Source organism: Silene latifolia, chromosome 1, assembly GCF_048544455.1.
Source record: "Silene latifolia isolate original U9 population chromosome 1, ASM4854445v1, whole genome shotgun sequence".
Lineage (NCBI taxonomy): Eukaryota > Viridiplantae > Streptophyta > Magnoliopsida > Caryophyllales > Caryophyllaceae > Silene > Silene latifolia.
Window position 1 is genome coordinate 35,615,327 of NC_133526.1, and position 72,089 is coordinate 35,687,415.

Genomic DNA, 72,089 nt, shown 5'->3' on the forward strand with positions numbered 1-72,089 from the left:
GGCATTCCAGGGAAGTATCCCTGGTTTTTGAGTATGTGGTTGACCACCAAGTTAGAGTAGGGATTATAGTATAAGGGTGCCAACTCACTTTCTATGACATTTACACTTTGGAAGCCCCCAAGTTCGTATATGGGATCCGCAAGGACTTGATTATTTGATTGCTTCTCGATTATGGCCTTAATGGGTGATGAAGTGATTGTCACAACTTTGCCATTTAGTGGGATCTTGATCTTTTGATGAAGGGTGGATGTTACTGCTTTAGAAGCATGAATCCAAGGCCTTCCCAGAAGTATGTTGAATGAAGCTTCGATGTCCACTATTTGGAAGTTAACCTTTCGTTCGATTGGTCCCGTTGCTATGGTTAGGTTAACAAGTCCTACCACTTTTCGTCGTGTACCGTCATATGCACGTACACCTTGATTTGTAGGAGTCCAGTCCGACTCTCTCATGCCTAGTTTGTGTGCCGTTTTGAGGGGTATGACGTTGACCGCGGAGCCATCGTCTACCAAGGTCATTGGCACATTTTTCTTTAGACAGATGACGGTGATGTATAGAGCAAGGTTGTGATTGGCGCCGAAAGGTGGCAAGTCTTCATCCGAGAAAGTAACAGGGTTACTTAGTTTCGGGGATTCTTGGAAGACCAAGTTGACTACATCTTCGGGAGTAGAGTTATGTGCCACATTCAATTTGGCCAAAGCTTGCAGTAAAGCTTGGCGGTGTGGAAATGAGCTTGCCACTAGTTGCCAGACCGAAAGATCAGCCTTGGTTTTTTGTAAGTGATCAGTGGGGTCGTCTTCGTTGTCATTTGGTGTGATGACATTGGTGGGACCGTTTTGAGTAGTGCTTTGGTAGGGACGACCCGAGCGAGTCAGGTGATCCATGTCTTGGTCTTCGCCATTTTGGACTATTTCTTTGACTAAAGAATTTTCAATGAGATATTCGTCTTCATCGTCATCGGCCCAAACTCCATTGATTGTGGCTAGTTCCCTCATCCTCATGATGTCACTTTCTAGTTGTATGATTTGATCGACTAGTTTATCGACCACGGTGATGACTTCTTGCATAGTGGCATTTTGAGAGAAGGTCAACGGTACGCGCTCTTTAGGTGTTGCATTGGGATCGCGCAAGATCATTACCATGCTTTCTAATTCCCACACTTGTCTATCTACACTCCTTGCCCAGGCGATGAAGTCGGAAATGGTAGGGGAGATGGTAGAGTAGAGCCTTTCTTTCTCAATTGCATGAATTTCATCCTCGGCGGGAGAAATGAGATGTGAGCAATCTAAGGTAGATTCATCACTTGTAATCACTAGAACTCCAAGAGGATTCTGAGTGTTATTAGGCTTACCTCCTGGTGGAATTGGAAGTCGACCATCTTCGATCATATCTTGAAGCACGTGTTTCAACTTGTAGCATTTTTCGGTGTCGTGCCCCTTACCCCTATGGTATTCACGAGGAATTTTCGTCCCATAATTTGGACTTCCTTTCGGGCTCGGGAGTAGGTCCAATGGGTTGGAGTTTGCCTTGCTTCACTAGCCTTTTTAGAGCATTGGAGTATGTATCCCCAAGGTTTGTGAACTTCCTTGGTGGGCTAGTTTTCTTGGATGGTTCGAGAAGGTTAACTTCGTCGGTCTTGCCAGTAGAGCCGTATGAACGACTTGTGGACCCTTGATATCCTCGACCTACCGTTTTGGACAAGAGTCCTTTGCGGATGTCATCTTCAATTCGTGTCCCTAACACGGTTAAGTCTTTGAAAGTCTTGATATTTTGATATCTCAAATGGTTGGCATATATGGGTTTGAGATTGTCCACGAACTTTTCCACAAGAGTGGCCTCATCCGGGCGTTCTACTAGTTGAGTACTAGTCTTCCTCCACCTACTTAGAAAGTCGGTGAATCCTTCTTTGTCATTCTGGGTAAGAACCTCTAGAGTGCGCATATTGACTTGGATCTCGGCATTATCCGCGTATTGTTTTGAGAATTCGATCGCGGCGTCCTCCCAAGTAGCGACCTTCTTGTGATCTAAAGTGTAGAACCATTGCTTCGGGATGGTGTCAAGAGATGAAGGAAAGATCCTTAAGAACATCTCGGGTTTGATGCCTTTGATAGACATGTAGTCCTTGAAGGCGCGGATGTGGTTCAAAGGATTCTCGTGCCCTTTGAACTTAGGGATATCCGTCATGCTAAAGTTAGTGGGCAATTTGGAATTGACGGCTTCATACTTGCGATTGTTTTCCCTGTAAATGTCATCCCCCTTAAGGTACATCAATTGCTCCTCTAGATATTGGAGTCTTTTCTCAGCTGCGGTGGCCCCCATGAAAGGATTCTCATCTTTAGACTCGTCATCGGAAAATTGTAGTACTTCACCTTTAATGGGAGGCAACCTTCCCTCTACGTCAAAGATACGGCCTTCGATGAGCTCGAGGCGGTCATAGGTTTGGTTTTGGGTAACTTGCATTTGGGCTAGCGCGGCTAGGATTCGATCATTACTTTCTTGAATTTGCTGGAGGTTCGTATCATCACTTGACCCAGGCATCTTGAAAACTGAGTAAGAGATCGGCGACGAATCAAAACACAATCGACCATTCTATCACACTTGCTAAAAGAGGAAAAGTTTTGACTCGTGAAGTGGGTGTGTGCCACTTGTGTTGAGTGAGTTTTGAAGAAAGACAAGGTCTTTGAAAATGTGTGTCCTAGCCAACTGTAGTGTAGTTGTAGGAGTGGACTCGAAGTGAGGTTTTGAAATGGGCTTGTGGCCCGAATTTTGACACGACAAACGGACAGAGTTTTGACCGGATTTTTGCGCTAATTGAAGGCCTTTATTTCGAAATTTTTGATTGAAAACGGGTTTTGATTTTTTGAAAATTGGTCATAGTTTTGTCTAGAAATGGTGATCACGTAGAGTTTTACACATTTATACAAGCATTATAACGGGATGCTGAGTGCTTTTAGAAGGGTTTTGGTTTAAAGGGTGGGTTGCCATACCGAACCATCAAACCCGAAGTCTGTGGAGAGGCTCGTGCCAAACAAGAGTAAGGCCGATTCCTAGTCCATTTCCTCAAGTAGTGAAGGCCCTTGATACAAACAAGAGTAAGCATCGTGGTATGGATGACGTCAATCGCTATCCATCCTTGGGCCCAAATAAGAATTAGGACCGTTTAGACGGGACGATTGGTCGAATAGGTTGGGTTGGGCCTAGGAAGGCCGAATTAAACGGTCTAGGAAGACCGAGTTATGAAAACCGACAATTGTCTTGTACAAACTTATTCCCTAACCTTGTTCGAGTTTCACCCTAGCTACACGTAAGTGTATAATCCCCAGCGGAGTCGCCAAACTGTGGACAGCGGGCCGCCCACGGGGGCGCTTGGGAGTGAGGGGGCTCGAAAACAAGCGTTTGCATTTTGTATGGAGTCGCCACCAATTTTTATGGGAAATTGGAACCGTTCGAATACCTCGTGTCATGTCAAGACACAAAGTAGTGACATGAACACTAAGCAATCGTTACCCTTAGCATTCTATGTCTAGAATGACTCTCGTGGATGCCAATGAACACGGGTGCTCACGGAGATCTGGAGTAAGGGGTGAGGGTACGTATTAGGAAGCTCTTTTGATCGAACACCTAATCCCGCCCGCCTCGATAGCGGCCTCTACTAATGATTAGGGAAGTTATTCGTACTCGATGTATCGTCGGCTATATGCATGCAATGCAACATCCAATAGATTAATCCTAACATGTGAGAATTTAACTAAGTCGGTGAGACAAGTAGTTAGCATACAATTGGGTCGAAGTAGGATTTAAGTTCAATTACATGTGAAAACACACAAATGATAAATGGAATACAATAAAAGAAAATTACAATAATGAAAATTACATTAATTACATTGGAATAGGCGGTTTATGTCGAAAATACCTTTAAAACGGATGATTTGATAAAAAGAATAAAAGAATAAAAGGAATAAATCACGAACAGGAATTAGCGATATTACGAATATTAGTTAATTGATACGTAAACTAATTAACCTAGGTCAAGGCAGAAACGGAGTTCAGGGACAGAATTCGTCCTGGAACAGGCGCAGCAGACACTGCGCCCTTTGGAAGAGGCGCAGCAATCGCTGCGTCTGTTCCAAGGACGAACTCTGGCTGTGAAGCCAAAACTGCAATTGTTAATGTCAATTGGTGAATTTAAGGGATTGATTTAATTATGTACTCGGATGAAAGTGATTTATAGATTACTTACATGCGATTAGGGTCAAAAAACAATAAAACATGAATGAGACGGAAATAAACGGGTTAATTATGTGAAGGGTCGATGTTAATGAATGAGTAATTAAACTAACTAAATGAATTAATATGATGAACATGACGAATAAGACAATGAACATATGAATATGGATGCAAATATATCAATGACGAATCTCAGAAACCCAATATGAACAGATCGAACTTCTAAAATCCGGGTTTGAATATTAAGGACGAAAACCCGTAAATATTGATTATTTAGGATTTAAATTGGAACAATGATGAATTAAACATGTGAATGAATGATGAATAAAATACATATGAATTATCATGACATTAAGACGAAGAATTAACAGACGTACAAAACAAAAGAAACAATTTGATACGAGTTACAGAGGACGGAGGAAGAAGAAAAGAAGCAGGAACTGCGGCAGCCTCACAAAGAGGCGCAGCAGGTGCTGCGCTCCTTTGAAGAGGCGCAGCAGTTGCTGCGTCTTTTCTCGACTGTTTGTCTACTGGAAATCCGCAAAACAGGTTTTAAAGACGGTTTTAGAAATCGGTTTTAATGAGATACTTTCGACATAAACCTTACAATTGTTGTACGATAAATAAAATACAATAAATAAAAGAGGATTAATACACCCTCAGACTTACATGTTGACGGAACGAGAAGAACTAAGAAGATCGATTAGTGATGCTCGACGCGAATGCAAGGAAAGAGTGCCCTCGTAAGAGGAAAACGATTTAACAAATTGATTAATTAGATTGATTGAGTGTAGTGGTCAAATTGGTCGGTCATGCAACGGAGAGGCTGGTACCCGGAAAGATCCGAGCTTACGTGGTCGGAAGTCCAAGCACGTAGGCGCCAATTAGTAAGAACGAAGTCTAGAATGCAAAGGGAGAAGAGAAGGGCGGACACTCGCGTGAGAAATATGAGGAACGAAAGCTCCTATTTATACTAATCACGTGAAGGAATAGGGTTTCGGAGACTCTTTGGAAGTGAATCTCTGAAAGATATAAAGAAGATACGTAAATCATGCAAAGAAGGGCCTGGGAAGAGGCGCAGCCACCGCGTCTCTCTTGGAAGAGGCGCAAAGACTGGCTTCGTCGTCTTTCCCGGAGGTTTCCTCCTGCTTAAGAAAGATTTCCGCGTTTTAGTTATGGTAGGACGGATTTATTCGATTATCTTTTGAATATTACGGGATATTATTTGCCAAAAGATAAAATTTGAGAAATAAGGAATAGAAATATCCGGAACATTCCAGAACATTCTGGCTCGGGATTTAACAGCTATCAGAAAATGGAGACGGTTTTTGACCCGGACTCCGAATGTACTCTAATTACTGCCAAAACGACCGTATCGGCACGTAGATGACAACTAAGAGGTTGACATTTATATTTGAGCAATCACTTGACGATAATCTTACGAACTGTCACTAATCGTTCCGCGAATCAAACATGCGGCCCAATCATCACCGGGTGGTTTGCGAGGGGTGCAGAAACGAGGTGTCTACACTTAGCCACGGTGCGCGATGGACCGTGGTAACCACCATATGAAGAGGAGTGACAGCCTTCCAGGACTATTTTGGTCTCCCACTGCGGAATACACCGTCTGTAGAGACCATCTGCACATTCCTTAAACAAGTAAGGGTCATCCCGTAAATCGCTTAGCGTTATACGTAAAACGCTTCCTTTGGCTGATGAGAAAGGTCGGGCGGCGCTTGCCACGACAACGAAGTTAGCTATATCTGCATACCAAGGTTCCTGGTCAACAATAGACGATATAACAAAATTAAAGTATCGTCGGGAAAGAATCATCAATAGGTAGAGAATCTTCCCTTCTTGTCGCATCGCCGCGACAAGTGATCGCCTACAACGTTCTCAGCTCCTTTCTTGTCCTTGATATGCAAATCAAACTCCTGAAGGAGGAGTATCCATCTCGTGCCGTGGTTTCGCCTCCTTCTTAGCAAGGAGGTGCCTCAAAGCTGCATGGTCGGTGAAAACAAGAATAACTTCGACCCAACTAAATAAGTACGAAACTTTTCTAAGGCATAAACTACAATGCTAACGACTCCTTCTCGATGGTAGTGTACTTCACTTGAGCCTCATCCAGAGTTCGGCTCGCATAGTAAATAGCATTCAAGGCTTTGTCTTTCCTCTGGCCTAGCACCGCTCCTAGTGCATAGTCACTCGCGTCGCACATGATCTCGAACGGCAAATCCCAGTTGGGAGGCTGTATGATCGGCGCAGAGACTAAGGCCTGCTTTAACCTGTTAAAAGCAGAAAGACAAGCGTCAGTAAACACAAAAGGGGCATCTTTAAGCAACAGCTGTGTAAGTGGTTTAGCAATTTTGGAGAAATCCTTGATAAACCGGCGATAAAAGCCAGCGTGACCAAGGAAGCTCCTCACCCCCTTAACATTAACAGGAGGTGGTAATTGCTGAATCACTTCCACCTTTGCTTTGTCAACTTCTATTCCCCTATCAGAAACCAAGTGCCCTAAGACAACTCCCTCGTTGACCATAAAGTGGCACTTTTCCCAGTTCAGCACAAGATTGACCTCAATACAGCGCTGCAACACTTTCTCAAGGTTAGACAGACAGTCAGAAAAATCACTTCCGTATACACTAAAGTCATCCATAAAAACTTCCATGATAGACTCAATATACTCTGAAAATATCCCCATCATACACCTTTGGAAGGTGGCAGGGGCATTGCACAAACCAAACGGCATTCTGCGATACACAAAAACGCCCTTAGGACAGGTAAATGTAGTCTTGGCCTGATCATCTGGGTGGATAGGGATCTGAAAGAACCCTGAATACCCATCTAAATAGCAGAAAAATTTATGAGAGGCTAACCTTTCTACCATTTGATCAATAAAAGGAAGGGGGAAATGATCTTTCTTGGTGGCGGCATTCAGCTGTCTGTAGTCTATGCACATCCGCCAACCAGTCACTACTCGGGTAGGTATTAATTCATTTTTATCATTCTTAACTACATTGTCCCTCCTTTCTTTGGGACTACCCTTTGGGCTTACCCATCTAGAATTACCTACCGAATAGATAATACCATCCGCATCCAAAGAGCTTCATTACCTCGGCCATCACAACATCCTGCATCTTCCTGGTTCACCAACGCCGACCCTGCCTGCAAGGTTTGTGATCCTCCTCCACTCTATCCTGTGCATACAAATATCGGGACTAATCCCGTGATATCATCCAATGAATAGCCCATTGCTTTCTGTTTTTCTTAAGTACAAACTAACAAAGAAGTCACCGATCATCACTAAGCTTGGCACTCGACAATGACCGGATACTTGCTTCTGTATCGTCTAGAAAAGCGTATTTAAGATGAGATGGGAGAGGCTTACGTTCCGGTACCTTTACCTCAATGGAACAAAGAGTGCCGATCATTTGTTCCACCTGCTCTCCCTCGTGCTCATCTAGATCATCAACAAGCAAATCCAACGCAAAGATCATCGTTCTCGGGCTATCCGCACACTCATCAAAAAGCATGAGAGCTTCCAGTGGGTCCTTCATAAAAGAACCCGACCAGAAGTTATAAATAGACTCATCAATGATATCGACCGAATAACAAGTGTCCTCAATCATTGGGTGGGCTAAAGTATCTTGGGCAAACCGAATGTGATAGCGTCATCCCCTCGCAAGAGTCGACGCCTTGTCGACATCAATAACGGCCCCATTGTACAAAGGAACAGTCTTCCTAAAATAATTTGGGTCCGGGTGTCCTCAGCTATATCCAAAACAATGAAGTCTACTGGGATGTAAAGCTTGCCTATTTTCACAGGCACATCCTCCAAGACACCTAAAGGTCTCCTAACAGATCTATCGGCCATCTGTAGGGTAATGTTAGTCACCTTGAAGTGACTCATTTTCAATTGCTTGCAAACAAGAAGGGGCATGACACTGACACTGGCGCCTAAATCGCAAAGGGCGTTATCAATAACCATATTACCTATGACACAGGTAATAGAAAAGCTGCCCGGGTCTTTCATTTTTGGAGGGGCCTTATTTAACAGTAGGTTACTAGACTCTTCCATAAATGAAATCGTCTCAAATTCGCTCAAATTCCTCTTACGCGTCACAATATCCTTCATAAACTTAGCGTAAGTAGGAACCTGAGTAACAAGTTCAGAAAAGGGGACAGTTACCTGAAGGTTCTTCACGATGTCCACGAACTTACCGTACTGTTGCTCGACCCTTGCGTCCTTCAGACGACTTGGGAAGGGCACTCTGGTAGCGATGAGCGGTTCCGCAACCTTTCCTTTACCCTTATTGATGCGTGACGTCTCCACAGCAGGGGAAGATGACACGGTGGCGGTGTTAGTTACTGAATTAGGAATGCCGCCAATTAATGCACTGGATCGAGTACTTTTACTGGTCGATCGACCAGTTTCTTCTTCAATCTCACTCGATCGACCTGTATTGTCACTCGATCGAGTGTTTTCCTCAGCTGAGGTCCTCGATCGAGTAGCACTCTCGCTCGATCGACCACTTGGGAATTCTACACTTCTCGATCGACTGCCATTATCACTCGATCGAGTTACTTGATGATTAGAACCGCTCGATCGAGTAGAGGAGTTGCTCGATCGAGTGGTTACTGCACACGCAGCAAGTATTTCCTGCAAGAACTCGTCTAAATCATCATCTGAATCATCATTAGCTGCCAACATCTTGTCTTCTTCATGTGGAAGGTCATTTTGGAAGTTCATTGCACCGACTGGATCGCAAATTGGAATAAACTTGGCTTGATCCGTCCCCTGTGTCAACTGTGCGACTTGTCCTTTCAATTCCGATATGACCGTATCAGATTTCTGTGACATACTTAGCATAATGGATTTCAACTCGGCAATTTCTTCTCTTGCAGAGGGAGAGGCCGGTCGTGATACTGGCGTAGAAGGGGCAGCAACGCTCTTTATCTCTTCATATAGCTGGGAGAAAGGAACTCCCTGCTTGTACCTCTTATATGCAAGAGCGCGCTCTATACTCGCTACACATTCGTAGAGGTCATGTCCTTCCTCGCCACATCTACCACATGGCTCTGTATGCTCTGTAATTGTAGGCATATTGTCAACCAACCTTTGAAGCAACAGCTAATCTGCAAAACTGACAAAAACCTTGCAGAAAATGAGATCAGCCTCAAGGAATAAATTCCTTGAGACAAAAGACAAACTTAATTTAAGCAACAAAATTGCGCCACCTCCCCGGCAACGGCGCCAAAATTTGACACGTCTGTCGCGTACCTGTCAAAAATAACCAACTGGCCAACTAACTAATATAGCTAGGGAAGTCGGGTCGAATCCACAGAGAGGTAGGAAATTGACTGCTAAAACTAGGCTCGTCTAAGTAACTAATTTGGGGGTTTATAATTTGTGATTTCTAAACTAAAAGAGTAAGGGAAAGAGATATAAAAGGAGGAGTTAACAGATAAAAGGGAATAGCTAAGACAAGCGGTTCACCATCATCATTTGGTCGAGTAATCTAGGTCCCAGATCAATGCAGTACGGTCTAAGGGGTAGCGAACGTCACCTTTCGGTCCTTAATTCACCCTAAAGTGTAAACAGTTTAACTTTCGCCCTCGCTGCAATACTCTATTGTTCGCTACTAGTCTCCCTCTTCCAACCTTTCGGTCCAGGTCAAGGTCCACCAAGAATAAGGGTCTAATTGCGTCGACTCAATTAGGCAATTACAGTTATTTGTAGCATTTTAACAACAAAGACGATACCGGCATTGATCTAGTAATTCAATTACTCTCCCTTCAAATCATGGGTCCCCTATAGTCTTAGCATAGGGAATTAGCTACTCATAATCATCGTACTAACAATAATAATCAAACAATTTAAACTAAACATGATGAGTAATCTAATTGATTGAACAGTTATAAAATAAAGAGGGAAAAGGAATCAAAAGAATAAAAACAATAAAGAAGTAAATTAAATTGATAATACCGAATTCGAGTAGCAAGGTAGAGAATAGAATCCCAAGAACAATGACAAGAGTAACAAATGAAATGTACGTCGTAAAGGAGATGAGGGTAACGTGGTGTTCCCTCAGTCTTATACTGTAAAAACATCTTAAACCTAATCTATGGACTGATTACAAAAGCCCATAAAAGATTAGGCGGAAATAAACCAAAAACACACGAAATCCCCTTGATCGAGTAAGATGATTACTCGATCGACGTCCAAGTCACTCGATCGAGCTAGGGCATCCTCTCGATCGAGGACTGCCTGCTGAACCTCCTCGATCGACTCCATGAACTGGTCGATCGAACACTATTGAGTGTATAAAGCATTCGATCGAGCACTAAAGCACTCGATCGAGCTATATGGGCGCATCAGGACTTGAATATCTTCCTTGACTCAGCTCATACGTCCTCCAAGTGTAAGATTCCTAACTCCGGCTCCTCATTTCCCATGAATGCATACAATTAGGACAATTAAGGCTTGATTTAGCTCCTCCTCGGTCAGTTCCTGCAAATTACAATAAACGGGCCAAAGTAGAATATTCGGGGGTATTTGTAGCCAGATGCTACATAAAAAGCACAGAAATGCGTGTAAAAATGAGGTGAAAACCTTATATAAAAGACACGCATCAAATCTCCCCAAGCCAAACCTTTGCTTGTCCCCAAGCAAATATGAATGCAACTAAGGATGAACAAAAGAACGGGACCAACGCATCAGCTACAAATCATCCACTAGAACCAATTTAATGCAACAAAAATGACAAAGTGGCAACCGAAAAGTGCAAACGAGTTAAATTAATGTTTCAAGCTTACTGAACCGTCGACCTTGCAAGATTCAAAGATGTCGGACTCTCACGGGTCGCTCATCACTCAAAATCAGGTACAAGGTGAGTATATATGTGAAACATCGGAAAAAGCAAGACACTCACCTAACTCGACCTATAAGAACATGCATGCAGTTAACATGAATAAAGTCTCTACAACCGTACATACGCATTCCAACCATACTAGTGACCAAGACACGTGCCGAGGACTTACATTTGGGTCAGTGAGGTAATGGGTAAGAAGGGGCTAAAATGAATTTGGATATATGGGGTTAATAGCTAGGCTAGCAACAACGGATCCAAATATAGACTGCATCCCAACTTCGTACTCATAACAGCAAGATGAAACGGTGCAAAATTATGCACTAAACTCACCAAACACCAAAAAGTCGTCCACTCCCCATAAAATATAAATAAGGCATGGGAGTGTGAAACAATGTGCAATTCTCATTTTTTTTCATTCCTCTTTTTTTCATTTTGAATTTTTCTGTCTCTTTCTTTTTTCGCTTTCTTCCTTTTTTTTTTCGTTTTTTTTTCTTTTTTCTTTCTTTCCCTTCAATTCTTCCACCATCAGAAATCAGACGAAATAACCATATTGCAATAACACATTCCAAGAACTACTCGTTACTAGCTCAGCTAGGGTAGGAAATATTATAGAAAGTAGTTGATAGGACAAAAAGGCAATTTGGCTATGAGAGGTTCATGGGTAGAATGAAACAAGGGGAACTGCCTCTCCTAACACGTGTCACCATCCACAGACCGAATGCATACAGGTATTAAGAAGACTAGACTCATGCTTATGCAAATTAATGTTACATGTCTTAAAGAGAGTACTACTCACATTCTAAACGAAACCGGTCATGAATGTCACCAGTTTAATAAGCTCTAACCTCAGAATGTATTGTAGCTTGCCGACATAAAGAATCAAGTCTATTCGTTCAGATAAGAGAGAAATAAAAACTCGTAGATTATGCACATAAACATGCCAGCTAAATGTCAAGAATATGCCAGGCTCAAGTAAGAATTCAAAGTAGCGTCAATGTTCAAACGTTCCGACTCAATTTAAACATGAAATTTTGAAAATTTTTGAATTTTTTGATTTTTTATATGAATTTCTGAATTAAATAAAACAACAATGCATGCGGAAATAAATAAACGTGAAAGCAAAAATGCAAGAAACATGCAGACACAGATATGGATGCATACCTCCCCAAACCAAACCGTACAATGCCCTCATTGTACCAAAAATAGGGAAAGAAATGCAAACTGAAAGGAAAAGGAAGATTGGAGTCGGAAAACTTACAAAACGTCATATAGCGGGACCTCCCCAAACCGACCATGAACATGGGAGGTCAAAGAAAGTCAAAGAGTAGCTTTGTAGACGTAACCCAACAGCGGCTGGAGATCATAACTGCTCGATCGAGCGGTAGGAATAGCTCGATCGAGTGTTTTGCAGCAGGAGTGGACTCGATCGAGTACAGAATCACTCGATCGAGTAAGCACGGATAGGGATCTGGTCGATCGAGGACATCACCCCTCGATCGAGTAGTAGCCGCATCAGAAAGTGCTCGATCGAGCTCAATATCCTTCGATCGAGTACTTTTAATCTGCAAAAGACGCATAAAAGCAAGGAAGCACAAAGATTGTTCAAAAAGCAGCGTCTAACGTTAACGTAAAGTTAAATAAAAACAAAAAGTTCAACAAAAAGTACAAAAAACTGTCCGGGCTGCCTCCCGGAGAGCGCTGGTTTAAGAGGTCCCGCACGACCTTTCTGGTATCAAGTAACTGGCGCGTCGAGCTCGTCGAAGCGCAGGACTTCAACACGGTTGTCCGCCTCACTCGCCTCATGGTAGTGCTTCACGTATTGGCCATTCACCTTGAATCTATGCCCCTCGGAATCTTCAAGCTCCACGGATCCAAACTTAGTGACGGCTGTCACCGTATATGGACCACTCCACCTGGACTTCAGCTTGCCAGGAAACAGTCTCAAACGGGCATTAAATAGCAACACCTTCTGCCCCACATGAAACTCCCGAGGTAGGATTCTCTTGTCATGCCATCTCTTCGTCTTTTCCTTGTAAATGCGCGAGCTGTCATAGGCATTAAGCCTAAACTCCTCTAATTCATCAAGCTGCAAAAGACGATTCTGGCCACACAGTTTAGGATCATAATTAAGCTCACGAATTGCCCACCAGGCCTTACATTCCAGCTCAACCGGTAAGTGACACGATTTCCCATAAACTAACCTATAAGGTGATGCACCTATTGGTGTCTTAAAGGCAGTTCTATAAGCCCATAATGTGTCATCTAGCTTAAGACTCCAGTCCTTCCGTGATTTAGAAACTACTTTAGACAAGATCTCTTTCAGCTCACGATTAGAGACCTCTACCTGACCACTAGTTTGGGGATGATACCCCAAACCACGCCGGTGTTGGACACCAACTCTAGACAGTATGGAAGTGAGTTTCTTTTCCTTAAAATGCATCCCCCCATCACTAATGACGACCCTAGGGACACCAAAACGGGGGAATATGATCTTTTTGAACATCTTTATCACGGTCTTACCATCACAATGAGGTGAAGCAATTGCCTCAACCCATTTCGACACATAGTCTACAGCTACTAAAATGTACCTGTTACCTTTACTGGACGGGAACGGTCCTTGGAAATCAATGCCCCAGACATCGAAAACCTCAACCTCTAGGATGCCGTTTTGTGGCATCTCATGTCTCTTCGAAATATTCCCTGATCGTTGGCATGCATCACAAGCTGAAACAAAAGACTTGGCGTCAGCAAACAAGGAAGGCCAGTAAAAACCAGACTGAAGTACCTTAGCCACGGTGCGCGATGGACCGTGGTAACCACCATATGAAGAGGAGTGACAGCCTTCCAGGACTATTTTGGTCTCCCACTGCGGAATACACCGTCTGTAGAGACCATCTGCACATTCCTTAAACAAGTAAGGGTCATCCCAGAAGTACTGCTTAGCGTTATACAGAAAACGCTTCCTTTGCTGATGAGAAAGGTCGGGCGGCAGCTTGCCACTGACAACGAAGTTAGCTATATCTGCATACCAAGGTTCCTAGTCAACAATAGACGATATAACAGCAATTAAAGTATCGTCAGGGAAAGAATCATCAATAGGTAGAGAATCTTCCCCTTCTTGTCGCATCAGCCGCGACAAGTGATCAGCTACAACGTTCTCAGCTCCTTTCTTGTCCTTGATATGCAAATCAAACTCCTGAAGGAGGAGTATCCATCTCAGTAGCCGTGGTTTCGCCTCCTTCTTAGCAAGGAGGTGCCTCAAAGCTGCATGGTCAGTGAAAACAGTAACTTCTTACCCAACTAAATAAGTACGAAACTTTTCTAAGGCATAAACTACAGCTAACAGCTCCTTCTCAGTGGTAGTGTACTTCACTTGAGCCTCATCCAGAGTTCGGCTCGCATAGTAAATAGCATTCAAGGCTTTGTCTTTCCTCTGGCCTAGCACCGCTCCTAGTGCATAGTCACTCGCGTCGCACATGATCTCGAACAAAAATCCCGGTTGGGAGGTCAGTATGATTGGCGCAAAGACTAAGGCCTGCTTTAACCCGTTAAAAGCGAGAAAGACAAGCGTCGCAAACACAAAAGGGGCATCTTTAAGCAACAGCTGTGTAAGTGGTTTAGCAATTTTGGAGAAATCCTTGATAAACCGGCGATAAAAGCCAGCGTGACCAAGGAAGCTCCTCACCCCCTTAACATTAACAGGAGGTGGTAATTGCTGAATCACTTCCACCTTTGCTTTGTCAACTTCTATTCCCCTATCAGAAACCAAGTGCCCTAAGACAACTCCCTCGTTGACCATAAAGTGGCACTTTTCCCGATTCAAAGACAAGATTGACCTCAATACAAACTGTGAACACTTTCTCAAGGTTAGACAGACAAATCGGAAAAATCACTTCCGTATACACTAAAGTCATCCATAAAAACTTCCATGATAGACTCAATATACTCTGAAAATATCCCCATCATACACCTTTGGAAGGTGGCAGGGGCATTGCACAAACCAAACGGCATTCTGCGATACACAAAAACGCCCTTAGGACAGGTAAATGTAGTCTTGGCCTGATCATCTGGGGTGGATAGGGATCCGAAAGAACCACGAATACCCATCTAAATAGCGAAAAAATTTATGAGAGGCTAACCTTTCTACCATTTGATCAATAAAAGGAAGGGGGAAATGATCTTTCTTGGTGGCGGCATTCAGCTGTCTGTAGTCTATGCACATCCGCCAACCAGTCACTACTCGGGTAGGTATTAATTCATTTTTATCATTCTTAACTACGATTTGTCCCTCCTTTCTTTGGGACTACCCGTATCTGGGCTTACCCATCTAGAATTACCTACCGAATAGATAATACATGCATCCAGCGCAGCTTCATTACCTCGCCATCACAACATCCTGCATCTTCGGGTTCACCAACGCTGACCCTGCCTGCAAGGTTTGTGATCCTCCTCCAGCTCTATCCTGTGCATACAAATATCGGGACTAATCCCCGTGATATCATCCAGTGAATAGCCCATTGCTTTCTGTTTTTCTTAAGTACACTAACAAAGAAGTCACCGATCATCACTAAGCTTGGCACGACAATGACTGGATCTTTGCTCGTATCGTCTAGAAAAGCGTATTTAAGATGAGATGGGAGAGGCTTACGTTCCGGTACCTTTACCTCAATGGAGCAAAGAGTGCTGATCATTTGTTCCACCTGCTCTCCCTCGTGCTCATCTAGATCATCAACAAGCAAATCCAACGCAAAGATCATCGTTCTCTGGCTATCTCGCACACTCATCAAAAAGCATGAGAGCTTCCAGTGGGTCCTTCATAAAAGAACCCGACCAGAAGTTATAAATAGACTCATCAATGATATCGACCGAATAACAAGTGTCCTCAATCATTGGGTGGGCTAAAGTACTGGGCAAACTGAATGTGATAGCGTCATCCCCTACTGCAAGAGTCAGACGCCCTTGTCTGACATCAATAACGGCCCCAGCTGTACAAAGGAACGGTCTTCCTAAAATAATTTGGGTCCGGGTGTCCTCAGCTATATCCAAAACAATGAAATCTACGGGGATGTAGAGCTTGCCTATTTTCACAGGCACATCCTCCAAGACACCTAAAGGTCTCCTAACAGATCTATCGGCCATCTGTAGGGTAATGTTAGTCACCTTGAAGTGACTCATTTTCAATTGCTTGCAAACAAGAAGGGGCATGACACTGACACTGGCGCCTAAATCGCAAAGGGCGTTATCAATAACCATATTACCTATGACACAGGTAATAGAAAAGCTGCCCGGGTCTTTCATTTTTGGAGGGGCCTTATTTAACAGTAGGTTACTAGACTCTTCCATAAATGAAATCGTCTCAAATTCGCTCAAATTCCTCTTACGCGTCACAATATCCTTCATAAACTTAGCGTAAGTAGGAACCTGAGTAACAAGTTCAGAAAAGGGGACAGTTACCTGAAGGTTCTTCACGATGTCCACGAACTTACCGTACTGTTGCTCGACCCTTGCGTCCTTCAGACGACTTGGGAAGGGCACTCTGGTAGCGATGAGCGGTTCCGCAACCTTTCCTTTACCCTTATTGATGCGTGACGTCTCCACAGCAGGGGAAGATGACACGGTGGCGGTGTTAGTTACTGAATTAGGAATGCCGCCAATTAATGCACTGGATCGAGTACTTTTACTGGTCGATCGACCAGTTTCTTCTTCAATCTCACTCGATCGACCTGTATTGTCACTCGATCGAGTGTTTTCCTCAGCTGAGGTCCTCGATCGAGTAGCACTCTCGCTCGATCGACCACTTGGGAATTCTACACTTCTCGATCGATTGCCATTATCACTCGATCGAGTTACTTGATGATTAGAACCGCTCGATCGAGTAGAGGAGTTGCTCGATCGAGTGGTTACTGCACACGCAGCAAGTATTTCCTGCAAGAACTCGTCTAAATCATCATCTGAATCATCATTAGCTGCCAACATCTTGTCTTCTTCATGTGGAAGGTCATTTTGGAAGTTCATTGCACCGACTGGATCGCAAATTGGAATAAACTTGGCTTGATCCGTCCCCTGTGTCAACTGTGCGACTTGTCCTTTCAATTCCGATATGACCGTATCAGATTTCTGTGACATACTTAGCATAATGGATTTCAACTCGGCAATTTCTTCTCTTGCAGAGGGAGAGGCCGGTCGTGATACTGGCGTAGAAGGGGCAGCAACGCTCTTTATCTCTTCATATAGCTGGGAGAAAGGAACTCCCTGCTTGTACCTCTTATATGCAAGAGCGCGCTCTATACTCGCTACACATTCGTAGAGGTCATGTCCTTCCTCGCCACATCTACCACATGGCTCTGTATGCTCTGTAATTGTAGGCATATTGTCAACCAACCTTTGAAGCAACAACTAATAATCCGCAAAACCGACAAAAACCTTGCAGAAAATGAGATCGGCCTCAAGGAATAAATTCCTTGAGACAAAAGACAAACTTAATTTAAGCAACAAAATTGCGCCACCTCCCCGGCAACGGCGCCAAAATTTGACACGTCTGTCGCGTACCTGTCAAAAATAACCAACTGGCCAACTAACTAATATAGCTAGGGAAGTCGGGTCGAATCCACAGAGAGGTAGGAAATTGACTGCTAAAACTAGGCTCGTCTAAGTAACCAATTTGGGGGTTTATAATTTGTGATTTCTAAACTAAAAGAGTAAGGGAAAGAGATATAAAAGGAGGAGTTAACAGATAAAAGGGAATAGCTAAGACAAGCGGTTCACCATCATCATCCGGTCGAGTAATCTAGGTCCCGGATCAATGCGATGCGGTCTAAGGGGTAGCGAACGTCACCTTTCGGTCCTTAATTCACCCTAAAGTGTAAACAGTTTAACTTTCGCCCTCGCTGCAATACTCTATTGTTCGCTACTAGTCTCCCCCTTCCAACCTTTCGGTCCAAGTCAAGGTCCACCAAGAATAAGGGTCTAATTGCGTCGACTCAATTAGGCAATTACAGTTATTTGTAGCATTTTAACAACAAAGACGATACCGGCATTGATCTAGTAATTCAATTACTCTCCCTTCAAATCATGGGTCCCCTATAGTCTTAGCATAGGGAATTAGCTACTCATAATCATCGTACTAACAATAATAATCAAACAATTTAAACTAAACATGATGAGTAATCTAATTGATTGAACAGTTATAAAATAAAGAGGGAAAAGGAATCAAAAGAATAAAAACAATAAAGAAGTAAATTAAATTGATAATACCGAATTCGAGTAGCAAGGTAGAGAATAGAATCCCAAGAACAATGACAAGAGTAACAAATGAAATGTACGTCGTAAAGGAGATGAGGGTAACGTGGTGTTCCCTCAGTCTTATACTGTAAAAACATCTTAAACCTAATCTATTGACTGATTACAAAAGCCCATAAAAGATTAGGCGGAAATAAACCAAAAACACACGAAATCCCCTTGATCGAGTAAGATGATTACTCGATCGACGTCCAAGTCACTCGATCGAGCTAGGGCATCCTCTCGATCGAGGACTGCCTGCTGAACCTCCTCGATCGACTCCATGAACTGGTCGATCGACCAATATTGAGTGTATAAAGCATTCGATCGAGCACTAAAGCACTCGATCGAGCTATATGGGCGCATCAGGACTTGAATATCTTCCTTGACTCAGCTCATACGTCCTCCAAGTGTAAGATTCCTAACTCCGGCTCCTCATTTCCCATGAATGCATACAATTAGGACAATTAAGGCTTGATTTAGCTCCTCCTCGGTCAGTTCCTGCAAATTACAATAAACGGGCCAAAGTAGAATATTCGGGGGTATTTGTAGCCAGATGCTACATAAAAAGCACAGAAATGCGTGTAAAAATGAGGTGAAAACCTTATATAAAAGACACGCATCATAGGTGATGACACTAGTAATTGGGATGACCTTAACAACATGTATGAGAAGTTGTGTGAGTCTGAAGCACCTCTGTATCCTGGTTGTAAGTTCACAAAAATGTCGGCTGTGGTGAAGTTGTATAATATTAAGGGGGCAAATGGGGTGAGTGACACGTGTTTCACTAGTTTTTTAGCCTTGATAAAGGAGTTGCTTCCTGATGGTAATGTTCTACCTGTTAAGACATATGAGGCGAAAAAACTAATAAGAGGAGTGGGTATGAAATATGAGAAAATACATGCATGTCCAAATGATTGCATATTGTATCGGAAATTATATCAAAACTTAACCAATTGCCCTAAATGTTTGGAGTGGCGTTATAAGGATAAGGAAGGGATCCCGGCTAAGGTGTTGTGGTATTTTCCATTGATACCAAGAGTCATAAGGATTTATGCGAATCCCGATGATGCAAAAATGTTAACTTGGCATGAAACAGAAGAATAAATGATGGAAAGCTAAGACACCCTAGATGGTAAGCAATGGAAATCGTTCGACGATAAGTATCCCGAGTTCGGCAATGAACCTAGAAACTTACGTCTAGCGCTGTCCATGATGGAATGAACCCACACGGAAACATGAGTAGCCAACATAGTACTTGGCCGTAGTGTTGGCTATTTATAACTTACCTCCATATGTGTGCATGAAAAGAAAGTATTTGATGTTGTCGTTGTTAATTTCCGGCCCTAAACAACCTGGAAATGATATAGATGTATATTTGGAACCTCTTCTAGATGATTTGCGATTGTTGTGGGATAGTGGGATAGAAGTATTTGATGTATATAAGAACGAAACTTTCAATTTGAGAGCGATGTTATTGTGTACAATAACTGACTATCCGGCTTATGGCGACCTTTCTGGGCACACAGTTCATGGGAAAGAGGCTTGTCCATTGTGTGGGGAGGATATCGAGTCTGAATACTTGAAGTCTTCTCGTAAGTATGTGTATATGGGAAATAGGAGGTTCTTGTATCATGAGCATTGTTATCGCAAGATGCAGAAAGCATTCAATGGAAGACAAGAACTTCGTCAACCTCCTAGAATTTTGAGTGGGCATGAAGTTTATCAGAAAGTAAAGCATATTGAGATAGATTATGAGAAGAAGAGCGGCTCTAAATTGTCTACTCGTGGGTATAAGAAAAGATCCATATTTTTTGATAAACTTCCATATTGGCCGACTGGAGGTCGGCATTGCCTCGATTTCATGCACATTGAGAAAAATGTCTGTGATAATATTATCAATACCCTTCTGAACGTTCCTGGTAAAACAAAGGATAACGCCGCAGCTAGGGAAGATATGAAAATGATGGGTATTAGGCTAGAGTTGGCACCACAGAAGAGAGGTAATCGTACATTTTTACAGCCAGCAGCTTTTACCCTTTCACGGAATGAGAGAAAAGAGTTTTGTGCATGCTTGAATGGAATTAAAGTGCCACATGGTTATTCGTCGAACATCAAAAGCCTAGTGTCGATGCAAGACCTAAAACTCACCGGGTTAAAGTCACATGATTGTCACACTTTGATGCAACAATTACTACCTGTGGCTATTCGTTCCATTTTACCTGAAAAGGTAAGATATGCTATAACTAGATTCTGTCTCTTCTTCCAGTCCATATGCGAGAAAGTCATCGATCCCGATGACGCGGATTCATTGCATGACCTCGTTGTAACCTCTCTTTGTCAGTTGGAAATGTATTTTCCACCCTCTTTCTTCACTATCATGATTCATCTGACCATTCACTTGGTTAGGGAGATTTTGTACCTTGGGCCCGTGTACTTGAGATACCAGTATCCTTTCGAAAGATTGATGAAAGTCTACAAGGACTATACATCTAATCGGTATCGTCCGGAAGGTTGTATTGCTGAAGGCGCTATTTTAGACGAATCTCTTTCATATTGTTACGCTCATCTCTCCCCTGAGGAGTTGATTGGCGTTCCTAAGAATCGTCATAGTGACTGGATGACCGAAAAAGGTATTAGGGGCCGGGTTGAAAAAATTGTGACACGTGAAAGGTTGCATTTAGCACACATGTATGTGCTAAACAACGAAGATGAGGTGCAACCTTATATTCAACAACACAAAGATGAGCTCAAATACGATCACCAAAACAAGACCGAGAAGTGGATTGCGAACGAGCATACGAAGACGTTTCCGAGTGGTTTAGGAATATTGTCTTACAAAGATTACTTGATCAAACTGGTGATGACATCTCTCCTAGGTTACTACGTCTTGGTTTAGGTCCAAATGCCAGGGTCACCTTTTACAACAGTTTTGCCATTAATGGATATACTTTTTACACCCGCGAGCAAGATGAGGTGAGCACAATGCAAAATAGTGGTGTGAGTTCTGAATTTGAGGCAATGCACTTTGCTACTTCAAAAGATAAAAAGCCTATTTGGGGAAAATGCCTTTATTATGGTGTTATTCAAGAAATATTGGTACTAGATTACATTGATTTCACAATGCCTTTGTTTCGATGTAACCGGGTTGATAACAACATCCATTGTGTCCGAAAGGATAAGATGGGATTTACGTTGGTCAATCTGGGTAAGGTTGGCAATAATAAGGATGATCCTTTCATAATGGCATCCCAAGCTAAACAAGTGTTCTATGTCACCGATCCTATGGATAAGAAGTGGTCTGTTGTACTGTCTATAAGGAAAAGAAGGAGTAGTCCATCCGATAATGGTGATGATGATCAGGATGTCGTTTTTGAGGGAATGGATCAGTCTACCACTGTATCTTATTTCGACGATGTTGACACTGATCATGAGGACACTGAAAGCATCTATATGCGTGATGACCATGGTGAAGGTATTTGGGTTAACGAAGAAACTATGACATCCAAGAAACGTCCCCATCCTGAGATAGTTCATCGGGACACAAAGTATGCATGCATCTTTGGTGTTGTCTTATTTTCTTGATCTTATTATTAGATGTGGATCTTGGTGTTGAAATTGTTGAATAATGTTGCGAAAGATATGGTGCTACTGCTTTATAAGATATGTATTGTTACACGTTTGGACTGTAATGGAATTACAGTAATTTTTTTAAAAAAAAGAGGTTCAACAATAACAACGGTTATATTTAAATTACCCGTTGTTAATACTTTCAACAACGAGTGTAGTACCTTTACCCGTTGTCAATTATTTTTTTGACATATTTCATTTTGGCGCAAATTTGGTGAAAATATATTACAACGGGTATATTTTAACCGTTGTAATAAACTTTTGACAACGGTTTACTTTTATTGACCCGTTGTTATTAACATATAACAACGGTTCTTCTTTGAGCACCCGTTGTCAATAGTTTGTCTTAATAAAAAACTAATATAGAAACCAATACAAAGATGCCATACAAACACACACAACATTATTAGTTCAACCGTTGGTATCCTGAGTTAATTCTTCTCTCTTCCTCGCTTTTTACATTCTCGTCGCCGGCCGTCGCCCGATTTAAGCCCGATTCTGTTGCCTTCCCTTATCATCCTGCTCGTTCTCTTTATCATCATCATCAACAGGTATGTTCACTTTAATTTTGTGTTTCGTCATTAGGGTTTTAAGACGATCATCTTGTTTCTTTTTCATGCATCTTTTTGTTTTTCGTCTTCTTTGTTATCTTTATCATCCCGCATCATCTACTTTACTCCTCTTATCGGGGTTTAGGATTTTAGAAGCTCAATCTGTTGTTTTAAATTTTCATTCCTATTAGGGTTTAGGGTTTTAGATAATACTCTGCATGTACGTTGTTAAGTTGTTCATTTACTATATCATTCATATTTGGGTTTTAGGATTATCATGGGTGAAAAACGTAAAAGAAGTCAAAAGAATAATGAGCCTGGTGATAATAAGCCTGGTGAGAGGGGTGCTACGAAGTGCAAGAAAGTCCTTGCGCTATAGCCGCTAAACAGTAGTTCGAAATAACATGGAGTGAGATGGGTTTCCCTCTTGGTCCAAATGCGGGTCTTTTCTCCGATTGGATTGGTGCTTGCACAAGACAGTTTGTGCTTATCCATTTAGATGATGTTAGAACTTTGAATCCAAAATTGGCGGAGTTATACTTGGCTCGTGTAAAGGAAGGCTTTATTATACCCGATAAAAGCCATGATGAGTATTTAATGCATAAGGCAGCGGATGTCCACAGGCAGTGGAGGTGTGGCGTTGCTAGGGATTGGTTGTATGTGGACAAGGCAACGGGGGAGATGCGTAAGAGCCCACCGGAAAACAAGTGTCCCACCATCAAGCAGGAAGAATGGGATCTTTTCAAAAAGATGAGAACTACTGAGAAGTTTCAGGTTAAATATCCTCGCCTTTTAACGATTTACCTATCATTTTTTTAATTAATGAGTCCTTTATATAATCTTTTTATTATCTCATCTACTTGCGCTTTTATATAATTATTTGAAGGCCGTTAGAAGAAGAAATCGTGCTAACATTTCATGCAAGAAGGGGAAATTCTATGGTTCTCGAGGCGGTTACAGAAAGATAGAAGAGGACCTCGTAAGTAGCATGCATTATTCCCCTGTGAGACTTTATTTTTTTAATCACACTTGGACTTGCATTGATACACATTTACATGTATAAATGTTACCATGTTAATGTGTAGGTGGCAAAGGGAGTGAAAGAGGTGGATCGGCATGTAACTTATAAACAAGGGCACACGCCTAAAGGATCCCGGTCGTCGCGTGACAAATATGATGAGGAAGTTTTGGCCAACATAGTAAGCATTATTTTATTAAGACGAGTTCATTACTAACTTTATTATTTTAGTCACAAATATAATTTGAAGTTTATTTAATATATTATAGGACAACGTATTGAAAGAGGTAGAAGAAGGGAAATTCACTCCCAGTGGTCGTAATGACGTTCTTGCTAGAGCGATCGGCCGACCCGAACATCCAGGTCGTTTGAGGGGCGTTCCGTTACAGGTTGGAGTAACGAAATATTATGGGAAAACTGCCCGATAAAGAAGAAAAGGAAGACTAAGTCCGAGAACGCTGACATGGTAACATTTATTCTATTATTTTCATTTAAGTTCAATTCACATGTTATTGTTGGGATAAAAATTGTGACACATTACATTCTTGGCAAGCGACTTGATTAATGGCATCCGTACTACTAAAGCTGAATCTTTGGAGGTAAGCTTTCCGAAGAAGAAGTGAAGATGATGGAGGATGTCATTTCTAAAGGGGTAATAATAAGGTACAACAGATTGGTGAAGAGGCCGCTACTACCTTGGCAATACATGAGAAGGAAGTATCGGTCAACGAGATTCGAAAGATCGGTACCTAATAATGCTTCTGAAGTTGTAACAACTAAAGCCGATCAGGTACCTAATACTTCCTTATTTTTCTTTTGTTTTTTTTTGGGTAAGATCGGGGTTGTGTTCACTTTGCCACTCTAATGCTATAACTTTGACATGGTGCCATTGAATTGGTTAATTTTATTAGGTAAATAATGGGTCGATGAAAAGGAGATGCAACTTGAGAAGACGGTGATGGAAAACAAGATACATCCCCTTCAAGTCGGTTCCCTGTTTTCAGTAAGGTATGCATGAAGTGTTTAATTAGTTAAATTTATATGAATGCTGAAGTTTGTGCAAAAATCGGCCTGAGACAGAAAGCGTTTTTGCAAAATCTTTTGAATGCTGAAGCGTTTTTGCAAAGATATAATAATGTATGTGTATATTCTTCAGGCCGTAAACAAGAGGCCAATTATTCTTGCTGACCCTAATAGAATCGAAAAGCCACATGTGCGTGTTGGCGGGGTCTCGTAGAAAACAAATCTGCGCGGAAATCGTAGTTGTTCATGGCGAAAAACTTTTGCCGAATCATAGAAAAGTAGAGATAACTACGGTCTTTCCAGGCCATGAAAACTTTCAACCGTCGTCCCATTCGTGACGACATTACCATTCTGGGAGATGCGCTTGGAAGTTTCATCCAATGGGCTGAAACTCACATCTACTTGGCGAAGATATCTCCGCCGCCTCGGCGACGACCCGATTGGGGTTAGAAGAAATACCTTTATATATATGTTACATTTTTAATTGTTGAATGTTTTTATATGTTAAATTTATATGTTATTTTTTTTTTGTAGGGAACAAAAAAGACGGCTTTGGCGGATAAGCCTAAGTCCCCAGTCTTACCTGCTACTACTACCTCATCATTGAAAGAGCAGGTTGACGAGGTATTTAATTAAGTACGCTTTTATTTTTATTACTCCAACTAGGATATGTTACCTTTGGATTTTTTATTATTTTAATTATCTACTACATGTGTAGGCTGGTGGTAGTAGCACAAAATCAAAAACTCATTCTTTCCCGGACCTGAAAGTTAGGACTTTAAACTCCACACAATATAAAGGGAAGGATTACATGCAAAAAGTAAGAACGGTGACGATGATGAGACTGCATGAGGAGGCTGGCCATCGCATAGCCACCGAGCAAGTGATAGTTATTCCGCTCGAGGAGGATATTCTAGGGGCTGAGCGCCAAGCGCTTATATCATGGGATCTGCTAGCCGTATGGGCTGGCCTAGACCAGATTGATATATCACACATATTTGTTTGGATGAAGTAAGTTTCTTAATAAATAATTTCATAGTCTAATATTCTGACTACTAGATAGTGTTTTAAATACCGGAATTAATACCGTAATAATGTAGGATATTGAAATTGAGAGTGATCCCCGAGAAGAATATTCCATCTGATCTATACGGATTCCTGTGCCCCTATGTTTTATCTTTATTTATTCCGGATTTCTCGTTCGAACAACGGGTAGATTATATTGCTCAGCAATTGGCGACAACCAAGAAGCTGATTTTTGGCGCTTATAATGAAAAAGGGTAATAAACAAATTAATATTACGTTTCCCCCTACAATTACATTTTCATACCTAATATATGTACTTGTTAATAATGATGATGTCTCTTGATGTAGGACTCATTGGGTGCTAGCAGCCATCATGCCGACAAGGAATAAAGTTTTCTGGTTGGACTCTTTACATCATCAACCAACGAGACTTTTAAGCACTTGATTAATATGTAAGTTTATAATACTGATTTATTTATAATAACATTTTCATTTGTTATTTATAGAAAAAAGCTCTTTCATATTTTTGCCCCTAAAAAAATTAGTTTCTGCCTCCTTTTTTATTTTTTAAAAAAAGGGCCTTTAAGAAGAAAAGAGCAAACGAGCAGGATCAACCCACGGAAGATTCTGATGTTGGCCCTGATTTTATTACGATAACAGGGGTACGTGCTCAAATACAATAACATTAAGTGCAAAATCTGTGTTTAATACTAATACAATACCTAAAGTTCACGATTCTGATGTGAGCCTTCTCTCGTCTGTTTTTTTTTTATGTAATAATAGGCCCCTCGCCAGCCAGATAGCATACAATGTGGATACTACGCTTGTCGGTTCATGTTGGAGATTATTAGGCGAAGATATCTCGTTATTCCGAAAAAAGGTTAATAATAATTTAAACATGTGTTTATTACTTTTTTTAAATTAGAGCTAATGTTGTCTTGCTTGTTGCTATATATACCATGATGTTGCTAATGTTGTCTTGCTTGCTGCTATATATACCATAATGTCTTCTCTTTGTTTTTGCCGCATATGCAATCAACTGTCTACAACAGATTGAGAAGTACTCAAGTGTAGATATAGACGAGGTAAGAGACATGTGGGGCAACTACGTCTTAGAATATATTAGAAATGCATGATACTCCGAGTTTAGATCAACTTATTAGTAAATTTTTTGTTGAAGTTAGGGAATGATTAGTTCATGTAAATTCAACTCCTTGTAAGTATATATATATATATATATATATATATATATATATATATATATATATATATATATATATATATATATATATATATATATATATATATATATATATGATGCATCATTTCTTTGTTGTGGTTGAATTGAATCTATTGAGTTCGATGAACCCAAATGTGATTTATCTTTGTCTTTGGTATATGGTCTTTCTTGACATATGCGAGGTTTTTGAATGGCATGAAACAAATTTATTTTTTCAAAACAATAGGAGTTCGTAATACAAACAGTTACTAAAAAAAAACCGTTGTGAATACCTTTCACAACGGTTAATAAAAATAACACCGTTGTGAATGACATTCACAAATACCCGCGCATAATATTCAACAATAGGTTTTAATCAAAGAACCGTTGTTAAAAGTCTTCACAATTTTGGAGGTAAAATTACAACAACGGGTATTAAACAAAGAACCGTTGTTACAAAAAATTTCAACAACGGGTATGTACCATAAACCCGTTGTCAAAAGTCTTCACAATTTTGGAGGGAAAGTTACAACAACGGTTATACATACGACAACCGTTGTTATATTATTCCCTCCAAAATTTTGAAACACTTTCCACAACGGAGAACACCCAACAACAACGGCTTTTAACCGTGGTGAATACTTTAGACAACGGTTTCACTAAATAAGCAAACCGTTGTAAATACCTTCTACAACGGCAGCTTTAACAACGTCCGCTTTTTTATTTTACAACGGTTTTTACCCGTTGTTATAGGCTGTATCTGTAGTAGTGGAGATGAATTATTAGTTGGTATTATTGAGTAAAACGGGGCAAAGAGGGATGGAAGTAAGTTGAGAGAACGTTGATCGGAGTTAAGGAGCATGAAGGTAGGAAATTATGGAAATGTACGATAGCCTCACTAGAGGGTGTGAGTTGATGGTCATATAGAAGAGCAGGACGACGTGTTAGCCGTGGGTTTCGAGGTATTAAGGGAATAAGGAGCTTGTAGAGTGTTTGCACGATCTGAGATTTTGGTGGAGAGTTAGGAAACGATATGATAAAAGATAGAATTGGGATTAATGTTGAGGTAAATTTTGTTGATGGATTGGATGTTTGTTATTTGGGATGATAACCAAAGAGAGAAAACGGATTGTGATATTAAGAAGTGATAGTAAGAGAGTAGTCACATGAAGGATGTTGGTGTCATAGTATTGTCACTAGTGGTTGAGGATGATGTTACTTTAGGGAAGCTAGTTGTCCTAATGGGGCTGATTTTGTAGAGACCTGATTGATATGTATGGTTGTGAGAGAGAGTAAAACGTGGTTATATGAGGCGGTTGTTAGTGGTTGAGTATTAATGGTATGGTTACATTTGGCAGGGGGTGATGGTTATGCGGATGGGAGAATATGTTATGAGGGGTGTACGAGTTAAGCTCGGGTGAGAGGTAACTTTTAACAGGTGGTAACTTACGTGATCAGGATTGACTAGTTGGATGTGATTATGGGTCTATGACGTGTATAAATGTTTGTGTGAGGTTCTGACCTCACGAGAAGCGGTATGGTGTGATAGTCATAAAGTTGTTATATGAATGTTTGTGATATATGTTAGGTACGCCAATCTAATGAAATGAGGTTAAAAAGGTAATAATTTGATTGATCTGACATGGATAGTTAAAATCGTAGGTGTATTGATGATACATGTATATTCCGTGAAAAGGTATGGATGATATGCATGAGATTCTTGTATGTTTATTCCGTATAAAATGTTGTGTTATGGTCGAGTAAAGCAGTTTTGAGTAAGTTTTTTTGTCCGGAGAGTTATACTGAGTCAGTGTGTGGGAATTATATGTGGGCGTGATGTTTATCGATGTGGTTATTGTGCCTCGGGTGGTGATCCGGGCATGGTACTTCGTATTGTGATGCGGGCATTTTCGCGCTGCGGTGCGGCTGTTGGTTGCGGTGTTGCGATGCCGTCACCGGTTGTGGTGGAGTATACGGGGTGGTTACGATTTGAGTTTCGAAAATACAGACCAGTTATGCACAGATTGTTGTTTTGTTGCTGTTGTTTTTTGTGAGTTTCGGTTAGACATGTAGACTGTTGTTTTGTTTGTTGATGTTTCTTACCAGTTTCGGTTTGGGAATGAGGGTAGAGGATGATATGAAAGAGAGTTGTACATGTTTTCGTTGTTATCATGGTATAGTGATATTCTCATTGATGGGACACATTGTGATAGGTTATTCTGATAATTTTGATCTTGTTCTAGATGAGGCTTTCGTAGACATGGTAATGATCTGAGATATGCAAGTGATTCGTAGAACATGTGTGGTAATGATCTGATATATGCAGATGGTTCATAATCCTTTGTTGAGACAGTGAGTGTAGGGTGTTGGGTATTTAGTGTCGTGTTAAGTTATGTATGAGTCTTGCGGTAATGAAAGAAAGGAACTTGAGGATCTAGTGTGAGTGTACGTAACAAGTGTGGATCGTGAATTATGCTCTTGGCGATAAGAGTTTTATATAGTTATATAGAGAGGTATGTCGTGTTGCGGTAATGTGGAAGAGTTAGAGTGTTTGTCATGATCAGGATTGTGTGGTATTGGTTAGATGGAGTGCAGAATGAGTTGAGGTATGAGAACTGTTTAAGTAAGAGAGCCTTGGATATAGTAAGTGTTTAGATTATAGGCGGGTATCTTTCACATGTGGTGGTGATGAGGATAATGAGAGGTATAGCTAAGGTTCTAGTATTAGTGAGTTACGAGGACGTAACATGTGTCTTAAGAGGAGTAGGATGCGGCAAAGAGCGTTTGAGGGTTGTGCATGTCGTAATATTATTGGACGTAGAGTGTTGGTGTAGCATAAGGAATGGATGGGTACATATAGTGGTTGATAGTGTTAAAAGGCCATGGCTGTGCTTGTAGTAGTTCGATGTTTAGGAGTGTGAGAATTTTTCGATAGTGTTGATAAAAGTGGATGATGATATTTGTGAGTTCGAGAGTTTTGGCAGCTGGATGATGATGTTGATGAGTGTGAGTAAACTTCGAGGACGAAGTTCCTTTTTAAGAGTGGTAGAATGTAACATTCCGTTTTGATGGTTGATCTTCTTTTGTGGATTGTCTTGGTATTGAGTGCTATTGAGTGTTATGGAAGTGAGACAAGATTGGAAACATTATTTTGTGGTTATTCGATAATGTTATGGAGTCTATACCGAGAGGATATGTTATCTAGTAAGCGTGGTTAGTGGAGCTGGTGTTAGGTGTCCATGTTTTATAGGTTGGGTTGGAACTTCGGGACGAAGTTCTTTTTAAGGAGGGAAGATTGTAACACTACGGATTTTGTTAAGTTGTTTACTCGACCGAGTAGAGCCTACTCGGCCGAGTAGTGTTAATTGTGGAGTCTGTTTTGGTTCTGCCGAGTATGGAGAATACTCGACCGAGTAGATGATACTCGGCCGAGTATAGCTTTACTCGACCGAGTATCCGATCCGCGAATGTTATTTTATCGGTTTGATTAGGGAATGTTAGGGTTATTTTATATTCGACGTCAGTTTCTAAAACATCACTTCCAACCCTAATCATTCTACGATCTCACCCTAATCACTCCCTAATCATCCTCATATCTCGTTGTGTGTGCAAATCGTCGTGATCCTTGCGTGTAGTCTCTTATTCTACTGTTGGTAAGTTTCATTCCCTTGTCATTTGTATTCTTTTGGGGTTACTGTATATATGGAATTGGGGAAAATGGGATTGTGCAATGTGTAATTGTATTATGTGATTATTGTTGTAGGTGACGATGTGATATTTGTTATGCATTTGTATGGTTGATTGCAGATAGCGGATTGCGAAAAGGTAGGGTTTCTCCTACTCGATCTTTAATTAATTGATTGAGATTGCATATGTTCATAATTGTTGTTATCTGCTGATCATCGGAGGATGGGTGTTGTGGAGACTGTGTTGGTGTGATTGTGTTGTGACGGTTGTGGTGTTGTGACAGCTGTGATGCTGTGTGTGTGTGATTGTGGTGGAGTCACTTGCGGGAGTGGCTTCACACCCTAGTTCGCCCTCCGTGGAACCCGTCACGGGAGGGGATGTGCACATTAAGGGACAGGGATTGTTAGTCGCTCGTTGATGAGCTGGACTAGGTGGGGATGGGCTGCGGTCACCCATCGGCGCGCGAGGATTACTGTTGCGATGGGTAATCTGGCAGGGCTACACACTTTGGTGTGTAGTCGGTTACTGTGCGTGAGATCGATGATCAGCTGGTGGTAATGTTTGTTGTCTTATATTGATTGAGTAGTACTGACCCCGTGTTGTTGTTTTGTAAAACCTGCGGTGATCTATTCGGGGATGGTGAGCAGATTGTGACAGGTGATACATTTATTGAGCTTGGGGGCAGTCATGGGAGAGTCACCACGCTGGATTAGATGACACCATCACGAGCTTTAGTTATTGTTTTGGTAGTTGTTGCCATTTGGATAATTCGTTTATTAGATTTTGGAGACTATGTAACTTTCATGATTACCGTACATTAATAAATGTGTTTGGACTGTTGCTTTTGATATATACTAACCTCGAGCAACCGAGATGGTAACAACCTTTCATGCTGGGGTAGTCCTGGTAAGGTGCCTTGGTATGAGGGGGTGTTACATCTAATCTTATTCTTATCATCCACTCACTCATCTCTCTTTCATTCATTTCAAAATCAAAACCACATCTCTCATCCTCTCTTCCTCTCATCAACAAACCCCAAAAAAAAAAACCAAAAAAAAAAAAACAAAACAAATCTGAGAAATAAAAAAAAATTATAAACAAACCCTCATAATCCACCCGACAACCGCCCTCGACCGCCCCAGACAATACCCACCCATGACCACCACCTGCCGACACACCCACTGACTCACCGCCACCACCCCACCGACACACCCACTGACTCACCGCCACCTCTCCTCCTCCCGACATCCACCACCTCTCCTCCTCCCGACCCTCACCACCACCACCAGCCTCTCTCCCGACCCCCACCACATTCCCCTGCCGTGCCGTGGTGGCCTTCCTCTCCACTTTCTTCTCCTCCTTTTTCGTTCCAGATCTGCGCTTTTTTCTTTCTTTTTTTTTTCTTTTTTTTTTTGGCTGGTGTGGTGGTGTTGTGTTATTGTTTTTTCTTTTCTTTTGGGTTTCATTTTTTTTTGATTTCGTATTTTTTAAGATTTCGTATTTTTTTATTTCGCCAGTTTCATATTTTTTGATTTCGTATTTTTTAATTTAGTTACTCAGTTTTGATTTCGTTTTTTAGATCTCGGTTCTTGTTTTTTTTATTTACAAATTTCGTATTTTTTTAGTTGGTTTTTTTTTTAAAAAAATCAGATCTACTTTTGAAGATTTTTATTTATTTATTTATTTCAATTTTGTTTTTTTTTTATGCTTTTTTGAATTTTGTTATATTGTCTTGTGAATTTTTGGATAATTTTTGAATTTTGTTATATTGTCTTGTTAATACTCTAAAATATCGTCTTATTTCTGTTAAAATTACACTTTTTTTGGTTAAAATTACACTTTTTTGGATTAAAAATACATTTTTTTTTTTTGTTAAAATTACACTTTTTTCTATGAAAATTACCTTTTTTCCGTTAAGATTACACTTCTTTTCTGTTAAAATTACACTTTTTTCTATTAAAATTACCTTTTTTTCTGTTAAAATTACACTTCTTTTCTGATAAAATTACATTTTTTTCTGTTAAAATTACACTTTTGTTAGCTAAAGTTATACTTTTGTCTGTTACAATTTCACTTTTGTAACTAAAATTACACTTTTGTTGCTTAAAATTACACTTTTGTCTATTAAAATTAAACTTTTGTTTGTTACAATTGCACTTTTGTTAGCTAAAATGACACTTATCTCTACTAAAGTTCCACACTTATTGGACTAAAATTACATTCTCAGTAGAGGTGGCAAACGGGTCAATCGGATCAGTTTCGGTTCGGGTTATTTCGGTTTATCTTTTTTTTCGATTTCAGTTCGGTTCAATTCAGGTTGGATTTAGTTTTCACTTTTAATCGGTTCTAGATATTTCGGGTTGGTTCAGGTTCGAGTTGGGTCAATATCAGAGCAGATGTGATTCGAGTCAGGTCATAATCGGATCGGATGTCAAGGGATTAGGTCTTTATTCAAAAGATTGGATATAATACAAATAATTTGTTTTAAAAAATTAATAAATAATATTTTTTTGCATAACTACGATATAATATTAATTCATTGATGTCAAAGGGGTGACACTCATGTACAAAAAGACACCTTAAATGTGACGCCTAGTTACATTCGGGTCATTTCGGGTTTCAATGTTGGGTTTCTGTCATCAATGTACGGGTTGAAATCGGTTCAGGTATATATCGGTTCGGATTAAAACAATTCAGGTTGAAACAGTTCAGGTTCATTCGATCTTGGGTCTATTTCGGATATTACGAATTCGGTTTGATTTCGAATCAATTCAGGTCGATTTAGGTTTCGGGGGGAAGTTCAGTTATACCTTTCGGGTGTACGGTCAGGTGTCGATTCGAGTATTTTCGATCGGTTTTTCGGGTTCGGTATACTTTTGCCAGGTCTAATTCTCAGTGGACTAAAGTTACATTTTCAATGGACTAAATTTGGACAATTTGGACTAACTAATGGAGTTATTAGTAGTTTATACAATTTGGACTAAAGTTACACAAATTTTGACTAAAATTACACAATTTTGGACTGATAATACAAAATTTGGACAGAAATTACATAATTTGGACTAAAAATACACTTTGGAATAAAGGTACAATTTGGAATAAAGTTATACAATTTGGACTAAAGTTACACAATTTGGAATAAAATTACACAATTTTGGACTAAAATTACACAAATTTGGACTGAAATTACATAATTTGGACTAAAAATACACTATTTACGACTAAATTTGGACTAAAATTTACACTATTTAACGACTAAACTTGGACTAAAGTTACACAATTCATTTATTTTGACTCATTGATATTGTGCAATTTCAATCATTGTCGACTAAAGTGTAACTTTAGTACATTGATAGTGTATATCTTTTATCATTTTATTAGTGTAATTTTAGTCCAAAAAAGTGTAATTTTTGTCCAAAAAAGTGTAATTTTAGTCCACAATGTGTAACTTTAGTCTACAAAAGTGTAATTTTTAATTATAGTCCATAAAAGTGTAATTTTAGTCCAAATTGTATAACTATATTCCAAATTTGTGTATCTTTAGTCCAAATTGTGTAAATTACAAATAACTCCATTAGTTAGTCCAAATTGTGTAATTTTAGTCCAAATTTGTGTAACTTCAGTCCAAATTGTTCTAACTTTAGTCCAAAAGCGTACTTTAGTCATTGAAAGGGTAACCTTAGTAGAGATAAGTGTAACTTTAATAATAGAGATAAATGTAACTTTAATGAAGACAAGTGTAATTTTAACAGAAAAAAATGTACTTTTAACGGGAAAAGGTGTAATTTTAACCGGAAAGAAAGTGTAATTTTAACGAAAAAAAGTGTAATTTTAACGTTAAAAAGTGTAATTTTAACGAAAAAAGTGTAATTTTAACGTTAAAAAATGTAATTTTAACAGGAAAAAAACTGTGATTTTAACCGAAAAAGTGTAATTTTAACTGACAAAAGTGTAATTTTAACCGAAAAAGTGTAATTTTAACCGAATAAGTAAGTTTAATAGATCCTAAATCACACAATACCAAGACAAAATTTTAAATACGAAATTTGACAAATATATATAATAAGACGGATATTAACAAAGTGATATCAACAAGAAAAAAAGTAAAAAATGAGATTTTACAACTAATAGATTTAGTACTAAAATCACACTATAATTTGTAAGAATGTCAATAACCGGAAAAAAAAGACCAAAACATCAAAATTGAAAAAAAAAAAAACAAAACGGAAATGAAAAAAAAAAAACGGGTCAATGAAAATTGATCTATTTTAGTAGATCTAAGATTAAAATTTAAAAAAACTCACAAATTTAAAACAATATTATATAGCAAGACGATATAAGGAGAAAAAAACAACAAAAAAAATAAAAAGAACACCCAAACATCAAGTTTAAAAAAAAAAAAAAAATTAAAAAAATGACGTCGGGACGGCGGTGGCGGTTGGCGACTGTGGTGGTTTCCGGTGAGTGGTGGTAGGTGGATGGTGAATGAGGAAAAGATGAGTAAATGATTTATTTGGATTTTTTATTTGTTTGGTTTTTTGGGTTTTTTATTTGTTTGGTTTTTTGGGTTTTTTTTCTTGGTTTTTTCGGAGAGAATATGGAGAAGTGGGATAGAGAGAGAGAATGAGGAGATGTGATAATGAGTTGGTGAACGAAAGATGAGGAGGATTAATGTAGTTAATGAGAAAATTAGAGGAAGATGACAAAATTAGAGCATTAACCTTAATTTTTTGTTCTCATCTTAGCCCTCCATTTCCAAGATCCAATGGCCCATAATGGGACTTATGGACTCACATGTAAGAGGAGGACTCACTTGATCTTATATATATATATATATATATATATATATATATATATATATATATATATATATATATATATATATATATATATATATATATATATATATATATATATATATATATATATATATATATATAGAGAGAGAGAGAGAGAGAGAGAGAGAGAAGAGATCATGTAAGTCCTACTATTTTGGTTGAGTCCCTAAGTCCTCATATGGACCTTTAGATCTAATAGATGAGTGGCTAAGATTTGAGCAAAATGAAGGGTCAAGATTAAAACACAATAAAACCATATCCCTCTCACTTACAACCCATTTTACTGCCTCCACAAACAATCTCACTTCTCTCTCTTCTTTCCATCTTCTCTCTTCCTCCCCTCTTTCTCCGGCCAACCACCCTGCCGCCTCCACCACTTCAACACTACCGCACGCCACCATGACCTAGCGCCGCCTATTCTTCTTGTCCTGCTGCCGCCTCCCTTCCTTCTCCCTTCTCCGCTGCCACCTCCCTCCCTTCTCCTTTATTTTTCAGATCCGCCGCCACAACAGAAGAAGACGCCGCCATCTGCCGCCTCCCTCCCTTCTCCTTTATCTCCCCTTTCTTTCCTTGCTCTCTCTTTGTGCAACATGGTGTTTTTGTGGGTGGAGGATGTTGATGGTGAAAGGTAGGTTGCGGCGAGATCCCGTCTTTGTAGGTGTTTCTTTAGTTTTTGATTTTTTTTAGATAGTGGTGCCGGTTGGTGGTGTTTTTTTTTAAAAAATTTTTATTAGTGTCGTGGTGGGGATGGGATGGCGACAGTGGTGGTTTTAGTGCGGTAGAGGCGGCTGGGGTGGTGGTGGTTATGGGTTGTGTTGATTGCGGTTGATGATGGTGTTATTTCATGGTTGTCGGATTAAAGTTACACCGACATGGACTGAAGTTACACCCGTAAAGAAATAAAGTTACACTGATATGGACTGAAGTTACACCTGTGAAGAACTAAAGTTACACTTATAAGGATTGAAGTTACACTGTTTATGAACTAAAGTTAGACTCGTAAAAGGATTAAAATTACATAAATTCTAAAATCACTATATTAGTATAAAGCTACACAGTTAAGAGTTAAAGTTACACTCTTAGAAGACAACAGTTTCATAAATTAGGACTAAAGTTACAAAGACTCTTAAAATTCTATAAATTAAAATTTATATATTCAAAATAATTTTTTATATAAAAAATGACTTTAAAAAACTAAAGTTACATTTATATAGAATTAAAGTTACACATATAGACTAAAGTTACACTCATAAAACAGTTAAGTTACACTCGTAAAATGATTGGCTGAGAATAGGACTTAGGGATTCAACCAAAATGACGGACTTACCTGAACCTATCTCTCTCTCTCTCTCTCTCTCTCTCTCTATATATATATATATATATATATATATATATATATATATATATATATATATATATATATATATATATATATATATATATATATATATATATATAAGCAAATGAGTTGACAAAACCCAATTATCAAAATTTGCGACTTCATAAAATTCCTAGCTGTTTCTCTCTCTTTCTCCCCCTATCTCTCTCTACTGATCAAACACTCTATTCATCAAACAAAATCACGCAGAATTCATCAGTTCTTCAAATTTTGATCAACAAATTTGATCAACAAATTCCTCAGTTCTTCAAAATTTGATCAACAATTCATTCACTATTTTGATTTTTTCAATTAAAACTATCAATTTGTTCATCAATTTTTCTCCGAAAACCCTAATTCTTCAAATTCGACTAAAGGTATTGATATTTCTTCCAATTTCTGATTTAATAATCGAATAACTTGAGTAATTGAATCAAATAACAAATTCTAACTTGATTTACGTGTTTTTTTCCATAATTTTCAGCTTCAACGATGTTGAATTCAGACGATCAAACTCTTACTCTGCTTGATAATATTGCTGATAATCAAACAACGATGAATTCAGGTATAAATTTGTGACAAAATGCTGATATAATAACTGTTGTTATTAGGTTCATAAGTTTTTTGTTAAAATTATTGATTGCATGTATATTATTTTCATATTGTTATTCATTTTGTCGTTATAATAACTACTACATAATATCACAATAATTGCATGTAAGTTTTCATTCATGATATTATTCAATATCTAGTATTTGAATAACTGGATTAGAATAATACAATAACTGACTTACAGTATTAAAATAACTTTGATATTACATTAAAATAGCTGTGATGCATTGTGCTGGACTAGGCTACCAATCTCAGTAAAAAAACCTCCCCTCTATGATAGAATAATTGGATTTGCATAATATAATAACCGCATTATAACGTTAAAGTAACTGTTGTAGCAGAAATTGTTTTTTTCATAATAAATACTATTATATAGGATCTAATAAAAATATCCTTACAATAGCTACTCTTTAATAATGAAATAACTTTAATATTACATTAAAATAACTGTGTGTGCATTGTGGTGGACTAGGCTACCAATCTCACTAAAAGCCTCCCCTCTCTGATAGAATAATTGGATTTGTGTAATACAATAACTGCATTAAAACATTAAAATAACCGTTGTAGCACAAATTGTTTTTTTCATAATAAATACTATTTTATAGGATCTGACAAAAATATCCTTACAATAACTACTCTTTAATAATGAAATAACTTTAATATTACATTAAAATAACTGTGTGTGCATTGTGGTGGACTAGGCTACCAATCTCACTAAAACCCTCCCCCCTCTGATAGAATACTTGGATTTGTGTAATACAATAACTGCATTAAAACATTAAAATAACTGTTGTAGCAGAAATTATTTTTTTCATAATAAATACTATTTTATAGGATCTGACAAAAATATCCTTACAATAACTACTCTTTATTAATGAAATAACTTTAGTATTACATTAAAATACCTGTGTGTGCATTGTGGTGGACTAGGTTACCAATCTCACTAAAACCCTCCCCTCTCTGATAGAATAATTGGATTTATGTAATACAATATCTGCATTAAAACATTAAAATAATTGATGTAGCATAAATTGTTTTTTTCATAATAAATACTATTTTATAGGATCTAACAAAAATATCCTTACAATAACTACTCTTTAATAATGAAATAACTTTAATATTACATTAAAATAGTTGTGTGCATATTGTGGTGGACTAGGCTACCAATCTCACTAAAACCCTCCCCTCTCTGATAGAATAATTGGATTTGTGTAATACAATAACTGCATTAAAACATTAAAATAACTGCTGTAGCAGAATTTTTTTCATAATAAATACTATTTTATAAGATCTAACAAAAATATCCTTACAATAACTACTATATAATAATGAAATAACTTTACTCTTACATTAAAATAACTGTGTGTGCATTGTGGTGGATTAGGCTACCAATTTCACTAAAAGGTCCCCCCTCTGATAGAATAATTGGTTTTGTTTTGTATAGAATTTAAGATATTGAAATTAATAATACCATAACAGTTCTCCTGTTTTAATGTTTCCAAGCATTGAAATTAATACTACCAATGCAACAACTTTGTCTACACCTACCATTGCGTCTGAAATAGGAGAAAATACTATCCATAATCTATCATTGAGATATACTCCAGGTGACAGTGAGGAGTGGAGTAGGATGGTAGAAAATGGTTTCAAGCCTGCTCTGGGATTAATGTTTGTAAAGCTGGAGGAGACAATAGAGTTTTACAATTTATGTGCTGTGGCTTGTGGTTTCATACCAAGAAAGTACACACAAACAAGATTCCGTGATGGTCTGATAGACAAAAAATCAATGGTCTGCAACAGAACATGGATTCAAAGAGGATCACAAAAAACTCAAACCTGTTGTTGAATTTGAAAACACAGAAGAGAAAAAGAAGAGGAAAAGATCTGTAGAGCCAAAAAAACAAAAATAACAAGATTTGGTTACAAGGCAAAAATACAGTTTTGTGCTGTATTCAATGACCTTAAGGAGCTAATAGGTTATGCCATTGATACGTTTTATGAAGGTCATAATCACAGACTCTTCTCACTCAAAGAAAGAGAATTCCAGAAAAATTTAAGAACACTTAATCTTTACATTAAGCAGACAATTGTTAACGTTACATAGGTGACAAGGATGCTGACATGATTCTCGATTATTTAAAGGCGCTTTCTGAATCACAAGATAACTTTTACTATGCTTATCAAGTTGATGAGGATAACTGTTTGGCTAGAATCTTTTGGGCAGATGCACAAGCAAGAATGAATTATTCCTTGTTTGGGGACACCATCACCTTTGATCCTACTTACGGTACTAACAAGTACCACATGGCCTTCACTCCATTCACCGGTGTTGACAACCACAAAAAATCGGTGACTTTTGCTACTGCACTTGTCGATCATGAGAACGATGGGTCACTCATTTGGGTGTTTAAGAAGTTCCTTGATTGTATGGGCAACAAGGAACCTCAGTGCATTCTTACGAATCAAGATCTGCCAATTAAACTCGGGGTGCGTTCTGTATTCAAGAAAGCAAGACATCGCTACTACATGTGGCATATAATGAAAAAACTTACCGATAAAGTTGAGTCATAGATTTGTAAGGAGATTGACTTTATTGAGCGAATATGTGCAGTTGTTTGGGATACTGACTTGGAACCCATTGAGTTTGAAGAAAAATGGTCTCAAGTGATTAATGACTTTGAGTTGAATGATAATACTTGGTTGACATACATGTATGGCAAAAGGCACAAATGGATATCTACTTACTTTAGATATTTGCCTTTAGGCTACTTTTTGAAAACTACACAAAGATCAGAGAGTCAAAACAGTTATTTCAAAAGATTTGAGAGCATAGATGGCACACTTGTAGAATTTTGGTTGCGTTTTCAGAGTGTGATGGAACAACAACGCTATAATCAGAGATTTCTTGATGCTGCAAGTGACAGCACTTTGCCACAGGTTTCTTCTAAGACAATGATTGAGAAACATGCCTCTAAAATCTACACACATACTGTTTTCTATGAGTTCCAAGAGCAAGTGCAAATGGCTCCCTGTTCGTGTGCCGTTAGGGGATTTTCTGAGCAAGGAAACATGCACATTATAAATGTTGAAGATGCCTACAGAAAGCATAGAATAATTCAGGTTATTCCATTTTATAAACATAATTGTGTTTTTACTTTAACATACAATAACTGTGATAAAAGAATACAATAACCGTGTTTTAACATTAAAAAAACTGATGGACTTCTACCTTGGTGTTCATTGCTAGTCTGCATAAAATAATTCATGTTGAACTATATAATAACTACGTTTGCATTTTGAAATAACTACACTGTAATGCAGGTTGCTCACGATAACGAATCAAAAGAAACAACATGTACGTGCAAGATGTTTGAGAGGAAAGGAATCCTTTGTAAACACATTATATGGATTATATCAGGAAAAGGACTGCAAAGCATATCGGAGCAGTACATCGAAACCAAATGGACGAAGAAATCATATAGAAAGCCTTTGTATGGACTGGATGGAAAGTTATTGCAAGACTACGATCCCACTGATTTGAGAAAGTTGGAATTATCAAGGGTATGGTCTGAGTTTTATGCAACAATAAGTGTTCTTAACTCGATGCCTAAAACTCAGATCAAAGAGCTAAGTTTGATGCTTTTACAATTCCGAAAGAAAATAAATCCAACAAAAGAGAGCTTGACAAAGGAACAAGAACTGGAAATGCTCTTAGGTTGTTCGGCAAAATCAAATATTACTGTTCTTCCGCCAAAGATTGCAAAAAACAAAGGAAGTGACAAGAGAATAAAATCAAACAAGTATAAGGCAATTGAGAAGGCGAGCAAACCGAAGAGGCTATGCAATAACTGCAAACAAATGGGAAACCATGACAAGAGAAACAGTCCAAATCCGTTTGTTGAGCATGCTTTGGAGGAAGAAGATGAAGAGGAAAATGAAATGTAGGATGAAGAAGATGAAGAAGAAGAATGAAAAATGGATTATGTTTGGGCTAAAAATAGCACAATAAGAGAAGGCCCACTTGGTGAATAAAAGATCTAGTAAGGAGAAGGGGGGTCCACGGTTGGAATAGAGCGCGAGGAAGAGGATGGGCCGACATGCACGCAGAAAGAGATTGAGGCCCGTTAGAGGAGACGTCCGGATTAAGGAAAGAAGAGTCAGGGAGAAGTTAGGGAGAAGTCAGGGAGATCAGGGAGAATTGAGGGAGACGGCCAAACATGGAAAGAGTTTTTATGGAAGTTATATTCTCTTTTCATAATCAAGGTAGGACATATCTAGGGTTCTTACCCTATAAATACCCAGATGAGTAATCAAAGGAGGACATTCATTCACACACATTCACATCAAAACATTAGCACATTCTCATATTCATATCCGTCCAAGATTTAGCAAGCCCGAAGCCTCGTGCCAACTAGATTAGCATTACGTCTCAATTGTAATCATCCTCCTATTCAAGAATAGTGCAATATTTGAAAGGGTACCGTCCCTCCCGCGGTTGTTCCCACATTGGGTTTTCCGCGTCACCAAATCTCACGTGTCAATTTATATTTCGTACTTTATTTCTTTATTTACGCATCAACATACAAACAATTAATCGAATATCCAACGAGTAAGACCACATTGACCCGAATCATCCAATTCGGTAAAAAATACCTAAACAGATTACGCTTTAAAATAATCAAGATTATGCTTTAAAATAATCAAGATTATGCTTCACAATAACCGCATAATTGCAATAATTGTGTTAGACTTTTACAATAATCAGAGTTATACTTTACAATAATTGTGTTAGACTTTTACAATAATCAAAGTTACGCTTTACAGTAATTGATGTTGAATTTTTTTGCAATTGTTCTGATTTTTGTTCATTTAATACCTTGCGCTATTACAATAATCATGGGAAAGCTTTACAATAATCAAGGTTATGCTTTACAATAATTGATGTTGAATTTATTTGCAATTGTTCTGATTTTGTTCATTTAATACCTTGCACTATTACAATAATCATGTGAAAGCTTTACAATAATCAGGGTTATGCTTTACAATAACCACAATTTACAAAAACTATAATTTACAATAATTGACGTACCAAATTTCTATAAAAATATAGTACCAAAATTACATAAAATATAGTGCCAAATTACCATAAAATCTCTCCTTCAAGACCACAATAAGGAATTTGTTACAATAATCAAAGATATTGATGTTGAATCTATTTGCAATTGTTCTAAATTTGTTACCACACTTGCCAGTTTGCTCTTTGCGGACGACAAGAATCATGTAAAGAAACATAAGAGACATAACAAATTTGCATAAATATATTAATTTGATGAGTTGTAACTTGACACGGTAAAAAGCTTATTACGTCTCAGAATTTGTTACAATAACCAAAGATATGCTTTAAAATAATTGGGCAAGAGCTTTACAATAATCAGCTACATGAGAGCTTTAAAATAATCAAACATATGCTTTAAAATAATTGGGCAAGAACTTTACAATAATCAACTACATGTGAGCTTTAAAATAATTCCATTTGATAATTTGAATAACTGTCTGGAACTATTACAATAACTGTCTGGAACTATTAAAAAAATTGCATTACAAAATTTCTATCTAAAAAATTGTTCAATCAATCAATAACAACTATCTAAACATTAGATTATCCAACAAAAATCCATCTACAATTGTTCGCTAAATCCATTTATAATCAATCAATTGCTCTTTTATACTTTTCGCCGAGAAGAACTTTTAACGGCTGCTGTTTTAAACCTTTTCATCCCCGCTCTTCTGTCATTTAAAAGATCTTTCTCTACTTCCAAAATACTCCCCCTCAAAATTTCCACTTGTTCCAAAAGAGACGCTCTTGACTCATTCACATCCGACATCAACATAATAGCCAGCATCTCAAACCATATAGGAATCCTCTCAACTTTCTTCTTAACTGAATACAACTCCTTCTCGTGCTTCCCTTCATATGTGAGCATGTGAAACATGGTGAAAAATCCCAATTCCTTATTAGTCTTGACATTCGATTTCCATTCAAAATCAACATTCACGAATGTAAATGTGTTAATGAGAACCCCTTCTTTTACTGTTTTCCTTGTATCCAAAAAGTCAAGAAAATAATCAACCTACAACATGTACAAACAAAAAAAGGAATTAGAAAACACGAGTATACAATAACTGGTTTAAAATAATACAATAACTTTGTTATATCAATACAATAATTCTGATTGAAAATAGAATTTGTATATAATCAAGATTTAAAAAAACATACTGCAATCTTTGCAAGTCTGTAAAAATCAGATTTTTCCCAATCTTCATGCAACGTATGATCCAGCACTTCAACCGTCTTGTTGATAAAGTTCATACAAACACAAAAGTAGTGCTTATCTAAGGACAATGAGATGAAGACAAGGTCCACATCGATCTCGGAGTTCAACGTTTTCACCTAAAAAATAGGTCTAAAACCGCACAACCTTTTCTTTCTGGCTGTCAGATACAACATCACTATCCCCTCCTTGCTCTAGCATGTCCTCAAAGATTCCCTATAAATACCATAAAGTGTGAAGAAAATTGAAGAACAATGATAAAACATTTTGCAGTAACTGCACAATGAAAAACAGATCATACCATATGTTGTGTTCCAAGGAACATCATCATTGGCGTTTCTTTCTCTTTAACCTCCATGAAATTCAAAACAACTGACCATGCAGCTATTATGCGCAACTCAGTGTAATTTTCGAGCTTTGTAGAAAGAATATCAGACCTATCCAAGATAGCATTTCCCGCAGAAAACAAAAGTTCACTGCAAAGGAGTAAAAAAAAGCTTAGTAATGTTAAAAAAAATATAAAAAGTCACTACCAGATACAATAACTGAGTTTTCATAATACAATAACTATGGTAATGTAATACAATAATCGAGTGTAATGTTACAACAAAGTGGATTTATAAAAAAGATAGAATAATTGAATTTGTATAATACAATAACTGTAGTACAGTATTTGAATAATCACACAAACTTGTTTCTCATTGAGTTTGGATAAAAAGAATATACTCATTTGCAAGATTGTAATCATCCAAGAAACTATAATCAACAACTTGTTTCTTTTTGCTTGGCATAGCATGTGTATATCTGTTGTTAGCCCTCATAACTTTTGAAACGACAACAATATTTGTATCTGCATTGCCACAGTTTATTGAGCAACCAAGACCATCAGAGTTCGGTCTCCTAAAACTACCTCAGCCTGATCTAATCATCCCAGCGCTCATAGGTGTATCAGGCATCCTCTTTTTCCCGGGTACCGGAGTACTTACACCATCATCCAGTTCCTCTGCCATAACCCTAGCAGCTTCAAAAGCATCTGCTTCAGCCCTCATCGCTTCCAACTCAGCTAGCTTACGCTTCTCAACCAAAACAGGCATCAAAAGTGCCTTTGCCTCTGTAAATGCATCAACCAAAGCCAACAACTGTTTTCTCTCTTTGTTGATATCGGCTAAAACCAAGATGGCAGCTATCTCAGGTCTATATATGATCCTTTTGAATGGATCATGCAACTCTGATTTGAACAACTTCCCAACATAAAACATCATATGAATCATGACAAAAACACCACAATCCAAGTTCTGGGAACCTGGCGATTTCCACCCAAAAGCCACATTTACAAATTTGAAATTGCAGACGTCACTGCCTCTTTCATAACCTTTCTCGACAAGAAAACTACCAAATATTTCAACCTGGTTAAATTTTTAAATCAAAATTCACCATTCAAGAACAAAAAACATATCTAAAACAAGTAGATGAAAAAAAAAACTTAGAATAAGGTACGTACAATAGAGTTGGTAGCCGACACCTAGATACTATCTTCAAAGTCATCATATACACGATTGTCAAGATAGTTCACAGTCTTCCCCACAAAATTAACAACAACACAGAAAAAATGATCTCCAAAATGAACAGGAATAAAAACCTGCGCGTGATGAACCAGGCGTTCACAAACCTTGGCTGTTCTCAACGATAAAATGATCAACAAAAGAAAAAAAGAAGAGAAAGGATTGGAAAAATTACCAAATCGTCCCTAATGTCAAGAGAACCTTCGTTGTTCTCAATGACAGTGTCCCAAGCATAACAAATTTCCTTTCTATATAAATCTTTCTCATCAGCAGCAGCTTTATAAGCTTAAACAAAGAAGCCTATGAAAATATTACCACACTATAAGAGAAATGAAGTATCACAATCGAAAAAACTTGGTTAACTGAATACAATAACAACTATTCTGCATTACAATAACTCTCATTATACAATACAATAACCTCTATAAAATTTAAAATAATATACCACAAAAATAAAAACACAATAACAGCTTCATTATAATATAATAACCACACTAATATAATCTAACAACGGTTGTTAGTGAGATTGGTACGTCCCCGTAACCACATATATGCCAACATACTTTTCCCATATCCACATGCTTATACAAATGCTTAAAATCATATCACATTCCTATCTCCCTAAAAGCAAGGTTACGTCCCCGTAACCGCATTCATCAATGAAAACAATATTCATTTTAAGTTACCCCACACTTTAATATCTCTCGAGGTAACCGGTTCAAAACTGGAAGGGCCATGGTACGAATTAAGGAATCCTTCTTAACCACATTAAGAGGGGCTCCTAACAGTTTATACCCGGGGTTCATTTTATTAGACACATCTTACATTCATTATTGTTCATTGGTTTAGGCCTGAGGACCGTTTGTCTCTGATACCACTTTGTAACATCTGCATTTATTCAGGAACCTTTAGCTAGACATGTAATACCCCGTATTTTATATAATCGATTAAACGGATATTATTATATATTAGTATTATACATTTTATATTGGTTGCATCGTAATATCGTGAATGTTATTAAGTCGGGTTTATATCGTATATGTTGAGTCGGGCTACATCACATTTTGTCTTTTGGGTCAAGAATTACCCATCTACATTTACCCAACGACCATACCCGTTTAACCCATTTGCCCTACCCGGAACATGTAACCACCATTTACCCTAAACCTAATCTAAGAGCCGCTCTCCCTCTCCCCTCTTTTCATTTTATCATTCATAAAACCATTTCTAAACCTAGAGAAACAGAGAGGAAGAAGAATTGTCGAGCCTTTCATTTGATTGAAGATTTCTCATCGATTCCAACCTAATTCGATTTCCCTGTTTGTAAGTCGATTTCATTCCATTGTTTATACTGTTTTAAAGTGTTCGTCTTCAAAAAGTTTGAAAAGAGAGTCCTGTTTATTTGATGTCTAGTTTATGCATATAAAATCTCGTAGTCAAATTCTTTATGGTTTGTCCTAGGTGATTTATTTATGAACATGTCGCTGAAAAGTCCGCGAATCTGATTTGGTTGTGGAAAATGATTTGAAACCCTAATTTTTATGTCGATTCAGTTATGAGTCTTCTTCATACATCATCTTTGTATAGTCTAGATGATAATAAGATTTGGAATTACTGCAAAATAATGTTTTAAACTCGTTTTATGAATCAATACGTTTTATGCGACGGTTTCTGTCAGTTTTTGGAAATCAGTCTGAAAACTCTTGATAAGTTTGGAATTTGAGAAAAACATGTTAGATATAATTTGTAGCTAAGACTCATGGGGTTCCAATCCAATTGGCCTTGTATCAATTTGATTTCTCTGGAATTAGTTATGTATTTTATTCCGAGTCTGTCATGTGCTGGAAAATCAGGAAAAATCGTGTTTGTTCTTTAAGTTGATATTCCTATTAAGTTATGATGAGTCTAGGTTATGTGCATGATTATTTGATTGAGTAGGTGGTAATTATACATAATTATATTATGTAGGTGATGGATATGTGAAGGATCATAATTGACTGCTTGTGTGCTTGGATTGCGAAAAGGTAGGGAAATACACTTGACTTATTATCGTTGTTGTTGAATTGTGTTGACTTGTTTGTGTTTCATATGACCAAACTGTGAACGCTGACGTGATTCGTGGTTGTTGATTCATGTTATGATTCATATCCTGGAATGTGCTTGACTGAATTGATCGTATTGAGTATACTATCACAACATTCGGTAACCGGCATGATTCTATGATTTACCAGTTCAATGATATACATATTGTGTTGCATTAATTTCTTGAGCATTCATATGCATTGGAGATGGAGGATGTTGTGGTGACGTGGTGAGGTGATGATGATGTTGTGATAAGGCCCAGGGGTTCTGCAGACTTGCCCTGGTGTCCTCAAACAAGGAGCGGCGGATCGGCTACGGTCGATATATAGTCTAGGGGATCGGTATGGGTGGGTTGTACGAGTTATGAGATATGAGTTGGGATGGAGGTGGAGGTGACGGAGGAGCATGCATATCATATTTTGTTGTTTCATTGTATTCCCTACTCAACCTCGTGGTTGACCACCGTGTATTCGTGAACACCCGTGATGACCTAAATATTGGCGAAGCGGACTTGACGGGTTTATGAGATAGGATGGGAGCTTGATGGGCGTGAGACACTGGATCAGAAGACTTAGTAGCTAGATCATCATTTAGAAGACTTTCACTTTTATTTATGTTAGTTCTTTGTAATTTGATGTAAATGAGGTTTTGTAAAAAAGTTAAGTTAAAGAAATTATGTAATTTGCCTTGGAGTTTAATTTGTTATTCACTACCTCGGGAAACCGAGATGGTAACAGTCCGGTTTATTAGGGAATGTCTTGCTAGAGGCTCCTTTATAAATCGGGGTGTTACAAGACATCTCAAGTAAATGAGCGTATTACCATCTCGGTTTTCCGAGGTAGTGAATAACAAAGTACAACAAACCAAAGTACTTTAAATAAAATTTAGCGATTACATGTTTATTACAAACTGTCCAAACTAAAATTTAATATAAAATTAATTACAACTCCCAGCGGAAATAAATAAAGTGATTAAATAATCTATATGGTCTAGACTTCTAGGTAGACTGGCCAAGTCCTCACACATTTCGATAAGATCCCAAGTCAGATAATCTTTAGCACCTTTCAAATCTGCTCCCCATTATGGTTTATCACAGGTGTTCACGAATACACGGTCACCCACGAGGTTGAGTAGGAAACTAAACAATGAATAAGAATAAAGTAACCTGCAATATCACTGATACACAAATAAATTCTACCACCACAATTCTGTTCACTTCACACCACGGCACACAGCCACAAGACACACAGCTACTTCTAGTCACACAGTCATACTCCACTTCTAGACACATAGTCATACTCCGGGACACACAGTCCTGCCTCAGACACACACTCTGGTTATACTTTGGACACACAGTCCCGCCTCAGACACACGGTTTTGAATCACACAAAACTCATATCCCAATTTCAATAACATTCAATAATCATGATAGTCTCAGTAATATAACCAAACCAACATGATATAGAATAATGGCGTAAGACAGAAAATCCAGCAAGATAATAAAAGATCGCTATAAACAGTTTGATCAACAAATTTGATCAATAAATTCATCAGTTTTTCAAAATTTGATCAACAATTCCTTCACTATTTGATTTTTTCAATTAGAGCTATCAATTTGTTCATCAATTTTTCTCCGAAAACCCTAATTCTTCAAATTCGACTAAAGGTGTTGATATTTATTCTGATTTCTGATTATCAAATAACTTCAGTAATTGAATCAAATAACAAATTATGACTTGATTTACGTGTTTTTTCCATAATTTTCAGCTTCAACGATGCTGAATTCAGACGATCAAACTCTTACTATGCTTGATAATATTGCTGATAATCAAACAACGATGAACTCAGGTATAAATTTGTGACATAATGCTGATATAATAACTGTTGTTATTAGGTTGATAAGTTTTTTGTTAAAATTACTGATTGCATGTAGATTATTTTCATATTGTTACTCATTTTGTCGTTATAATAACTTGTTATAACAGAAGAAAGAAAGAAAAAAGAACAATAAAGAGACAAACGCACAGATTTACGTGGTTCACTAACGGTGTGTTAGCTACGTCCACAGGGTAGAAGGGAGAGAGTTTTATTGATATGTGAGGAGTTTTTAGATTACAGATTCAGACGGTATAACTACTAGGTAGAGGCTTAGAGAGTTTATATAATACTCTCTAAACCTAATACAGAATGACCTAATAAAGGCCCAAGACAGACCTAGCCCAAAAACAGATATAGATAGTATCTAGTATTTGAATACCTGGATTAGAATAATTGCATGTAGGTTTTCATCCATGATATCATTCAATATCTAGTATTTGAATACCTGGATTAGAATAATACAATAACTGACTTACAGTATTAAAATAGCTGTGATGGATTGTGCTGGACTAGGCTACCAATCTCAGTAAAAAAACCTCCCCTCTCTGATAGAATAATTGGATTTGTATAATACAATAACCGCATTATAACGTTAAAATAACTGCTGTAGCAGAAATTATTTTTTTTCATAATAAATACTATTTTATAGGATCTAATAAAAATATCCTTACAATAACTACTCTTTAATAATGAAATAACTTCAATATTACATTAAAATAACCGTGTGTGCATGGTGGTGGACTAGGCTACCAATCTCACTAAAACCCTCCCCTCTCTGATAGAATAAATGGATTTGTATAATACAATAACTGCATTAAAACATTAAAATAATTGCTGTACCAGAAATTGTTTTTTTAATAATAAATACTATTTTATAGGATCTGACAAAAATATCCTTACAATAACTACTCTTTAATAATAAATAACTTTAATATTACATTAAAATAACTGTGTGTGCATTGTGGTGGACTAGGCTACCAATCTAACTAAAACCCTCCCCTCTCTGATAGAATAATTGGATTTGTGTAATACAATAACTGTATTAAAACATTAAAATAACTGTTGTAGCAGAAATTGTTTTTTTCATAATAAATACTATTTTATAGGATCTAACAAAAATATCCTTACAATAACTACTCTTTAATAATGAAATAACTTAAATATTACATTAAAATAGCTGTGTGTGCATTGTCGTGGACTAGGCTACCAATCTCACTAAACCCCCCCTCTCTCTGATAGAATAATTGGATTTGTGTAATACAATAACTGCATTAAAACATTAAAATAACTGCTGTAGGAAAAAAAAATTTCATAATAAATACAATATCTCTTGGTGGTTCACAAATTTTTTGGAAAACTAAAGAGCAAGCTGTTGTGTCCCGACCATCCGCGGAGGCCGAGTACAAAGCCATGGCAGTAGTAGTTGGTGAGCTTAAATGGGTCAAAGGTCTTCTTTAGTGTTTGGGTGTGGTCGTGCTTTTTTTTTGCGCTTGTATTGTGATAGTCAAGCTGTTATATACCTTGTACAAACCCCGTTTTTATGAACGGACTAAGCACATTGAAATTGATTTTTATGCATGATGCCATAACAGATGAACTTGTTAACCCGCTCTATGTTTCCACTCACAAACAAGGTATGGATATCTTTACTAAGGCTTTTTAGGCAAGCCGTAGTTTGATCATCTCCTTCACAAGTTTGGTATTCTTGATTTACATAATCTAGTTTGAAGGGGTATTAGAATGAATCGTATTATGTTATGTTATTATATATTAGGGCGTGTTAGATTGATATAAAATCCTATAAATATGTCAGCTGATCGTAATGAGAAAACCAAGCTTTAGCCTTATATTCTCTTAAATAGGGGCGGACCCACTTTAAGCTTAGGTGTAGCAAGTGCTACACCATAGCATAAAATTTGCCGAAGAAGGGAAATAATTGCTACACCATAAGTTAATAACGTTACCTTAACGTAAGATGAGTCTTCCTCTATAAAAGGGAAGGAGTGATTTTTGGAAAGGCAAAAAATCCCTTATTTACTAAATGAATAGGCGAAATTCCAAATTTTCCCGCCTAAAACATGTTTCCTAGAATATGATTTTGTATTTTTAGCATATACTATAAGTATTTACATGGCGGGTTATAAATGAGCATAATCTTTTAGATTTAAATATTTATAACATTCAATATTTCACATTCTGCATTAATTTATCTCCGTTCTTTTTATGATAAAGAAATTATTTATTTATTTTCTTAAGAATTTTATGATAAAAACTCATTGATTATTTATGATAAAAATTTGCCGTTAAAAAAATGCTATTAGTAAATATTTATAAAATAACGTCATTAATTTCTCGGTAAAAAAGAAAAAGAAAAAAAAAAAAAGAAAGAAAAACACTCATTTCACGACTTCTTACGATTTACTTTTTTATTTCTCAAATCAAAGTATAATGATGAGAAACATGAAAATAGATAAATTTTCAATTTAAATTTCACAAATAATATACTGAAAAGTAAAACTCTATAAATACCGTGCATACATTACACGAGGTCTATACTAGTTTACATATTAATTAATCTAAACCTTTTGTTTCCAAAGTTGAGTTCATTAATATCTCGAGTCATTAATATCATTTGCAAGTTCCAGTAAAGCAATGATAAGAGCAAGTCCAATGGTAATCAACAACCTTCTAGCTTGGTAAATCCAAGTCATATTTTAAGGTATAACCATTTTAATCTACTAAATTATTCCAATGGTTTAGTTAGGTTTTATATTAACTTTGCTTTTTTGAATAAATCAAAAATTAATAAAAAATCAAACCTAAATTTCCACTACGCCAAATCGGACCATCAATAAGGAGCGTATCACAACAGTTTAATGCATTTAATAACGACACTTAGATTACTGTTTTCAAAATATTGGCGGAAACCTAGATCGCGCTAATAAGAATAATGGTTTCCGTCGAAAACCGTTCTTATAATATGACAACAGGTTCTTAACAAACCGTTATCAAAAACGTTTAACGGTTTCCATAAACTCGTTATATAATCACCCTTATCAACGGTTGTTAGACAACCGTTACCAATTTAAAAAAATGACATTTCGAAAACCGTTACTAAATTAACATTAGCAACGGTTTTTGGTACCCGTTCTTATGTTATAGCTACCGGTTTCTTGTAACCATTATCATTTTCTATTATGATATAACGGTTCCTCTGTACCCGTTGTCATTTATCATTTACGGGTGAAAAATAACCGTTATATACTTTTTTCAATGTTTAATATTCAACCGATGCATGTATGATAAATAATAAACCGTTGCATGCATTGTTTTGTTTGACCATTATTACTATCCTTCCATTATTATATCCACAAATGCATACATATTTCCCTATAAATATTACTTATAATGTGATCAATTAACCATATTCACCAATTCAAAGTTCAATTAATCATAGCCTATTATTTAATTAAAAATATTATACTTCGATCACCATGTCGTTTTCGTCTTCTACACCCGCCGAATCACAATCAAATACGTGCTATGTCTATCCTATTACGTGTATTATACACAACCTTCCAATCAAATATGATGACTTAAATGGTAATGCTTTTTCAAGAAGTTTTACTTGGATGAGAGATATGCTTCGTCAAGGTTGTTATACGAACGTTAAAAAGGTCCACCCAGCTTGGACTAAAGTTCATGGTTTCTTGGTTACGCAATGATCAAGTTTGAAGGTTTTGGGAAGAAGCTGAAATCTTTTCGTCATGCGAGAAAACTCCAGGCAAGATACGAGGATCATGATGCTGGGAAGAAATTATTATACGGATGATGTGTTACAAGCGCAATATTTATGGATTGCAACCGATTGTGACATTAATCTATTAAGAACATATCAGCACTATATTGACACTGTGCCTCGTTCATGGGAGGCAGAACAAGTGCCTCTTAATAATCTACATATTGAATGCCCAATATTTATCTCAATCGCAGGGGAATTACAAGATGATTATGTTAATTAATTATTTTATTATTATTCTAATTAATGGTTTTAAAACCGCGCGTCTTTTAATTTCTTGTTATGTATGTGTTTTTCTTGAATAATATATGCGTGATAGTGTATTTTATTTTCTAATTATTTATTGCAAGTTATGTAGGTTTAAAATATTTGTTAATAAGTCAACTTTTACATTAAATTAATTACCAACGGTTTTGAAAAAGTTATAAATGTGACTATAAATGTTAAAGCATCCTTTACTAACATTCATTAATCAAATCACAATATTTCATCCCCATTATACATATTTGAAACAACATGGCAATGAAACCTAATTTTATCAACAACGAAGAATGGCTTACACAAACGATTGAAGATGATGGGAAGGTTCTCGCCGGGCTTCCCGCCGATCAACACCCATTAATCAAAGCATGGATTAAGAGGCGTGAAGCAGTCCCGCTTGTCAACCAAGCCTCATCATCATCATCATCATCTTTATACCCTCGTCGGCCTGTTACTCGCAACTTGGCTGCAGTCAGAGATATGTTGAGTTGTACTCTTCCAACCTTATCTCCACATGCAAGTCGTGTCCTTGCATATATTCAATCCGTTATTGCAAAATATGAAGCCAGTGACCCAGAAGTTAGTGGTATACCAGAGTGGCGTGATTGGTGGCAGGTTGAGAAGCGCTTTTTATGCTTAACCGGTGTTGTTCCGGCTTATTATACATCTTTTGATTTCTGATAAATGTTGTAATGTATGGTTTAAAATTAAATGAAATGATCATTTTGAAAGTGTTGATTATGCTTGTTTGATTTGCTTCCATTTTTTGAACTCCATAGATCAGTCAGTGATCAAGATCCAGATTGTTGCTACGTAATACTCATCAACAATGGTTCATCTGCAACCGTTGTCAATTGGTTCATCAACAACGGTTCACCTGCAAGCGTTGTCAATTGGTTCATTAACAACGGTTAACCTACAACTACAACCGTTGTAAATTTATTCATTAACAACGGTTCACCTACAACCGTTGTCAATCGTGACGTTCTAACTTCAACGTGCGCCGTTTATTAATTGGTTGACCATACAACTCAATATATTAAAAAAATAAATAAATGTAAGATATGACCATATGACTCAATATATTAAAAAATAATCAATTGTTTGACCATACGATATTTTTTAAGCCATGGCTAATATTTCTCATTATTCTTGATTTGACCAATGAACAGACGGTTCAACTATTTTTTATTTAATCAACATTGCATTATTGGTGGGTTTGAATCAACACTGCATTATTGGTGGGTGATTCTATAATTTTAATTTTGTTCCAAAATTATGGTCGTTAACCAAGGTACAAATATTGTGAGTTCATGGGTGCAGAGGGATCATAAGTTGTCAGAAGAAGCAGAAAATAAAAGATTAAGGGAATTGCGGCGTCAACCGAGTTATATTGAAAGCAAGAAGAAAATGGATGCATTACGAGAAAGGTTAAAGGAACAATGTCCTTTCCATTTCATTAAGTTCCCTCCTAAACATATAATTCTTGAAGGTACAGATGAAAATTCATCGACTTTCGAAGTTGTTCTTCTGAGGATTTGATGGTGGGGTATATATTACCCAGATGCGATTGGTATGCATCTACCTTGAGTGAAGCAACAAAAGCTTGGCGTCAATGGTGGTTTAGGTCATCGAAAGTGATGTCGGATTTGGAGGAAAATACCAGAGTTGAAATAGACTCCTACACCATCATTAATGGGAAGATATATTGTCCATGATATAATGTATTTTGGGTCATTTGATTAATGTATGTTTATTAATTTCTCATTGGGTTGTATTTAGGAAACTAATTGAGAAAAGAAGTTACATTGGGTTGTGTATAATTTAGTCTTGAATTTCCATTTTCCCCCACTTGATATCCCAATTGCCTAATTGAGGAAAGAAGTTTGTACTAACTTAATACGGATTACGAAATAAGGAAGATGCTTTTTTTGGTGGGAAAAACTTGACACAATGAAAGATAAATGACAACGATTTATAGTCAGCCGTGGTCATATTGCAAAATACAGAATACGGTTTCGCTTAACCCGTGTTTATTAATTTCAATCAAATAATTATTCAAACTGATATGTGATTTATTTGCACCAAATTTCCCTTCTTCTTTCATGCATTCCGACTCCTATCGAGTCGGTTTTGTATGCCTTACCTTGTATTTTGTGCCTGATACCCGCGTTTATGATTTCATGCCTCTCTTGCAGGATTTGAGGCGGTTATAGAGAAATCGGGGCAAGTGAGGCGGTTCGATGACTAAGCATGAGGAAAAGAAGGTTGAGATATTGAAGCAGTGTTCTCTGCCGGCAGGCCGGCAGCCGGTCCACCGGCAGGGAACACGACCTGGTGAGAAGAAAGGAGAAATACTGAAGAAGATTTCTCTGCCGGCAGGCCGGCACCCGGCCCATCGGCAGGGAACCCCCTCCCATGCCTTAGACAAATTAGGAGAGACTTGAAAGCAAAAAAGGAACAAGTTCTCGCTGCCGGTTGGCACCCTGACAGCATGTCCGCCGGCACACGCATCATCAAAGGTGAAGAAGTGAAGTTAGAAACTCAGCAAGAGGTATTCTCTGCCGGCAGGCCGGCAGGCAGTCCGCCGGCAGGGAACACACCCAAGCCAATTCCAAAACATTTTTAAGAAGAGCTCGCTGCCGACAGGGAGGCCGGCAGCCGGTTGACCGGCACAGAGACCAAGCACGTGAGATTGGGCTTTATTTCCTCCTTATGTTTAATCCAATGGGATAGTATAAATACTCTTTCCCTAATCATTTGTAGACATATATCCTAGATCTGAAATTATTCCCTTAATCTTATGCAAACTCTTAATCAAAACCTTAATCATTCCTTAAGCAATTATTAATTACTCCTTATATTAGCTTAGAATTATTATTGTTGAATTGTTTACATTTTAGTATTGGGTTGTTAATTGGAGATTTGTGAAGATTATTCTTCTATTTAATCAAAGGTTCCAACTTTGTCTTCATTATTAGTATAATCTCTTCTCTGTTGTTTATCTTTCATTTGTTTACATATTGAGTTGTTTAGTTAATAGAATTTTCAAACATGTTTTCCCTTGTTTATTTCATGCTAAATTGTCCATCTTTTGTTTATGTTACCATGAATATGTGTGAGTAGTTCCATACTAGGAAGGAGGGTGATCTCATATAGAATCATAAGGGTAGATTATAGCATAGAAAGATTACAATTCTTGGGCTTAAGCTTCTCAATTTTATTGTGCATGCTAGGTGTTTGTGTTAATGCTTGAATGAGGGTTTAAGTGCTTTCACTATCTATCTTTACTTGTTGGGTGAGAACTTGGCTAGTAAATAGGATTAGCATGATAAAATTATAGTTCGGTTGATTAGGTGAGGACTTAATCGATCTTAACTTAGAGATTAGTCTCATATCAAGAGATATAGTCTTTTCTATGCTTTTGCTTTCGAATTCATCGCCCTATGCATATCTCCCCTTATCTATATGAGTGAACCCGATATCCTAGTCTCTTAATTATTGTTATTCACCATCTTAAGCATTCATCTAATTTTCCTTGTTTTAGTAATTTCCTCTAGTTAGTTAAACCTACTCAAACCTATTTTATTTGAACTAAAATAGTAGCTAAATAACTAATCTTAGAGCCATAGACATTGTCCCTTGGGTTCGAACCTCGTAAGTACAACGACATCGTACACTTGCGAGGAATTACAAATAAAATTCACATCAAGTTTTTGGCGCCGTTGCCGGGGACGGCAACATTGTATATGATTAGTTGTTTTCATCTAGGCTTAGTTCTTTTATTTGTTGCTTGTTTGTTTTCTCCCTTTGTCCTAGTGCATCTCTTGCATTTGGATTATTTGATCTTTTGTTAAGAGCACGAATATGTGCTATATCGAACCTCTTCTCCCACTTGATCACGAGATCGAGAGGACACTCCGGGCAAGAAAAAGATTAGCTCTTTCGGTAATTCGAGGATCTCCACCAACTCTTAACCCACCAATTACCCAAAATTACACAATTGATAATTTAGACCAACCACCCTCTTCCTCCACCCTATCAACCATTCATATTCCACATAACTGTCCACCTCAAAACTCTCCCATTGATTCACCATAAAATTCACCAACTCACTCACAACATTCCAACATACAAATGAAACCGAATCTCCATGAAACAATCTCATAAACGAAGACATGTCGGACCAACCAATGGGCTATTAGAATAGACCGGACCCTAACCGTGCATGTTCAGCTATCAACTATGGAGCTCTTGGTCCCAATACATTTGAACTCCGGCATCATGTAATCAACTACATACAATAAGACACTTTCCATGGTATGAAAAATGAAGATGCACACCAACATCTCACCTCCTTCAAAGAAAAAGTGGGTTCCATTAAGCATAACGGTGTGATGGAGAAGCAAATTCTTTTGATGCTTTTCCCCATCACTCTAAAGGATAACGCTAAGAAATGGTTGAACTCCCATGAGCCGGGCACGTTCACTACTTGGGAAGCTCTATACAAGGCCTTCATCAACAATTTCTACCCACCTTATATAGATATCTCATTTCTGCACCTCCCGCAAACCACCCGGTGATGATTGGGCCGCATGTTTGGTATACGGAACGATTTGTAACAGTTCATAAGTTTATCATCAAGTGATCGCTCAAACACTTGTGTCTACCTCTTAATTGCCATTACGCGCCGATACGGTCGTTTTGGCAGTAATTAGAGTACATTTGGAGTCCGGGCCAAAAACCGTCTTCATTTTCTAATAACCGTTTTAAAATGCCGAGTCAGAATGTTGTGGAATGTTCCGGATATTTCTTTTCCATATTTTACAATCTTTTAATCTTTGGTAAAGTATCTCCCGTAATATTCACACAAAATATTAAGGAAACGAGATTAATCCACTTTTCCATAATAAAAACACGGAAATCTTTCTTCCGCAGGAGGAAACCACTGAGGAAATAAGGACGCAGCAAGTGTTGAGCTTCTTCCAAGAGACGCAGTGCCTGCTGCGCCTCTTCCTCAGTCCTTTTCTGTGTATTTTTCATATCTTTTCGAGATTCACTTCCAAAGTTTCTCCGAAAACCCTACTTCCTTCGTGTGATTAGTATAAATAGAGACCTTCGGTCTCACATATTTCTCACGCGAGTGTCCGCCCTTCTCTTCTCCCTTTGCATTCTAGACCACGTTCTTACTTTTTGGCGTCTACGTGCTTGAACATTCAACCACGTAAGCTCGGATCTTTCTGAGTACCAGCCTCGTTTTGCATGACCGACCAATTTGACCAACTCCACAATTAATCAACTTTAATCAATCTTATTCGTTTTCCTCTTAGAGGGCACTTTCGAAGTACATTCGAGTCGAGCGTCACTAATCGTTAACTTAGTTCATTCGTTTCGTCAAACATGTAAGTCTGAGGGTGTAAATCCCTATTTTATTTATTGTTCTTCATTTATTGTAATTATAATGTAAGATTTATGTCGAAAGTATTCTTAAAACCGATTTATAAAACCATGTTTTAAAACCCTTTTTACGGATTATCAGGAGACAGACGTCGAGAAAGGACGCAACAACTGCTGTGCCTCTTCGAAGGGACGCAGCACCTGCTGCACCTCTTCGTGAGGCTGCCGCAGTTCCTGCTTCCTTTCTTCTTCCTTCGTTTTTTGTTTTTTCTCTTGTTTTCAATCGTTCTTTGTTTCTTTAATGTAATAATTCTAGCATAACAATTTGACCTGTAATTCATTAATAATCATTAATGTTAATTCGTCATTAAATCTCGACTTGAATCCCAAGTAATTAATATTTGCGGGTTTTCGTCATCGAAATCAAATTCGGGTTTTAGAAGTTCGATTCGTCCATATTGAGTCTCTGGAATTCATCATTGATATATTTTTCACCTTTTGTTTATCGTCACCATCATTAATTCGTCATTAATAACCTGTTTTAACCTCATTAATTTAATCAATTTATATTTGTAATTAACCTTTCTAATCTTGTAATTAATTAGTAATAATTAGTTTTGTTTATGTTTTAACGTTTTTATGACCTCATTCACATATAAATAATCTGCTAATCACTTCTATCCGCGTCAATTATTCATAATCAAGCATTAAATCACCAACGAATATTAACGATTTGCAATTCCGGCTTCACAGCCAGAACTGAGCTAAGGAACAGACGCAGCGACTGCTGCGCCTCTTCCAAGGGACGCAGCTCTGCTGCGCCTGTTCCTGGTTGAATTCTGTCCCTGAACTCCATTTTTTGCCTTGACCTAGTTTATTAATTACGTATTAATTAACTATTAATCGTATTATCGCCTAATTTCTGTTCGTTTGTTTCTTTATTTTTTCTTTTATAAAAATCATCCGTTTTAAAGGTACTTTCGACATAAATCAATAAATCCGATGTAATTATTGTAATTTTCATTTATTGTATTTATTATTATTGTTTGTATGCCTTCCCATGTAATTGAACATAAATTCCTACCTTGACATTAATTGTATGCTAAATTAATTGTTCAACCGACTTAGTCTTAATTCACATGTTAGGATTAAAACGTTGGATGTTGCATTGCATGCATATAATCGACAATATATCAAGTATAGATAACTTTCCTAATCATTAGTAGAGGCCGCTATCGAGGCGGGCGGGATTAGGTGTTCGTTCAAAAGAGCTTCCTAATATGTACCCTCACCTCTTACTCCAGATCTCTGTGAACATCCGTGTTCATTGACATCCACGAAAGTCATTCTAGACATAGAATGCTAAGGGTAACGAGTGCTTAGTGTTCATGTCACTACTTTGTGTCTTGACATGGCATGAGGTATTCGATCGATTTCCAATTTTCCACAATAAATTGTTGGCGACTCCACAAATGCAAACATAAGAAAAGCTTGCTTCACTTTTCGCCCCCGTGGGCCCGCGTCCACAGTTTGGCGACTTCCCTGGGATAATACACTTACGTGTAGCCAAAAGGGTGAAACTTGAACAAGGTTAAGGAATAGTTTGTATAAGACAATTGTCGGTTTTCATAACTTGGTCTTCCTAGATCATTTCATTCGTCCTTCCGAGGTCCAACCCAACCCATTCGACCAATCGTCCCGTCTAAACGGTTCTAATTCTTATTTGGGCCTAAGGATGGATAACGATTGACGCCATCCATACCATGGTACTTACTCTTGTTTGTATCAAGGACTTTCACTACTTGAGAAAATGGACTAGGAATCGGCCTTAATCTTGTTTGGTACGAGCCTCTCCACAGACTTCGGGTTTGATTGTTCGGTATGGCAACCCACCCTTTAAACCAAAGCCCTTTTAAATGCACTCAACATCCCGTTATAATGCTTGTATAAATACTTGTACCTTATATGATCACCATTTCTAAACAAAACCATGACGAATTTTGTAAAATCAAAACCTCTCTTTCAAAATGTAAAAATTTCGAAATAGGTCCAATATTAGCGCAAAATCAGTCAAAACTCTGTCCAATTCTCGAGTCAAATTTCGGGCCTAGGCCCATTTCAAAATCTCTCTTCGAGTCCACTCATACAACTACACTACAGTTGACTAGGACCAACATTTTCAAACTTTGTCGTTTCTTCAAAGCTCACTTGACACAAGTGGCACACTTCCACTTCACAAATCAAAACATTTTTTTAGTAAGTGTGCTAGAATGGTCGATCGTGTTTTGATTCATCGTCGATCTCTTATCTAGTTTCAAAGATGCCTGAAATAAGCGACGTGAGCAACGACCAACCCCAGAATGATAATGATCAAATCCTAACCGCACTAGCTCGTCTCCAAGTCACTCAAGATCAAGTGTATGATCGCCTCGACACGATCGAAGGCCGAATATATGCTGTGGAAACGAGGTTGCCTCTTCGAGAAAGTGAAGTGTCTGATGACTTTTTGAACAACTTCGGGGAAGAATACCCTCCCGTAGGTATGACTGCAGCTGAGAAACGACTTCAATATTTGGAGAAACAATTGATGTATCTCAAAGGGGATGATATTTATATGGAGAATAACCGCAAATATGACGCCGTGAGTTCCAAGTTGCCAACCAACTTCAACATGACGGATATCCCTAAATTCAAGGGACATGAAAACCCTTTGAACCATATCCGTGCTTTCAAGGATTACATGTCTATCAAAGGCATTAAACCCGAGATGTTCTTAAGGATTTTTCCTTCATCTCTTGACACCATCCCAAGACAATGGTTCTATTCTCTAGAGCATAAGAAAATCGCTACCCGGGACGATGCCGCAATTGAGTTTGCCAAACAATACGCGGATAATGCTGAAATCCAAGTCAACATGCGCACTTTAGAGGTTCTTACCCAAAATGACAAAGAAGGTTTCACCAACTTCCTAAGTAGGTGGAGGAAGACTAGTACCCAACTTGTTGAACGTCCAGATGAAGCTACCCTCATAGAGAAATTCGTGGACAATCTAAAGCCCATCTATGCAAGTCATTTGAGGTACCAAAACATTAAGACCTTCAAGGACTTAATTGTACTAGGAACAAGGATCGAAGATGACATCCCTAAAGGGCTCTTGTCCAAAACGGTAGGTCGAGGATACCAAGGCTCAACAAGTCGTTCTTACGGCTCTACTAGCAAGATTGATGAAGTTAACCTTCTCGAGCCATCTAAGAAGAGTACCCCACCAAGGAAATTCACAAATCTTGGGGACACATAGTCCAATGCTCTAAAAAGGTTGATGAAACTAGACAAGCTTCAACCCATAGGCCCTACACCCGAACCAGAAAAGAAATCAAAGTTCTGGGACGAGAATTCATACTGCGAATATCATAGAGGTAAGGGACATGACACAGAAAAATGCTACAAGCTGAAAAATGTGCTTCGAGACATGATTGAAGACGGTCGCCTACCAATACCGCCTGGAGGTAAGCCTAACAACACTCAAAATCCTCTTGGAATTCTAGTGATTACAAGTGAAGAATCTACCATAGATTGTTCACACCTCATTTCTCCACTCGAAGATGAAATTCATGCAATAGAGAATGAAGGGAATTACTCCACCATTTCCCCAACCATCACCGATTTCATCACATGGGAAAGGAGTGTGAATAGGCAAGTCATGGAACTAGAGAGTGTAGTGGCAACCCTACGTGATCCCAATGCAACACCTAAAGAACGCGCGCCACCAATTTTCTCTCAAAATGCTACAATGCAAGAATTAGTAGCCATGGTTGATGAACTAATCGACCAAATTATTCAATTAGAGGCTAAGATCATAAGAATGAAGGAACTTGCTACTGTCAATGGAGTATGGGCCGATGATGATGAAGATAAGTATCTCATTGAACACCACCTAGTCAAAGAAATAGTCCAAAATGGTGAGGATCAAAATGTGGACCACCTTACTCGTTCAGGGCGTCCATATCAAAGTACTTCTCAAAATGGTCCAACAAACAATGTCACGCCAAATGATAGTGAAGATGACTCTGCTGACCATTTACTAAAGCAATTACAGAAGACAAAGGCTGATCTTTCAGTCTGGAAACTAGTGGCAAGCTCATTCCCACATCGCCAAGCTTTACTGCAAGCCTTGGCCAAACTAAATGTGGCACATAATTCCACGCCCGACGTTGTAGTCAACTTGGTCTTCCAAGAATCACCAAAGCTAAGTAATCCTATCATTTCTCAGATGAAGATTTGCCACCCTTCGGCGCTAGTCATAACTTGGCTCTTTATATCACTGTCATTTGCTTAAAGAAGAATGTGCCAATGACTTTGGTAGATGATGGCTCCGCAGTCAACGTCATACCCTTGAAAACGGTATACAAATTGGGCATGAAAGAGTCGGATTAGACCCCTACCAATCAAGGTGTTCGCGCATATGATGGTACACGGCGAAAGGTAGTAGGACTCGTTAACCTAACCATAGCCACAAGGCCAATTGAGCGAAAGGTTAACTTCCAAATAGTGGACATCGAGGCATCCTTTAACATACTTCTGGGAAGACCTTGGATTCACGCTTCTAAAGCGGTAACATCCACCCTCCACCAGAAAATAAAAATCCCACTAAATGGCAAAGTAGTGACGATCACTTCGTCACCTATCAAAGCAATAATCGAAAAGAGGTCGAGTAATCAAGTCCTTGCGGATCCAGTATATGAACTTGGGGGCTTCCATAGCATAAATGTCATAGAAAGTGAGTTGGCACCCTTATACTTCAATCCCTACTCCAACTTGGTGGTCAACCACATACTCAAATCCCAGGGATACTTCCCGGGAATGCCTTTGAATCCTATCCGAAGAAACACCTTTGCACCCTACAAAGAACGCAACTCACAAAGAATACCACTTGGATTAAGATACAAACCCACCAAAGAGGAAGTTCTCGAGATGCTCGCTCAAGTTCAAAACCGTAAGAATGTGGGAATCCAAATGCGACCCTACCTCCCTACCCTAAATGGATACTTCGTTAGGGAAGGAAGTCAAGAAATCTTTCACGGATTTTCCGAACCTTGGCACTATCTCGAAAGGAAGCTAGCCGGAATCGAGATCTTTCACGATTGCTACTTCATTCCTCCAGAAACGGTTCCTACTGTCAAGACGCGTCAAACACCTTACTTAGACGAACAAGCTGTTAGTCTACTATTTGGGGAAGATCTATTTGTTAGAGCCACGCAGGATGAGATCATTACCATGATACTTCAAGACGATCACTTCAACCCTACCGCGTTAATCACAGAAACTAACGCGAATCAGCAGAAAAGATGGAGAAAATCAATCAAGTGGACAAACAATCAAGGAAGACTCTTCAAGCTCACCACTGGAGAAGGAGAGATGTTCAAAGGAGAACCAGAAGACGATGAATTCGAGTCAGAGTCGGAGTCGGAGTCGGTGTCAGAGTCGGAGTCTAGAGAAGTTCCTAGAGATTCTCCTCCTGTCGTCATTCCCATTCCCCTTGTTTCTCCTAGCTTAGCATCAAGTAGTAACAGTAGTTTGGGAAATGTCCCAACGACGGTCCCTTTACCGTCACTGACTACAGATCAGATGGCTTCTTTGTTTTAACTTTTCTCAAACTTTAATATGAATAAATCAGGTTCTGCTTACTCTTTGTGTTATCCTGAATGCAATTCTGTTTACGATGATACTGAGGATAACCCAGACCCAGACTCGATCGAGATACCTCCCTACATAGCCAAGGAAATACTACAAGAGGGGGAAGGGGGACCAGTAATAGAGAACACTGAACCCATCAACGTAGGAACCGAACTAGAACCCCAAGAACTTAGGATAGGGACGACCTTGAGCTATACTGAAAGGGCCAGTTTTATAGACCTCCTACACGAATTCAAAGACGTTTTCGCTTGGTCCTACAAAGACATGCCGGGGATCGACATGGACATTGCAGTATATAGAATCCCAATCAAACCAGGTTTCAAACCCGTAAAACAGAAACTTCGTCGAATGAGGGCAAAATGGGCTCTTAAGATCAAGGAAGAAGTCGATAAGCAATTCAAAGCCGGGTTCATCAAAGTTTCCGAGTACTCAGACTGGGTAGCTAACATAGTACCCGTGCCCAAAAAGGATGGGAGAATCCGCGTTTGTGTTGATTTTAGAGACTTAAACAAAGCAAGTCCTAAAGATAACTTTCCTCTACCACATATCGACATATTGGTGGACAATACGGCGGATCACGCGCTATTATCTTTCATGGATGGGTATGCAAGTTATAACCAAATCAAGATGGCCGAAGAAGATATGCATAAGACCGCTTTCGTTACTCAATGGAGAACCTATTGCTACACGGTTATGCCGTTTGGATTAATCAACGCCGGAGCTACATATCAACGCACCGCAACTACACTCCTACATGACATGATGCATAAAAAAGTTGAGGTATACGTAGATGACATGATTATCAAGTCCAAAGATAGAGAGGGACACATTGCGAACCTTCGCAAATTCTTCTCAAGGCTACGAAAGTACAACATGAGGCTCAAACCTCAGAAATGCGCATTTGGAGTAACATCTGGTAAACTCCTGGGATATGTTGTTAACCAACGAGGGATAGAAATAGACCCTTCCAAGATCAAGGCTCTAATCAAAATGCCGCAACCTCAAACGGAGAAAGAAGTTAGAGGGTTCCTAGGTAAGGTGCAATACATAAGTCGATTTATATCAAAACTTACCATGATCTATGAACCTATTTTCAAAAAGCTCAAGAAAACAGATCACACCATGTGGCATGATGACTGCCAAAAGGCGTTTGACCGAATCAAGGAAATACTAGCCAAGCCACCAGTGCTTATGCCACCTCAATGAGATCAACCTCTTGGTTTTTATCTCACGGTAACTGAAATAGCCATGGGCGCCATGCTAGCTCAAACCGTAGGAAAGGAAGAAAGAGCTATCTACTACCTTAGAAAGAAGTTCTTGGAGTATGAGTGCAAGTACACACCACTCGAAAAGACATGCCTCGCTTTTGTGTGGGCAATGAAGAAGCTACACCATTACATGCTTAGCTACTCCATCAAAATATACTCTAAAATGGATCCTGTCAAATACCTCTTCGAGAAACCCGTTCTCAATGGACGCCTAGCAAGGTGGACTTTGATGCTCTCAGAGTTTGACCTCAAGTATGTACCTTTGAAAGTTATAAAAGGGCGCGCCGTTGCCGAGTTCTTCGCAGAAAATCCCATCAATAATACACAAACGATAGACACCTGGTCGTTTCCAGATGAGGATATACTCCAAACCGATGTAGACTCCTGGGAACTTTATTTTGATGGAGCATCGAACTTAAGAGGATTTGGAATAGGAGTGTTTCTCATTTCTCCTGAAGGCGAGCATACACCAATTTCTGTCAAAATCGACTTCGAGGTGACAAATAACGCTGCAGAATACGAAGCATGTCTCATTGGATTACAAGCGGCAGTAGGTTTAGGCATTAAGAATCTTCGAGAACATGGGGATTCATCTTTGATCATCAACCAAATTACGGGATCTTGGAAAATCCGAAGCGAAAGCTTAGCACCTTATCAAGCCAGAATAGACCAAGTTGCCCAATTCTTCGATCAAGTAACTTACCTACACCTACCTCGAGAAGAAAATCAATTTGCAGACGCTCTTGCAAAACTTGCATCTTTGATTAATATGCCGGATAACATGGTTGAAATGCCTTTATGCATCGAACGATGATCAGAGCCAGCTTATGTGCACCAAATCACCGATGAAGAGGAAATCACAGAGGAACCTTGGTTCCAAGCGATCCTAAACTTCAAACTCAACGGCACCTATCCACCGGATATGGACAAGAGGGGACAACGTGCTATACGCTTACTAGCTTCCCAATACGTTCTCATGCAAGGAGAGTTATACAAAAGAACACCTCTTGGTGTAATCCTACATTGCCTTGATCATTCACAGGCGCGGAAAGTGATGGAAGAAGTCCATGATGGAGAATGCGGTCCTCATATGAGTGGACCCATGATGGCAAGAAAATCACACATTTAGGGTATTATTGGACCACAATGAAATCTGATTGTATCAAATATGTAAGGCATTGCCACAACTGTCAAGCCTTCAGGAATGTGCAACATGTCCCTCCTTCATTGCTTTACACTATGACATCTCCCTGGCTATTTTCTGCTTGGGGAATTGATATCATCGGAAAGATCACTCCAGCCGGAACAGGAGGTCATTGTTTCATCTTAGTGACAATTGATTATTTCACCAAATGGGTAGAAGCGGCTTCCTACACTAGTCTAACAAGAAAAATGTAGCAAAGTTCATACAAAACAACATCATCTGTCGATACGGTTGCCCACATGAGATCATTAGCGACAATGGATCACATTTCCAAGTTGAGACTGAGCAATTGCTAGCCAAGTACAAAATCAAGCATCACCACTCCTCGCCATATAGACCACAAACTAACGACGCGGTAGAGGCGGCAAACAAGAACATTGTCACAATTCACAAGAAAATGATTGACAACTATCGAGATTGGCCAAGCAAGATACCCTTTGCTTTATGGGGATATCGTACATCTGTTAGGACGCCCACTGGGGCCACCCCTTTCTATTTAACCTACGACATGGAAGCTGTACAACCAGTCGAGCTAGAAATATCATCCTTGCGTATTTTACTCGAAAGTTAAATCCCAGAAGCCGATTGGAAAAGGGACAGATATGAAGAACTCATTCTCCTAGATGAACGTAGACTACGCGCATTACATAATGTGCAAACATATCAGGAACGTATCAAACGAGCCTTTAACAAAAGGGTTAAGCCAAGGAACATCAAAGAAGGAGACTTAGTCCTCAAGTCAATTAGAGCTCTTTTACTTGTCGATCCACGAGGAAAATTCAAACCCAATTGGGCCGGGCTATTTCTAGTCAAGTCCATACTTCCAGGGGGTGCGGTTAGGATCACAGACCTAGATGAGAATGAATTTGCCAACCCGACAAACCTCGACCAACTGAAACGTTACTATGCCTAGAATAGGAGCCAAAAATGCACCTCGCGTAACCTCACGTGTCGCTCCTGTGGCACGAAATAAACGGCCCCTGGCCAAGCTAAAATAAGCTGATGTCACTTTGCTCTTGCATTTTGACAATTTGTCATCCTCATATCATCAAACAAACTGAATTGCATTTTAGGAGTAAGTAAAAGCTCATGCTTATTTTCTAAGTTCATTACAAGCTCATGCTTAGAACAATTATTCTTTTACATTTATTTGAACTACGCGCAAGGGTTTGATTTCATTTTTAAAAATTAATACGTAGGCAATCATTCACAGGATACAAACCATTAATTATTTTAAAATGTAAATAGAAGGACATTTGCAATTGCATTTGAAATTCGACAAGAATAATAAGAGAAAATCACAACGGTTTCATAACCAATTAACCTCTTTTATTTCATTCATTTTAATAATAATAGTACGCTACATAATAAAAACAATGCTAAACAAAAAAGGCTAGGATTCTAAAACCCCACCTTCTTATTACAATAATAATAATAATAAATAATAATAAAGACTTAGGCTATTCTTCCATTTTCCCTTTCCCTTTGCCTTTGTCATTTTTATCATATTTCTTGTCCCGACCTCGAGCCGGACGCTCTTGCGCCACTTCAGACCTAATCACCAACGGTCTTTCTCGTGGTCTTGCTTTGCCATTCTTATCAATCACTTTGTCCACAGCAGGAGAAGTCTTCGGTTTCTTCGAAGGATGAACAACTCGAAACCCGGCTTCTTCCTCTCCCTCAGTCAGATGCTTCTCTTTCTCCTTTTCCACATCGCTAACCTTATAGTCAACAGGCTCGCGCTTCTTTAATCTCTCGCGCTCCTCCGGAGTAGAAGCTTTCCTCCACCGCAGATAGGAATCTGACACCCATAAGGCACTAACAGAAGAGTTCAAGAACCATACATTTCTTTGAGCCCATTTGATGGTCGATTCTCTTCGACTCTCAGTAGTAAGAGCCACGACAGTCTGCGGGATCGTGTCAAGCTTCGGAATCATTTGCTTCAATCCGACCTGTCTCATCAACCTCTGTAACACCCCCATTTATTTAAGGGCCTGGACTAGGACTCCTCAGATAAAGAAGGGTGTTACCATCTCGGAAACCCGAGGCAGTAGATAACAAAGGAAAAATAAACGATTTTAAATTGAAAGTTATAAATGTTTACAACTCAAACGGAACATGTCTCAAAACTAAAATAAAGTCGATAGCTAAACCGAAATAAAAGTGGGCTAGCTCTAAGTCGGGTGATCCATGCTCTCTCCCCCGCCACTCCATATGTCTCAACAACTCCGTCAATCTGCTCCCCGAGAAATGGATCATCACAGGCGTACACGAATACACCGGGTCAACCGCGAGGTTGAGTAGGTAATACGATATAATAAAGAATGCAATGATATGATCCTCCAATCTCAACTCCATCACACACATCCGGGAACGCCCATCATACCGATCCCGGCAGACTATATCAATCGACCGTCGTCGATATACCGGCTAAATGGCCGAGGACACCAGGGCAAGTCTGCCGAGAACCCGCCCGGGCCTTAATCGCAATAATCTCATCTCCTCCAACTCCAACTCCGATGCAAATGCAATGTATGAAACGTATGAAACAATAATGCTCAACAAGATAAATAAGATAATCAGATATGTCATATAATCACCGAACATGCCAACTCTTTATAATCGTAAGAACTCAATCGAGTGTATTCCCTACCTCGATCTTTAGATCAAATGGACAGATGCTCAATAATATTCCACAATTAATTCGCCCTCTGAAAGATAAATAAATGATAAATGATTACTTAACTATTCCCGTTCCCAAAATAGAAGGTTAAATAAAAATAAACAAACAGAATAATAAAAACACTCCCCGTTAACTAATCAGTACCTCAAACCAACTTCTTTCTAATTCCATAATATAACACTCTTATTTCAATAGTTAACCAGTCTCATCTCATTACTCCGTCTCACCCATTACTCTGTCTCATAATATAACACTCCATAGTAACCAAGTATCGTATTCTCATCGTCGAACCTAAGCCAAGGACAAGGGGTGAGTGAACTGGCGGATAAAAAACGCGAAACAATATTTCCATTCTCAATATCGATTTCAAATAATATAACTAACTCAGTAACCATGGTCACACTGGACCGTAAACATAACTCGGCTCAAAGGCCCCATAACTCATAACTCAATACTAGTAACCAATTTCCATCTCAATTTCAAGATCAATATTGTCAAAGGTTCAAAGAACCAGGCTCAACACTTAGAGTAAAACTCTAAGCTACTCACCCACGAATCAATGTCCAAGGAAACGATAATAAAAACACAATACTCGAAATCCAACGATTCAAACACAAACTGCATTATTTCAAGGCAGGAAGTTATCGTTTCTAAATCTCAATATGGATAACGTATAAGGCACAAGCTATCAGAATTAACTCACTTTCACATACCTTAAAGAATCTCCAAGCTAACCATTATTCAATGATACTCTTCAATATTAAAAATTTATAGAACACAGTGGCCAACCCTTATCCACTCGCATGATTGCCAATATGAAAATACCAATGTAACCTAATCAAGTACTTCTAACTCCCATGTTTATCCGGCAAACTTTCACCAATATAATTCATAGATAGAATATACATCTAAAACTATATAATCTTACAGTATAACCCCATCGCTCAAACATTCCAATTAACAAAGTAAAAATATACATATACTATTATGTCTAAGAATAATAGACGATAACAATTCGCATAACTCACTACTAATAATCACTTTGATCACATAAGATAAATAATAGCACATATATATATATATATATATATATATATATATATATATATATATATATATATATATATATATATATATATATATATATATATATATATATACATACAACCCCGAACAATAATAAGACTAATAGGATCGGTAGAATCGTGTTACCTTCAATTGCAAAACCCCTTTAAAAACTCGTAAAATACTTTGAAACTCAATGTAAATCAACGGAACTGATGATTGATAATGGTGGGCAAAGTAAGACGAATAAGGAAGCACATGATCTTGAATTGGATTTGATCAAAGATGGTGGAGACTAGAACAAGAAATAGGCGGCTAAATTTTTGGCCAAAAAGCAACTAGTGCTTTTGGTATAATGAATAAGACGATGATGATGGTAATATATGTGTAGATTTAGGTTTTAGTCTTAATTCTATTAGGCTAAAGGAATAATGGGTCTAATAAATATAGCGGACAAAAGAAGGATCCCGCGTAAGATAGGAGACTAGAAATTTTACCATAAAAATCATTAGTATAATAATTAAAAACTTTAGAAAGAATAGAAATATGAATAGATTATATTTAAAATATTTGGAGTATTATAATCTTCCCCTCTTAAAAGGAACTTCGTCCCCGAAGTTCGAGTTTAGAAATAAAAACAATTCAAAATTTGAGTAGTATTACAACCTCTCCGGGGAAGATGCATATCATAAACTCCAAGCCGGGAATGCGAACAGATCGGGTAGGATCCAAGGAAGTTACTGTAGATACCTCATTTCTGCACCTCCCGCAAACCACCCGGTGATGATTGGGCCGCATGTTTGATTCGCGGAACGATTTGTGACAGTTCGTAAGATTATCGTCAAGTGATTGCTCAAATATTAATGTCGACCTCATAGTTGTCATCTACGTACCGATACGGTCGTTTTGTCAGTAATTAGAGTACATTCGGAGTCCGGGTCAAAAACCGTCTCCATTTTCTGATAACTGTTAAATCCCGAGTCGGAATGTTCTGGAATGTTCCGGGTATTTCTATTCCATATTTTACAAGTTTTATCTTTTGACAAATAATATCCCGTAATATTCATAAGATAATCGAATTATTTCCGTCCTACCATAACTCAAACGCGGAGATCTTTCTTCAGCAGGAGGAAACCTCCTGGGAATAGACACAGCAGGTGCTGCGCCTCTTCCAAGAGACGCAGTGGCTGTTGCGCCTCTTCCCAGGTCCTTCTCTGCATGTTTCACGTATCTTTTTCATATCTTTCCGAGATTCACTTCCAAAGAGTCTCCGAAACCCTAATTCCGTCGTGTGATTAGTATAAATAGGAGCTTTCGTTCCTCATATTTCTCACGCGAGTGTCCGCCCTTCTCTTCTCCCTTTGCATCCTAGACTTCGTTCTTACTAATTGGCGCCTACGTGCTTGAACATTCGACAACGTAAGCTCGGATCCTTCCGGGTACCAGCCTCTCCGTTGCATGACCGACCAATTTGACCAACTACACCAATAATCAATCTAATTAATCAA

At 38.3% G+C, this 72,089-nt stretch overlaps 1 protein-coding gene and 2 long non-coding RNA genes across 3 annotated transcripts; 2 read left to right on the forward strand and 1 right to left on the reverse strand.

Annotated features, from left to right (window-relative positions):
- Window positions 1–25,353: 25,353 nt before the first annotated feature.
- LOC141587048 (uncharacterized) lies at window positions 25,354–26,044 on the forward strand. The gene is made up of 3 exons (XR_012519700.1): window positions 25,354–25,607; window positions 25,697–25,876; window positions 25,971–26,044. It is a non-coding gene; the product is annotated as an uncharacterized LOC141587048 (long non-coding RNA).
- An 11,192-nt stretch (window positions 26,045–37,236) lies between these two features.
- LOC141643964 (protein FAR1-RELATED SEQUENCE 9-like) lies at window positions 37,237–42,672 on the forward strand. The gene is made up of 7 exons (XM_074453374.1): window positions 37,237–37,309; window positions 38,964–39,096; window positions 39,217–39,359; window positions 39,461–39,781; window positions 39,968–40,476; window positions 40,678–41,249; window positions 42,609–42,672. Exons 1-7 carry the CDS (start codon window positions 37,237–37,239, stop codon window positions 42,670–42,672), a joined length of 1,815 nt encoding a protein of 604 aa, XP_074309475.1.
- Window positions 42,673–68,140: 25,468 nt separating this feature from the next.
- LOC141587108 (uncharacterized) lies at window positions 68,141–70,935 on the reverse strand. The gene is made up of 3 exons (XR_012519707.1): window positions 70,729–70,935; window positions 69,487–69,544; window positions 68,141–69,069 (listed from the first exon to the last, which is right to left on the reverse strand). It is a non-coding gene; the product is annotated as an uncharacterized LOC141587108 (long non-coding RNA).
- Window positions 70,936–72,089: the final 1,154 nt, after the last annotated feature.

Coding starts and splice junctions, on each gene's coding strand:
- LOC141643964 (XM_074453374.1), top strand. CDS start 37,237: ATGTTGAATTCAGACGATCAAACTCTTACTCTGCTTGATAATATTGCT. Junction 39,360..39,460: donor CATTGATACGTTTTATGAAG/GTCATAATCACA, acceptor AACGTTACATAG/GTGACAAGGATGCTGACATG. Junction 41,250..42,608: donor AAGAGAAACAGTCCAAATCC/GTTTGTTGAGCA, acceptor CACACTTGCCAG/TTTGCTCTTTGCGGACGACA.